Genomic DNA, 71,685 nt, shown 5'->3' on the forward strand with positions numbered 1-71,685 from the left:
TGTGGCACCAAAAAAAATGAAAAAGAAGATGAAATAAATCAACTGAAAACTTCCCCTTCTCTCTGTCACAGCCACTGTTGTTAAGGTTGCGCCTCCCCTCATGCTGCTCATGGTGCTCCTTAGAGTTACTGTGGTGCTCACAGTGATCATCTGCTGCTGGACGCTTCAGTGCTCCCAGTCTTTAATTGTGGGGCTCACTGAGGTGCCCAGTGATAGCTGTGGTGCTCATACACACCTGCCTGTGCCGCAGTGATCATGCTCAGTTGCATCTTTGTGGCATGATTCTGAGTCAGAAGAGAAACTGGATCCATGCTCAGTGCATGTGGGAACACCAGGTATCAAACGCATGACCTCATGCTGCAAGGCAGGCGACTGAGGGTAAGGAGGCAGCCCTCAGGTCCCAGATGTCAGATTCTTACACACATTCTGTGACTAGTGGATCTTTCTGTAGTCCACATGCAGGAAGGGCTGATTCTGACTCTATCTCTGATTCAGGTATTGGCTCTGAGTCCTGGACTCTCCCAGTTAGTAGCAATGTTTCGGGGTGGGGAGGGCCAGGGGAGGGCATTTGGGGGTCCTACTGGAGAGACTATGCTGTGTGGTTATGAGGTGTCTGGTGAATGTATTCCCTAGATCCCTGCTGGGGCTGGAGCCCAGGTCGGCCCTGTGAAGTCTGTGGCCCCACGGGTGGCTTATGTGAGGCTGAGAGGAGAGAGGGTCACTTTCTCCCAATCCGCCTCTGTCACCCACTGACCTGCTGGGAAGGCGAGTACTGATAAAATCTGTGACGAGTCCCTGCCCCACATGGACCAGAGCCCTGCCCGCCCCACCAGGTGGCCGTCAAGTCACACTGAAGTCCATCCACTTGGCCTTCTCGGCTCGGGAGTTAATCCCACCACCCGATATTTGGGGGAGCCACAGACTCAGGATGGAGTGAGAAATTGCTCTTTGCACACAAAAAAAGTCAGTCCAAGGCCTTACCCAGGTCTTTGTCTTTCTCGAAGAAAGGAATATCAGGACTAGACAAGCAGAGAAGAAAAAACAGATTTTATGTGGATGCTTTTAGGATGAGGAAGGAGGGAGAGAGAGTGAGAGAGAGAAACACCCTAGAGGGCAGAGTGGGGAGTGGTCCTCCTGTAAACCCTTTCCTGGCCTTTGTTCCTGCTGGAGCTTCTCTGGGACGGGGTCCAGCCTCCTCTGGGTCTGTTGGCACCAGGAAGGTTTTATCAAGCCCCTGAGCTCACAAGGTGGGCTGCTGAAGGCCTTAGGGTTTGGTGGTTTAACTACTCCCTAATAATTCTATTGCCATGGGGGCCCTTCCTATCTAAATGCCCTGTGTCCACTGTGACGCCCCCAGAAACTCTGAACATGGAGTTGAGCTGAGCTGCCTGGTGAGGGTCAACACGCAGGTTCCTGGGAGAAGGTGGTGGGTGGGACTCGGCAGGAACCAGCAGAGCCCGGCCTGAGCCTTGGGACCCCGTTGTACTTTTCTCTTGCAGACCCCAGTTCCACATGTTAAGGATGAGGACCTGCCCCAGCATTGCTGCATTCTGTAAGTCCTTCTGATGCAGGTGAGGCAGAGGCAGACTCCCCCTTGTGCCTGCGCGCGTGTGTGCGCGCGCACACACACACACACACAGTGACAGACATAAGAGACAGATGTCCTTAAAGGAGAGGACTGAGAATGCCGCCTCAGTGTCAGAGAGGAAGCTGACGGGGAGCCTCTACCCTTAAGGTGACCACTGGCTCACAGACAGTTTCATTGTCTCATATAATGGGGCCTCCAGGAGCAAGAACTTCCAGACCCATCATTCCAGGTCCCCACTGGACTGGGGGTTTGGGTGCCTTTGCCCCTGAGCATTCCCTCTTCCAGTGATCTCCTTTGCAGATGGGACAGGGTGTAGGGGGCTTCCCTGGTTTGAGACAGTCCTAACAGAAGAGTCCAGCCTTCTTGCAGAGGGGGTGCCCGAGCACATGTGTCGTCCAATCTCCCCTCCTGAGATGTGTCCCTTCGTGCTTTCATATCTAGTGCCGGGGTGTGTGTAGGGGCTCTCTCAACCCCTTTGGAGAAGCCCCGTCCTCTCTTGAGCATGTTACTGTCTCTCAATTTCTCTCCCTCCTTCACGTTCCTAAAAGACCTCCAAATAAAATCTGTTTTGGCTTCACTGCAGGTCTACTCCTGAAATTCTTTTCTTCGAGGTGAGATAAGAACCTGGTAACCCCTCCGCCCACCGCGGATACTTAAACCCACTTGACCCACGTGTGCGTCCCTTTTGGCGCAGCTGCCGATCGAGCATGATAAAAGAGCCCAAAAGAGCGCCCTTGGACTCCAGCAGCCCACTGAAATAATTCCAGAATGGGAACAAAGACCTTACGCCGGGCTGCGACAGTGGAAGCCGGGCATTCCCCAATTTTTTTAACCTCTCTCTCAACCCCTTCCTCCTGAGCACAGCACAGGATCCACCGCTTTTTGAGCACAAAATGGAGACGCCGAGCCAGCTGAAATGGGACGCGCGGGAGACCTCAGGGGGGCGGGGAGCGGTGACCTCTGCCCACCTCGGATACTTAAACCCACTTGACCCACGTGTGCGTCCCTTTTGGCGCGGCCACCGATCGAGCATGACAGAAGAGCCCAAAAGAGCGCCCTTGGACTCCAGCAGCCCACTGAAATAAATCCAAAATGGGAACAAAGACCCTACGCCGGGCTGCGACAGCGGAAACCGGGTATTCCTCAATTTTTTTAACTTCTCTCTCTCTCAACCCCTTCCTCCTGAGCACAGCACAGGTTCCACCGCTTTTTGAGCACAAAATGGAGACGCCGAGCCAGCTCTCTCCAGGTTTCTCCATCTTATGAGCACCATAAAAGGGTAAAAGTTTGTAGTGATGTTATTTCTGGCTGTACTTTCCCTGGACTTTATACAGAAACCCAAAACCGCGCGGCCGCGACCTAATGTCATCTAAGCATCAGCAAGATGTAATGGTTCATTTTTAACGGGTCGGACTTTGGGGGGAAATCCTAACAAGAATAGTAAGTCTTTTGCTGAAATATTGAAGGCAATCAAAGTGGTAGCCATCTCTCTAGACTGAACTAAGCCATATCCCCACGCTGGCTGAGAAGAAATATCCTTCTTTCTCGGGAAGAAACGCGGCATGGCGTTAACCATAGTATGATGTCCATTAAGCAAACACAAACCTGGTGGCGTGGGAATGGGATATAAGGGGAAAAATTATGTACATGGAACAGCGGGACGCTGGTGGAATCTCGAGCCGGAGCCGATACCAGCGCACTACTTTTGGTTCCAGAAACTGCTTGCAGACATTCTACTAGACTATCAACTAAGCCAGAGCCCCACGCCGGCTGATGACGGGAAATAACCATCTTTTTCATTTTTTTTCCCTTTGTCAGGCAGCGTGGCGATTACTAAACAGTCATGAACTCGGTGGCGCGGGACGAGGGGGGAAAAAAGAAAAGTTATGTAACAAACAGTGGGACTTAATATCTCTACATTCTCAGCAATGGAGAAATATCAAATGCTTCCTTGGCAGTAGGACTGTCTTTTTCTTTTTTGAGGGAAACCCCAGCAACAATAGTGAGTTATATGTTGAAACATGGAATGTAATCAAGATAAAGCATAAACGAAGTGAAACATCACTTACAAGGGCGGGGACTGGGGGGGCGGGAGGGGGCGGGAGGTATACTGGGGTGGTTGGTGATGGAATATGGGCACTGGTGAAGGGAAGGGTGTTTGAGTATTGTATAACTGACATAATCCTGAGAACTATGTAACCCTCCACATGGTGATTCAATAAAACTTAAAATATTAAAAAAAAAAAAAGAACCTGGTAACCCTAGGTCCCGGGGTGGCAGAGTTGGATGGGGGAGAAAGTGACCATCTCTCTCCCTCCCTGCCTCACATAAGCCACCCATGGGGACTTCATAAGCGGGCACCAGCTCCCAAACCAACAGAGGTGGTGGCATGTAGGTACATGATGAGAGGTTCAACCTTCAGCAGGCTTTGAACAAAACATCTGTGAATTGCCTCTGGGAGGAAGGAGAGAAAGAGGCTGAGTGGGAGTGGCCTAGAGCTGGGAGGGAGGAGAGGCTGGATCTCCACCTCTCCAGCCCCTAGAGCAGCAGGTCACAAGCCACCAGCAACCCGGCTGGCCTGGGCCTCTGCTGCTTCCTCACTCCAGGCCACATGGGCTGAGGCCCAAGAAGCCGTCCAGGGTGAGCTGTCCCAGGGCCCAGGAGCACCAACCTCTGGGCATCTCCCAGGGAACCAGGCTCTTTCAGGGGCAGCAAAGGAAAGTGCCCCTGGAGCCTGCAGAGAGGAGGAGAGCCCAGGGGTCCTGAGTTCTCGTGTGTGACCAGAGGATGGAGACCAAGACAAAGATGCCTCATGCTGGAGGCAGGATGTGAGCCTCTAAGCCAAGTGAGGCTTCACAGGTCACTTACACTGTGGTTAGGGATCACACTCCCTCCAGCCGCTGGGACAGAAGGAAGAGCAGAAACAGCCCCACGGGAACCTGACTCCCTGGACTGCGACATTCCACTCTCCTGGGGAAAGTGAGGTCACAGAGAAAGGAAGCTGGACGGACTTTCACCCACCTTAAGAACGGCCCAAGGTGCTCGTCATCTTCTAACTGGTGCGTGGATGCCCGTTTTTTCCAATAGGGCTACAGGACCAGGCATCAGAAAACAAAGAAACAGGTGACAGAGACCTGGAGTCTGGCAAACATGTCCTGCTCTTCTGCTGGAATGTTCTCCTGGGTGAGCCCCCAAATGACACAGGTGAGGCGGAAGCGGTGGGTCTCTGTGTTCTTTCATGATTTCCAGGTTCTTCAATATTTTCAACAATGAAAATATTGAGTTAAAAGATGCTCAGAGTTGGAAAGTAGAAAAAGTTTATTAGAAAATAAAAGAGAAGAGAGAAGGAGCTCCCGAGTGGGGAGGAACTAAGTTTTGATAATGGAGTTTTGTGAGACCCTTTTAAAGGCTCCTGGCATTCCTTATGGTTTGACAAGTGTTTGCAACAGAATCCAGAAAAATCACAGGAATGTGTAGCCATCGGCTGTGGGGACATGCAGGACAGGCTGCCTGGGGGACGAACACAGAGCATCGCGCAGTCTCAGGCTCAGGGATCCGGGCTTGGGATGCTCAGGGCCGACACACGGGTGGGGAATGTTCTGAGACACTCACGGGACTGTCTCTGACGCCAGCAATAAACCAGGGCTCTCAGCACAGCCATAAACACGATTCCTGAAACATAGAGGCTGATCCAGAGAGCCAAGCATGAAGATGACTGTTCCCTGATTTCTGGAGGAAGAGGAAGAAGCAGCGATTTAGGATTGATGACGTTAGGGTCACTCTGTCCAGCAAACATTGACCCTCATTCCTCTAGGCAGCCACCACCCTCACTTCATAGAGCTCTGTGGTCCATGACTCTCTGGTCCATGGCTATTGTGATTGGTTTCTGGGGAGGTCATGTGAGCTCACACGAGCTGTAGGATATCATTGGTTTGTCCTTTCTCCCTTGCCACAAAGAGTTTAGACATATCTGGTAATAATCTCTAAACATTTTAAGACAACATTGGTATGTCCTGTTCTCCTTGCTACAGGAGCTTAGGTTTATCAGGTCACACCCATCAAAGTGCTCCCGAGTCACTCCCATTCCTTTGTCTATCTGTAACCACTTCTCTATGCTCTCTTCCCCAATCAGTTAATCAGCTTTTCCCCTAATCAGACTCTGTTAATTTGTAAGGTCAGACCTTTCTACGACACTGAACATGTATTGTAAGTTAATATTGCCTTTCTCCTCTCGTCGTGTCTTTTGAATAGTTTACTTTAAAGCAATGTCCTTTTTGTATGGACAAAGAAAGACAGTTGTTAATATGCTTTTGTAACATGGGATTTAATTGGCTTCGAATATTATTCACTCCTGCGCATCTGCTTTCTTGACTTAAGCCTCAGTTGCCCTTAGTTCCTAGCACCCCAAAAGCAGGGTCCCGACGAGGGATGGGACAGACCCAGGGCAAGCGGTGAGTTATGTGTTACCCTGGCATTGGATGGGCTTGGCCAAAGTGCCTAATGCTTAACTATAAGTTAAGAGCTTGGTCATGGACAAAAACTATCATGATCCAAAAGCAATGACGAGACTAGGACCCTGCTAGGGATAGGAAAGACTAATCTGGCCTGAGCACTGTAGTCTGAGATCAAGGTGACCCCAGGGGAGCAATTCTATAAACTTAATGCATTTCTTGCTATGTCCATACACAACGATTAATATTATGAATACTTATATGTTAGTTGGACAAGGAGAGGAGAAACACACCCATGGGATTCCGCTCTTGGGTGGGTCATCCTGCTGGAAGAGAATCTGTCCTGGAAGCAGCATCCCCTGGGGAAAAGAACTTTACCCCTATTGATTGTGACCACATCTATGTGTAAGCCCCAACCCCTCATGCTTGGGGATTTAACTAGACTGAAAGAGTGAACTGGGGGCCAGTTCCAGTGCCAGATCTGGAGAAGCCAGATTGAGATTCAGATCCAGAGGAGAAGGAGAATGAAGTAAATTGGGGGAGGAAGAAGCAGGAGGAGAATCAGAGGAGAATGGAGATGGGAATGGAATAAACTGCAACTGAGACCAACCAGCCTGGCCTCGTTCCTTCCTTTGCCTGCCTCATCATTGCCATCATCCTCCCCGGGGTGGGGGAAGCAGCTGGAGACTACCGAAAGCGGGGGCAGGAGAGATAGAGCGCCGTTGCCCTGTGCCCAGTGTGGTGCCCCCTCCCTTCCTTTTTTGTGTGTTTACACAACGAGCCAAAGAGGGACAGGCCTGGGACTTTGGGCAGAACTATTGAATGTGCTGAGGTCATACCCATCCCATTATTGAACGGTGTGATGGGAACCTGTAAAATCTGCTGATCTCCTGACTCGTGAGGGATGAGTCTGAAGAACAGGGAACATAAAGAAAAGGAGAGGGGAAAATGAAGATCCTGGTTTACACACAAAATTAGGGCACCTAGATGGTATCAAAGCTGAATCTGCCTTTTTAATAATATGTCATTTTTCTGGGCAACTTTGGTGTTTCAGCAAGTGCAATGACCAGATTTCTGCCTCATCTCCCTGGAAAGGACTTTCTGAGTGTCCGGGCAGAGGCCTCAGCAGGCGTCTGGGAGCATCTTGTGGCTGAGGGGTCCTTCCCCAGAGGCCCTCCCATCCCTCCTCAGAGACAGTCTTGCTCAGCACCTCCTGGGGTGTCTCCGTGCTCCCCACTGTCCTCACCTGGGATCAAAACTCTCATGGCTGCCTGGCCCGTCCCCAGGTCATTGGAGACACGGCAGATGAACGTCATGTTGATGGGTTCCTCAGTAGGCTGGATCAGGAGCCGGGAGCCCTGGGGTACAGCAGAGGGGGGCAGGGGGCCGGTAGTCCTGGAGGACACAGGCGGGTGAGAACGTGGCTTCTGCTGGAGCTCAGAGGGGCAGGGACTGAGGAACCCCAGCCCCTCCCCATGTATGGCCCAAGTGGAGAGATACCTGGAGTCCCCCCGACTCTCCCTCTCCCCCATAACTGCTCAGCAGGTCCTGAGACCCGCCTTCAGAATCCATCAGAAACTTCCAGTCCTCAGAACCTGTGTGTCCTCCACTCTCACTCCATCCCCTGCCTCCTGCTCCCCTGTCACTCCCCAGTACACACGCCTCGTGGTCTAAGAGAACTTACTGGAACAGAGCTCAAGCCCAACTCCATTCAGTGCTCCCACCTCAGTTAGGAAAGTCAGTTGCTTAGATGAATCCCCAGAGCTGCCGCCATCACCTCAGACCCGCTACTAGTTTCAGCCTCCTTTGTTGTAATCTCTCCCTCATCAGGGCTGTGACTGGGCAAATGTCACTGGGTGCAGGTGATCTTTGACACCCCATGGCCTGGTGCTGAGTGGGGAGTGTGGGGATCGGGGCAGGAGGGTGAGAACAGGGCACAAAGGAGGTCCTGGGAAGAGCTGGGGTACCTCCTGGGCTGTGCTCTTTAGAAATTGGGTTTGCAAGACAGTTAAAAAAATTTTTTTAAGGCACAGTGATTTACACAGCTATTCATAGTTGAATTTTAGACAAACTATGTTGCAGCCCCCACCCCACCATCAGTGTCAGCTTCCCCCCACCACTGCTCCCAAATTCCCTCCCATACAATCCTCCAACCCCTGCAGCCCGCCCTCTGACAGCAGATTTCTGAGTTTCACTGTTAAAGTTTGGGTCTGTTGATTTCTGTGTATGACATTGTATGTGTGTGGGTGACGGGTGCTGGGGGTGCACCCACCTGGGGGTTGCGCACTCCCATACGAGGAATCTGCCCGCTATTGAGCTGAAATCCCGCGTCACAACAAGACATTTAACAGGGGGCAAAGGGGACTTTTCTCCCTGGATTCTTTTGGCATCTCAGACTAGGATCCCATCTTTCAGCCTCCCATCTCAGACCAAGACCCCATCCCCCAGCCTCCTCCCTCAAATCAGAGATTCCATCCCAGCCTTCCCTCAGACCCAGATCAGTCAAGGACTCACGTGCTCCAGTTATAACTCTTGGGCTCAGGGTTGCTGCGGGCGTCACAGGTCAGGCTGGTCTCCCTATGGCCCTGTGTCCCGGTGTCATTAGAGTGGGAGATGGAGACCTCGGGGGCATCTGGGGAGGGGAAAGGGACAGGCTCAGGGAGAGGAGCCCCGAGGGACCCACACTCAGGTGGGGTTCAGGTTCCGCAGGTACAGCCGAAATGGGAGGCCTGGAGGAAATATGTGGGTCCCTGGGGGAAGGAAAGCCTGAGGGTCCTGGGGTGGAAGGCAGCAGGGCTCTGAGGGGCTCAGGAACCCCCACCCCAGGCTCCTGGGCAGCTGTTGTTGGGGGCCATGGCTAGGCCTTGAGGAAAGGCTGGGACCCTTGTCATATACTAACTATTTCAAGGCTCTGACAGGTCTGATGACCTTTCTGCTTCCTTTGCGTCACCTGAGCCCTGGGGCGCCAAGGCAGAGCACGGAGATTATACTGGGCTGGACTCTCTGAGAAGTATCTACAGCTCTTAAACAAGGCCAGATTACCCCAACTAAACTCTGTCAAAAATGCCTCTCTCTAATCAAGAAGACCAAGTTTTTAAATGCTTATATTACTGTAACCGAGGAGGTGGCCTTAAAGCACGCTGAAGAATCAGAGAAGAGATATAAGGAAGGTCACTCACTTGGGGAATTGGATGGAACTCCCATTGCAATAAAAGACAAGTTCAGGCCCCTCTCCGCCTAGGCACCAGCAGCTTCTTGGAGAAATGCCTCCAGACTGTGAACTAAGCCATGACCCCATGCCACCCCAGGAGGGGAAAGGTTTTACTCTCTCGGCTTTTCCTTTACAGCGGGGCGGCAGGGCGACCGACATCTTATAAGGCCCGCTAAACAGAGGTACGAGCTTGCAATTATGTAATTTTTGGCAGAAATTTCCCTGGACTTAGCTACTAAAATACAGAAATCCAAAGCCATGTGGCTGCAACCTCATATCTCTTCATTCTCAGCAAGAGAAAACAAATTATCAAATGCAGTCTTTTCAGCAGGTTCAATTTTGGGGGGGGAAATTCCAAATAATAATAGTTTTATGTTGAAATATTGAATGTAATCAAAGTAAAGAGAAAGTAAAGTGAAAATTATTAGCTACACAGGCGGGGATGGGGTGGGGTAGGAGGTATACTGAGGTTCTTGGTGGTGGAACATGGGCACTGGTGAAGGGATGGGTGTTTGAGCATTGTATCACTGAGACTTAAGCCTGAAATCTTTGTAACTTTTCACATGGTGATTCAATAAAAAAATTTAAAAAAAGACAAGTTCAACAAAGCTGGTATTGAAACAACATGTGCTTCAAAAATGCTGAAAGGTGATATACCACCCTATAATGCTACAGTTGTTCAGAAGTTGTTGGATCAGGGAGCTGTGTTAATGGGAAAAACAAATTTAGATGAATTTGCTATGTGATCTGGAATCACAGATGGTGTATTTGGACCAGCCAAGAACCCCTGGAGCTATTCAAAACAATATAGAGAAAAGAGGAAGCAGAAGCACCAGGCTGAGGATGAGGATGGAAGTTGGCTTATAACCGGAGGGAGCGCAGGAGGGAGCAAAGCTGCTGTCTCAGCCTTCACGTGCTTTGCTTCGGGCTGTATTTCGCAACATCAGGAATGATGAATTTAAAGATGTTCACGTTTCGCTGGACCACCACCACACTCCAGGCCATTTTCCGTACACTTGGGCCAAACCTCACGCATGAGTGAAGCCCCACAGAACCAGGTAAAGCAGAACTTTGCAACCTTGGACTCCAGGCACAACGAGACCCAAAACAAGATCCTCTGTCTGCCTTCTCCAATCTCCAGCGCTCCGCTACAGGGATCTAACCCAGACGACCCACCCTACCGGAGCCAGATAAATACCTCACTGGCAGACCTCCACTACTTCCTTGGTAGTGTGTACTTCCACTACCCAGCACCGCCACGCTCCAGGCCGCTCTCTGGACACACAATAAGACACTTAATACCCATGATTTCCGCACCATATTCCATGGGGTTCAAATATGGTGTGAACCATGGGAACACCTGCAAGGGTGATTGGAGGCTGCCCTAAAAGCCTCCGTCCCTCTCGGAGAGCCCCGCAAGCTACTGAGAGTACCCTGCCTGCACAGCAGAGTACCCATGGCATATTCGATATGCCAAAAACAGTAACAACAATGGGCCTCATCCTCCTTACATGGAAAGAGCCCCCAAACATCAGTATTAAGAAGGATGAACAAGGAGACGCTAATAAAATCTCAGGGATGAACTAGACTGCAAAAAAGAAGAAAGACTAAAATGACTGTCTGTACTTTGAACGCACGTACGCTGACATTGTAAGCATCCATTGAGGACCTGATGGTGCAAGTGCAGAAGATCAAGTACAACATCATTGGTCTGACCAAAATGAGAAGGCATCGATAACATCACACCATTTTCGACACTGGAGAAGACCGTTCCTTAGAACATGTGACAACAGAGTCATCGATGGTGTCGGTGTCCTTGTCAACACAAACTTGACCATGAGCATTGATTCATTCGAATGTCTAACAATCCGAATCAGACAATTATGCTTAAATAGATGTGGATCACTGCCAGCAGTTTCTATCTTCATTGTCTATGCACCAACATCCAACTATAATGAAGAAGAAATTGAGAAGTTCGACATGGAGCTGGAGAAGTTTTAGAAAGTAGACCACACTGTCTACAAGATCATTGTTGGTGACTTTAATGACAAGATAGGACTGAGAAGGCCGCCCGAAGAACTCCACATTGGGACCCATGGCCTAGAATGGAATGAACAGGGTGAGAGACTGTCTGAGTTCATCATGTTGACCAAGACCATCCATGGTAACTCACAGTTCCAGAAGGCTGAATTTAAACATTGGACGTGGGAGTTCCCCAGTGGACAGTTCCACAATGGAATTGACCACATCATATTCAATTGAAGATTTTGCCTGACTGATGTCGCTGTTGTCCCAAATTCCAAACAGGATTGACCACCGTCTCCTTCGTGCAAAATTCTACTTCACAGAGCGGGGAGAAAGGCCTGCAAAGTTTAAGTTTAAGAAGAGAACTCCCAGAATGACCACCAACTGGAGTTCTTTGGCACTATTGCAGCAACATGGGAATATGCCGTCATTGACAACATCAACGAGGAATACGATCGACTGGTTCAGCACCTCCATGACTGCACGAAGAATGCCAAGAGTGGGCAAGCCACAGACAGATGCCTGTCTTCAGAAACTCTCGAGCTCATCACCAGTGTGGTTTGTCATGAGCCTCAGGCCACCACAAGCTAACGTCCAAACTCACAAAGCTGTGCAGAGAACTTCAAAGAGAGAAGAGCAGCAGTGTTGGCCGATGCGGCAGAAGCCAGGAAAAGTATTCGCAATGCTTGCCTGTCCTTTTCCAACTACAAGACCAAGATGACTGCCCTCGATGTCCTGATGGATCTATCACATCTTCCAGAAGAGCAATGGAGAGGATTATTCATGAATTCTACTCAGATCTCTTGAACAGCCACATCCACCTGCCCACATACCAAATTCTGCAGAATGGATATGTCATTCCCAACATCCTCCCTTGTGAAATCCGACACGCCATTTTGTCAGTAAAGATGCATACAGCACCTGGTCCAGACAGGTCAGACCTGAACACCTGAAGAATCTGCTGCCAGTACTTGTCAATACACTGGCTCGGCTCTTCACACGCTACCTGTCTGAATGCAAGGTTCCATCCCAATGGAAAACCAGAAGGACCGTTCTGTTGTACCAGAAGGGAGACATCCATGACATCGGCAACTATCGCCCAATTTGCCTGTTGTCCGTCGTCTACAAGTTGTTCACTCGAGTCATTCCGAATAGAATAGGTAGAACACTAGATGAAGGACAACCATGCGAGCAAGCTGGGTTCCAAAAAGGATTCAGCATGATCGACCATATCCACACTCATTGAAGTTTCTTCAGAGTTCAATATGCCACTCTGTCTAATGTTCATAGATTTAAAGAAGGCCTTTGATTCTGTTTAGACTGAAGCAGTCATCGAAGCCCTAGACAAACAGGACATTCAAACTCAGTACATCAAGATCCTCCATGAGCTGTATGACAGATTCACCACCAGGATCTCACCATTCTACAAGGACGTGATCATTGATGTAAAGAGAGGGGTTCAGCAGGGTGATACCATTTCACCAAAACTCTTCAGTGCCACCCTCGAGAATGTCATGTGACGACTGGAATGGGAAGGAATGGGAGTGAAGATAGATGGTCAGCAACTACACCACCTCCGCTTTGCTGATAACATCGTTCTATAACACCAAACATTAGTCAAGTGGCACAAATGCTGGCCGACTTGGACTGTGAGTGTGGAATGGTCGGACTGCAGCTGAAACTCACCACAATAATGTTCATGAAAAATGAACTAATCCCTGACTTCCATTTGCTCTCAATAAAATGAACATCTCCGAATGTAGCAGCTATGTGTACCTGGGTCGAGAACTCAACATGATGAACAACTTGGCGCCAGAACTGCAAAGGAGGAAGAGAGCAGCGTGGAATGCCTTCAAGAGCATCAAAGAAGTGGTTAAGAGAACAAAGAACCTCCGGCTCCTGGCACATCTTTTCAACTCCACTGTTCTTACTGCACTAACATATGCCTCATAGACCTGGGCCCTACACAAACAGGATGAGAACGCTATTCAGGTATCCCAAAGAGGAATTAGAAGAGCTATGCTTGGAGTATCACATTTCACTCAAATGAGAGAAGGAATCTGGAGTTCCGACCTCCATCAATGATCAAGAATCAGGGACGCTTGCCAAGGCATCAAAAATCAAATGGGCTGGACACATAATGAAATTCAGAGATGACCACTGGACTAGAGCTGTTATCGACTGGATTCCACGGGACATCAAAAGACTGCATGGCCGCCCACCAACAAGATGGTCAGACTTCTTCATCAAAACCTTGAACGAAAAGTTTGAGGCTCTTCCTGTTCCTGGAGCAAGCAGATACCATTGGGCTACACTAGCATGCGACAGAGATGAATGGAGACATTACTGGCACCCGCTCGAGCAAATGGAAGATCAACGGATGACCACGATACAAGTGATACAAGTGACAGGTCCTGCATGGTGGCCTGTGGATCTCTGGCTTCCTAGGGGGAGCAGCAGCATCACATTCTGGGGGGTTTGGGGACAGAGTGGGGGGTCTGTGGGACAGTCCATGTAGCTCCGTCACCTCTCAGAGCAAGGGCCTAGTGTAGACCGTGTCTGGGGGAAATCAGTGTGGGCACTGCCAAGGGGGTGGGGAGTGTGCAGTGTAGAGTGTTGGGAAGGAGGGTGGAGAGTGTCCAGCAGTGCAGTGTAGACTCGTGATGGCTACGAGTATAGTTGGCTCGAGGGATGTCAGAGTAGAGAAGGTGGATCACAGCCCCAGGGGGCCGAGGTGATACCTGGGGTGGGGGGCTGTGAGAGTGGGGGTGTGTGCCAGACACTCTAGAACACAACACCATGGGGAACACTCAGGATAGAACCCCTCTGGGACCCACATCTGGCTGCACTGGGAGCCTGATCTGGGGGTGCTAGTGGGGGTGATATCATATGGGGAGATGGTGTTGGGGCTGTGTAGACAGCCACGGGGCAGCAGGGAGGCAGCTGTGGGGCAGGAAGGCAGCCCCTGAGGAGCCGGTGTAGATGGTATCAGGACAGAGAGCAATGAGTTCTGCACCAGGAAGGACAGTGTAGACTCTTCTCCTGCAGGGCCAGTGTAGACAGGGCAGGAAGGGAAGGGTGTCCATGGAACAGGGTCGTCTCAGGAGCCAGTGTATACAACACAGGGCACAGTGAGAATCCCCCTAGCTGTGTCTTAGACCACTGGTGTAGACCATGGATACTGCTGAGTAACCCAGGGAGCCAGTGTAGACCAGCGTTTTTCAATCCTTTTGCACCTACAGCCCAGTAAAAGTTGGCCAGCTGATAAGGCAGAAATAGATTGATTGTATTATTCCTATTGGGTCAGAGAGAAAGTGCTCCCTGAGCCCGCCAGGAGTGATCCCTGAGAGCAGAGCCGGGAGTAAGCCCCGATTACAGGTAGGTGAGGCTTAAAAGGCAAAAGTATTTTGTGCTTTCCTTTTAAAACTAGTTCATAAGACGAGATCTACATTTCTTTAAAGATAACTGGAGAGGGCGCTGGAGGGACAGTACAGTGGGTAGGGTGCTTGCCAAGCATGTGGTTCACCCGATTTTGGTCTTGGCAACACCACCAGGAGTGATTCCTGAGTTCAGAGCCGGGGGTAATCCTTGAGCACCACTGAGTGTGACCCAAAAGCAAAAACAAACAATAAACTAAAGTGGTACAGTGTCAGTACAGCGGGTAACAAGTACATTGCACTTGCCTTGCTCAGGGCCAACCCAGGTTCAATCCCCATCACCTCACATGGTCTCCAAGCACCACCAAGAGTGATCCTGAGCAGAGCCAGGAGTAATCCCTGAGCACCGCCAGGAGTCTCTCTCCTGCCCCAAATAAAAATACTAGAAATGGAGGAATAAATAAAAATCTACTGACAAATTCTAGTGAGTTTTATCACAGCATAGAATTTCTGAGGATCAGCACCTGACTGCAGGTTGGGGGTTGGAGATGCTGGAGCAGATGCTGGGAGAGGAGCAGGAGGTGGGGGTGGCAGAGAAGGGGCAGCATGTGCCGGGTGCAAGTCCAGGGCAGAGAGTTAACCATAAAGCAGGTGCGGGGAAGTGTGTGGACACTGTACTGAAGGTGGTGTAGACAGCAGGGGAGTCCGATGGATGGAGTCCCAGCGAGGGAGGAGGCAACAGTGGTTGGTGGCCCGGGTGTAGATAATGAGGGTTGAGTGTTGGTGGCCCGGGTGTAGACAGTGAGGGCTTGAGTGCTGGTGGCCTGGGTGTAGACAATGAGGATGTGAGTGTTGGTGGCCCAGGTGTAGACAGTGAGGGTTTGAGTGCTGGTATTGGCGACAGGATCTGAGCCTGCACAACTCACCTCTAAGTGCTTTGTCTGGATAAACTCTGGGGAACCGTAGGGGGGGTCTGGCTCAGACCCAGGCCCCCAATCCTGCTTCCTGTCACTGTCCACACCTTCCTCAGCCTCCAAGATTGCCCCCAAGTGACCAGGGCTCCACCTCTCAGGATCTTCAGCGTCCCCAACTCCCCCTTCTCATTGCCCACCCAGCTCCTACCATACCACTCCCCACAGCCCCCGCCCACCTTCTTGCTGTACCGCTGTTTCCCCCAGAGAACCTGGGTGTGGAGGGAGCCAGAGACGGACAGCGGATACGGCTCTTCCCTTGCCCACAGTGGACCCGGGTGCCCCAAGGGTCCCCCAAGCTATGCCAGGAGTGATTCTGCGTGCAGAGCCGGGAGGAACCCCTCAGCCCCTCTGGGTGACCCAACACCCCCACCCTGAGAAAGTATCTAAGCTTGGAGGAACCAACCCCCCTAACCTCCCTCCCCAGCCCAGCCCGACCGCACTCACAGAACACCCGGAGCCAGGTAGCCGCGCTCCTGGTCCTTCTCTGGGCCACGGCCACCTTGCACGTGTAGTTGGCCTCGTCCTCCGGCTGCAGCCCGCGAACCAGCAGCGAAGCGTCCTGTAGCTTTGGGCCCCGCCAGGCGGACGCGAACTCCACGTGGCCGGGTTCTGAGATGCTGGGCCCGGACAGCAGGTGGAGGGCCGCCAGGACGCTGGATTCCCCCGACGGAGCCCGCCGCGTCCACGTTACCTGCGTCACTTTCGGGGTGCCGGACCCCCGAAATTGCAGCTCACAGGGCAGCTTCACTATGTCGCCCCGGCGGCCGTGCACTTCTGTGGGTGCCCACACGGTCATCTCAGGCATCTCGGTCATCTCATTGGCTGGGAGAGAGTGAAACATGGGTCTCAGACCAACAGGACCCTGGTCAGGATGGGAAGGAGTCCCTGAGGCTGCTCACCGGGGTGTGCACCTTAGTCCAGGGGTCTAGGGCAGGTGGGGGGGAGTGGTTGGGACAAGGGGCTGCGTCTGTCCACTGCGGGGGCGTGTACCTCTCTAATACCAGATGTTTCACAATACCACATTTCCTCTCTGACACTATCATCACTATCTTCTTTTTCTAATAACTATTACATCATTATTTTCCCATTTTTGCTGCAGCTCCCGGCCTTACTACACTGGTGACTGTCCTTTTCCTGCATCTTCCAGGCCCCGCGTCCACCCCCAGAGAAAGCTTTCAGTCCGATGTCCCCAAGGCCCTCCTGGCCACACCCTCCCTGCAGACACACGCTTCACACCCAGCTCGCCAGTCTGGATGGCTTTGACCATTTATTATATTTCATTATATGCGATTTATAAAAGGGATTTAAAAAAAATTACCACGGGAATGGTAATAAAGTCAAATTTCTAAAATCCCTCAAAACTGTAAATCAGTAAATTGGATTAAAAAAACAATCTTCCCTCAGATATTGTATATCTTTCTCATTTTACAGGTGTATATTTCTTTTTCCTTTTTGCTTATTTTGGCCTCCCAGCAGTTGCTAAGGGTTTACTACTGACTTTGTAGTAGTAGCCAGGAATCACTCCTGGCCCAGCTGGAGAAACCGTATAGGCTTCTGGGGGTGGAATCAGGTCCTCCATGAAGGCAAGCGCCCAACCCTCTGTACTACCAGTCCATCCCCTACAGGTATAAATTTAAAAAATTAAGAATATGGGGCTCATGCCTGCCCAGAAGGTGAAAGGTTTTTCTCTCTCGCCTTTTCCTTGCAGTGGGGGAAGGGCGTGGCGACCGCCATATTATGAGGACCACAGATGAGAGTTACAAGCTTGCAATGATCCAATTTCTGGAAGAAATTTCCTTGGACTTAGTTGCTAAAATACAGAAATCAAAACCTCATATCTCTTCACAGCAGGTCTGACTCCAGTGGGGAACTCCGAACAATAATAGAGAGTTTTTTGTTGATATATTGAATGTAACCAAAGTAAAGTGAAATTTATCAGTTACACAGGCGGGTGGGGGGATGGGAGGTATACTGGGGTTAAAAAAAACAAAAAATGGTGGTGGAATATGTGCACTGGTGAGGGGATGGTTGTTTCAGCATTGTATAACTGAGGCTTAAGCCTGAAAGCATTGTTATTTTCCACATGGTGATTCAATAAAAAAAAAAAAAGAAAGTAAGAAAAAAAAAGAGTACGGGGATGAAGATACAGAAGAAAAGTGCCTGCCATAAAGGCAGACAGGGTGGGGGAGGTGGTGATGGGAAGGAACTTGGAGACACTGGTGCAGAGAAGTGTATACTGGTGGAGGGATGGGTGTTGGAACACTGTATGACTGAAATCCAATCATAAAATCTTTGTAAGAGTCTATTTAGTGTTTCCATTAAAAAATGGGTTTTGGTAGAGAAGAAGCCAGGTGTTCTGGTGAGCAATGTGGCTGCAGAATGCTCCAGACCCGAGACGGGGCCAGCAACACCGGGGATCCAGACGGAGGAGGTGCAGCCACCACACCTTCTCCAGATGGAGCCCTGGCGACACTGAGCAGAAACTAACACAGCTCCGGGATGCGGGACAGGGACACATCCGAACCGCACGGCCACTAACGACCTTTTCTAAAAACTGAAAACACACAATCTTTTAATGGAAAACTAATTATCAAATGCTTCCTTAGTAGGGCTGTCTTTCTTGGGGGGAAACTCCAACAACAATAGTGAGTTTTGTGTTGAAGTATGGAACGTAATTAAGGTAAAGAGAAAATGAAGTGGGGAGCAGGGGCGGGGGGTATACTGGGGATTTTGGTGGTGGAATATGGGCACTGGTGAAGGGATGGTGTTTGAATATTGTATAACTGAGACATAAACCTGAGAAGTTTGTAACTTTCCACATGGTGATAAAATAAAAATTTTAAAAAATAAAATAAAAAAATAAAACACTCGGCTAAAAAAAATGGTTTTTTTTTTTTAAGGAGCATGGGGTTGGATGGATGGTGCAGCAGGTAAGGTGCTGGCCTTTCCTGCAGCCAACTGCAGTTTGGTCCTGGACGTCTCATATGGTCCTCGTAGCTCCTCCAGGAGTGATCGCTGAGCTCAAAGCTGTGAGAGAGCCCCAAGATTTGCTGGGTGTGCCCAAAAGAGAAAAAGAAAAACCAAAACCCCAAAACAAAACAATAAAAAATTATAGTATGAATAATTCTATGCTAATATATTTTAAATATACAATTTCGTAAAAATAAGGTATGGATAAATGAGAAAAAATTAAGGAAATATATAAATAGGCCTATAATATTTCTAAAAGTTTACTTTATCCTAATAAAAGGAATACTTATTACAATGTTAGAAAATATATATAATGCTTAAGTGTCTGCATTAATAAGTAAAAATAAGTAAATGATTGTAATAAAAATCTGTGTGATATAAAAAAACTAACTGAATATGCTGGTACATTCTATATAAGTGAGACATTAATTCAGTAATAAAAAATTGTAAAATCCTTAGCCAGCTAGAAATAAACAGACCTTTCTGAATCCGGCAGAGGTGACCAGAATGCCACAGTGGCAAAGTGCTGAGAACGGTATCTTGACTTTTAAAGAAGCTCCTTTTAAAAATTTATTTATTTATTTAGGTTTAGGGACCACACTTGGCTCCCGGCTCAAAGTTCAGGGATTACAACCCTGGCAGGGTTGTAATAAAATCAAACTCCTGAAATCCCTCAAAATTGTAAATCAGCAAAGTGGATACATTTTCCCCAAAAATACTATATATCTTTATCTTTTTACAGCTATGTATTTATTTTTCCATTTTGCTTATTTTCCATGTGGAGAGCCAGGACTTGAAGCTGGGTCAGCCACGTGTGCAAATGCTCTATCCGCTGTACGACTGCTCTGACCCTCGACAGACTATTCTTGCTGAGGTTTTCATCTCATTGAGCTTTGTGTGTTTTTTTTCTCTATATCCCACCATTATCTTCTGATTGGAGAGTCATGTGATAGATCTACTCTGATTTTTATGGGAGTTCTTTGTATGTAGATTCATTTTTAATTCTTGCAACTTTCAGTATTTTGTCTGAAATACTGTCTTTGGCTGTGTCATTCTGATTATACTGTATCTTAAGAGTTCTGTATTTGGCTCTACTTTTGCTGGGACTCTTTTGTTCCCTTGGGTCTCAGTTCTTACACTCTTCAACTCTGGAAAATTCTTACCTACAATTTCCTTAATGAATGGTTCTTCTCAAACTTGCCTTCTTGGTCTTCAGAGACTCCATTGATGCTTATATTGTTCCTCTCGAACTCATCCCATAGTTCTCTGATGTGCAGCTCATTTCATTTCAGATTTTTCAAATCTTCTAAACCTTTAGTTTGTTTGCTTGGGGACCACACCTAATAGTGTCTGAGGCTTACTCCTGGCTCTGCACTCGGGAACCACTCCTGGAGGGGCTCATGGGACAGTATAGGATGCTGGAGATCTAACCCAGGCCAACTGCGTGTAATGTGAGCACCCTTCAGCTGTACTATCTCTTCAGTTCCTAGTCTTCTAGATCTTTCAAGAGGTTGCCTGCATCTCATCTGAGAGCTCTTCGGTCTTTTCATCAGCTACGGTTATTCTGCTGCTTAGACCTTCTATTTCCTGCCATATTTTCCATTCTGTCACACCTGAATGCAGTTTTCTCATCCCTGCTTGCATGCCTGTCTGTGCTTTGCTGACTGCCTGTACCATTGTTTTTTTTTTTTTGAGTCATCAAGCATCCTCTCCCTGCTGTCACTCACGTCATCTTCTGAGAGTTTACAAAACTGGGGGTTTCAGGTTGAGCCATCATGTTATGATAACTGTTCCTGACAGGCTTTGATGGTCTTTGCCATTGTGTTTGTTGTGCTCAGGTGAATCTTCATAGTTAAGCCTGTGCTGGGGAGAATCTTGTACTCACCTCCTGTGCTCAGGGTGAATATTCATAGTTAGATACCCTGAGGGTCTCTGAGATTAGGCCGAGTGCTGCAGAGAGACAGAGAGATGGGGACCACAGCCTGATGGTGAAAATGACCTGTTTGTTTTTTTCTTTTTTTTTTTTTCTCTGCCTACTGTTGTTGAAAGCCAATTTTTAGCCAATGGTACTTTCTCATAAGTAGTATTTCCTCATAAATAGGCATCAGTTTGCTGGTCAGTCATCGGAGCTCGGTGTACTTTCTCACGCATTTAGGATTCTTGGTGCAGATTCTTGAGTCAACTTCCACACTAAAATTTCTATTTTTAGAGTGGATGTCACACCATGCATGCCTCCACCCCAGAGGGAAGTGACCTGCTCAGTGTATCTTTGCAGAGGCTTCCTGAATACCAAGGGGCTCCTGCAAGTCCTCATCCTGCTGTTCTGTAGCATTTCTGTTATTCAAGACAGAAGTGTGTTTTGTTACTGAGTTTATAGATTTCACACTGGCCTTTACCCCCTTTAGTTTTATCTTTCCTTCTTTCATAGAGCCAGGCAGTCATTTTTATTTCTGCTGGCATAACTTTTTAAAAATTAATTTATTCTTTTATTGAATCACCATGTGGAAAGTTACAAAGCTTTCAGGTTGCAGAGCTGCTAGCGTACTTAAAGAGGCTGGGAAGGACGGGAGGCAGCTCTCGGCCACCAAACACACATGTCGCGCAGCACCCAAACATGCTTTGTGAACTCACACCCTACAGCCTTTCCATATTTTACTATAGAGCAGTGTTCTTTGCTTAGACATAGAAAGACCATTAATGCTGTGCTCCCAATATTTGGCAGTCAATTGTATCAACTCCTGTGCATCAGTCATAATTGTTTGACTCAGGCTTCAGTTGCCATAGTTCCTAACACCCACCAAAGGGAGATCCCACTGTGGGACTGGGATGGACCTGGGGCGAGTGGCAAAAATAACTTACCATCAAAATGGGAAAATCTAGAAAGCATAAAATCACAGGCTTAATGCAAGCCATTATGACTTCAGACAGACACAGGACCACCATGGGGAAGACCAAGCTGGACAAGCCTGAGGAGACTGGGATTTACTTGCCCTCAGAGCCCAGAGAACTAATTTTTGGAATCTATATCTATTAATGTGTTTATCCAAATAATGGTAAGTATTGAGTAGCAAGGAAAGGAGAAAAGCAGTATAGACGTCCCTGGGAGACAGAGCATCTCTTTAAATCAATCCCTCCCAAGAGAATTGCCTCCACCAAAATGCTTTAACCCCATAAATGATCAGTCCCATCTATGTGCAGTCCTATACCTCGACCCTCCTCAGATGTTCTACAAGTACATTAACAGCCCTGCATTAAATGGGCCATTTTTACCACCTACCCATGAGTCGCCATCTCTTTGCTCCTCTGCTGGGGAGGAAGCTCTCAGCTGCTAAACGCATCGCACACTTGAAGTCACAACCGAGAAAGACAATGTGGATCCTTCCCTGAGGGGCCAGAGTCGGCAGGACAGGATGTGAAGGCTGCCCATGGAGGCAGAGGCTCAGCAACCAGTGTCAATGACACAGGTCACAGCGAGAACCTCCCAGCTGCAGCCTAGACCACTGGTGTAGACCATGGATAGTGCTGCGTGGCCCAGGAAGCCAGTGTAGACCACTGGTTTTTAAGTCTTTTGCACCTAAAGACCAGTAAAAAATAAAAATATTTCACCAACCACTATAAAAGAAATAATTAACATTATTTATAAAGGACTTTGTGTATTCATTCTTAGCTCTGTTATCATAATAAAATTCCATATTTAATTTACTTACAAATAACCAGAAATCAAGCAGAAAACAAAAATACTACTGACAAATCCTACTATATTTTCCCCTGGTCCAGCAGGAAATTTCTGCGGCTCGGCAACAGTGTGGGGACAGGGGTTGGGAAGCGCTGGTGGAGATGCTGCAAAGGACGTGGGAACGGGCTGGGAGCTGTGCATGGGTGGGGGGCAGCAGCAGGATTGCAGAGTGGGCAGTTCCGGTCAGAGAGCAGCTGAGGCAGTGTGTGTGGAATCTGCTGAAGGGAGCAGGTGTGGACAGTGTGGGAGTCAGTGTAGACGGCAGTTGTAGAGCCAAAAGAGCAGGAATATGTGACCCAAGATTTCGAGGAGACAGCGAAAGATGGTGCTGTTGGTGGCCCATGTGTAGACAATGAGGGTTTGGTGTGGTGGTTTTATTGGTGCCCAGGTGTAGATAATGAGGATTTGTTGTGGTAGCATTTGTGGGGCAGGGATAGACAATGAGAGTATGGTGTGGGGTTGGGGTTGGTGGCCGACGTGTAGACAATGAGGATTGTTTGGGCAGTGGTGATGATGGCCTGGGTGTAGACAATGAGGGTGGTGAGAGGGTAGTGTTGAAGCCTAGGTATAGACAATGAGGGTTGGTGTGGTGCTGGTGTTTGTGGCCCAGGCATAGACAATGTGGGTTGGTGTGGTGATGTCGGTACTGGGGTCACGGCAGTGCTGTAGTCAATATTGGAGGCAGGAACTGAGCATGCGCATCTCAGCTCTCAGTCTTTGTCCTGGATAAACTGAGATCCCCACCCTGGTTCCAAATAACTGCCTGGCCCAGGCAAAAAACAAACAACTCTCCTCCCCACCACACACAAAAATCCAACCAAAACAGTCTCCAGGATGTTATACAATATCCAGATCATCCCGTCTCTCCTGACCACAACACCTCCCCCTCGAACCGGCCCCATATGCACCCTCAGCCCCACCACTGCTGCTTTAACTCCTTTGGTCTCATCCCTCCCTTTCCTGCTCTGAGTCCTTCCTGGACCCCTGATACCCACTAGCACCGTGCACAGTCACGCCCATACCGGAAGTCCCGCCCCTCACTCGCACAGAAGACGTAGAGCTGAATGGAAAGTGTGTGGGGGTTAGGGCCAGATGGCTGGGGCTGGGTGGGGTGAGTGACAGGGTTTGTGTACTGTGAGTGCATGTGCTGCTCTGTGCTGTGACTGGATTCAATGTTACCAAGTTTCCTACATTTGAAATTGTAAGAAAATGTTGTGATGAAAAAAAAATCCTAGGTCTGGTGCCGAAGCTATTGTACAGTGGGGAGGGTGTTTGCTTGCACACGGCTGACCTGGTTTTGATCCCTGGTATCATATATGGTCCCCAGAGCACCAACAGGATTAAGTTCTGAGTTCAGAGCCAGGATTGACTCCGAACATTGATCGGTGTGACCCAAAACAAAACAAAACAAAACAAAACAAAAAAAACGATAAGAAAAGAAAAAGAGGACCCTCTGCTCTTAAAGACTATGATTCGAGAGATCTTCTAACCCATTTTGGCACCTAGAGCGGCTTCTTACAGAAATGCATCTAGACTGTGAGCTGTGCTACAACCCCATGCCGCCCGGGGAGGGATTTTCCCTCTCCACCCTGTGTTTCTGTGCAGAAAATGGCGGCAGTGGCAACATCCACATGGCAAGAGCCACCTCCTAAGACTTCCAACCCAGAGATATGAGTTTTGCAGTGACGTTGTTCATAGGTGATCATGGGAGGGGAAGCGTTACCAGCACACCCTCTGCCCAGATAAGATCCGGAGCTGCCGCACGCAAAACGGACCTTCTGCTCCTAAAGACTATGAACCAAGAGGTCTTCTAACCCATTTGGCACCCAGAGCAGCTTTTTACAGAAATCCATCTAGACTGTGAACTGAGCTAAAATATCAGAAATCCAAAACCGCACGGCTGCTGTCGAGGCCGTATGAGCTCATAGAGTCTTTATTCTGAGCAATGAAAAGAAATTATTAAATGATGCCTTTTCAGCAGGCCTGATTGTTGGGGGGGAAATTCCAGACAATAATAGTGAGTTCTCTATTGAAATATTGAATGTATTCAAAGTATAGAGAGAATAAAGTGAAGATCATTTGCTACTTAGGTGAGGGATGGGTGGGGGGGGGTATATTGGGGTTCTTGGTGGTGGAACATGTGCACTGGCGAAGGGATGGGGGTTTAATCATTATATGACTGAGACTTAAACCTGAAAGCTTTATATTTTTTTCATGGTGATTCAATAAAATAAAAATTTAAAAAGGTATAAAAAGAAAAAGAGAATTCTAAAAAAAGAGAGAGAGAATTCTATGTAGGAGGCAAAGCAGAGCAATAGCACAGCAGATACGGGCACTGGCCGTGTACATGGCAAACTGAGTTTGATTCCTGGCACCCCTAGTACACCCAAGAGTCATCTCTGAACACAGAGAAGGATTAATCCTTGAAAATTACTGGGTGTGCCCCTCCCCCACAAAAAAACCCCAAATCCAGAGGCAGCCAGCAGCAATAGTACAATGGGTAGAGTGTTTGCATATAGCTGACCCGAGTTCAATCCCTGGCATCCCATATGGTCCCCTGAACACCGCCAGAAATAACTCCTAAATGCAGAGCCAGGAGTAACCCCTGAGCACTGACGGGTGTGGCCCAAAAAGAACAAAATTCCACTTGCAGCTGGAGAAACAGTACAGCAGGGAAGGCATTTGCACTCCAAGCAGCTGACTTGAATCAAACCCCAGCTTAGATACGGTCCTCAGAGCACTGCCAGGAGTGATTCCTGAGTGCAGAGTGAAGGAATAAACCCCGAGTACAGAGCCAGGAGTAAACCCTGAGCACCACAAGGTATCATGACAAGGTGACACCAAGTTTGCATTCAAAAGGAGGGGGCTCAAAAAGAAGAGCTGAAAAACAGGATGGGACACTCTGTGGATGCAGGAACCCAGGGACAGGAAGCCCCTAAGAGTAAACCTGAGAATAACCTGATTTATAGACAAAGTGGCTGCGATACATTGTTCTCTTCAGCTGCCAATTTTTAGAAAGCATGTTTTAACCATTTAAGGCAAACCATGTATATCCAGCCTCTATACTAAAATCATGCTCGCTTGCTTAGAAAAATTCCCAGTTGATGTTGCCAAACAGGATGTGATAAGAATGTATGAAAACTGCCTGGAAGCAGGTCAGGGCTGTTGGTAGCGCTGAGCCCCGTGCTCTCAGGCTGGGCAGCCCCTGCAAGCTAATAAAGGCTCTTCAATTCAGTAAACCAGTGCTCTGGAGACTTCTTAGGTAACCTCTCACTCCAGAGTAGGGCCCAAAACAAAAACAAAAGAAAATAAAAGAGGAGACAGAGAGCTCTGCTGGGAGGCCTCAGCCTGGTTCCTGGGCCTCTCTGGTCCTTTTCTTAGTGAAAAGGAATGAGAACAGGGAGCACTCCCGAGTGCTCCCACAGTCAGGGCTGTTCAAGGGCTTCCCCCATCTCAGCCCTTAGTCTCCCAGCAGCTCCCTGAGGCAAGGCCCATCCAGCCCACACCTGTTCTTGCCAGAGGCCAGGACAGGCCTCACCTCACTGCACCTCACTTTTGCTGTTTCTCTGACTTCTGGGCCTGGGGAGTGTGTCTCTCACCCCATCCCCCGTGGATTCTTGGGACACGCACACCCACAGGGCAGTGAATGCTTACTCCCCCCCACCCCCGTGCTGTTGGGGCCTGGGTGTCAGAGGAACCAACACAGGCTGGGAGCAGCTGGGGGGGAGGGGCAGAGGAAGCTGGTTTCACTTTCTGTTCCTCTTCTAGGAAAAGGATGTTTCTATAAACCTGAAAAACCCAGCACAAAGAATGCAAAACTCTCTGCTCAGTGGGTCCAGAAACACCGCCTGTGGTAACTTTCCTTAGAAAGACTCTGAACTCCCTACAAACTCTGCAGAAGATGCTCTGAGTGCCTTAAACTCACAGCCCCGTCCCGGGCTTTAGAGCACCTAGCACCCAGAACCTGCTCATGATGCAGGCAGGGAGGGAGGGAGATAGGGAAGGCCCCTCCCAAGGCAATGGTATTGAGTCTCCTGGGAAGTAATAATATAAAAATCCTTCAATTGCAAAAGCCAACTTTGCAGGAAAACAGGAACTGAGGCCTCACTTAGCCCCAGTAACAGACCTAGAGAAGGCCGGACCACTACTGAGGGGACAGACTTCAGCAGAGGCAGGAACTGGTATCAAAGACTTGAAGGAGGTTCACAGGAAACTTTGAAGCTGTCCCTTTGTCACAATCCCTGATCAAACCCCCACCTCTGGCAGAAAACTCCAGACCAAGGCAAGCCCTGAGAATATGCATATAAAAGCCGGCCTTCAAGGCCACTCAAGGCTTGTCCACCTTCGGGGAGGCCTGCACTCTCTCCAGCTCCTGCCTAGGAGACCAAGCTGACCTCAGATGTGGCTTGATGGCCACCTGGTGGAGGTGGCCAGGCTCAGGCTTGTACTGAGCAGGGCTGATCAAAGACTTTCTCAGTCCCAGTTAACACTGAGTCCCGGGGTGGCAGAGGTGGATTGGAAGAAAGTGACCATCTCTCTCCTCCCCGCCTCACACAACTTCTGGCTGATGGTCTGACATTTAACATGGCTGATCCTTAACACAAAGGAAAAACTTGATTTCCCGAGCCCAGACCTCCTGTGCCCGTCCAGTCTGAGGCTGCTGTCCAGGTCGCTGGCAGCCCAGGTGCGGGCCGCTGAGGAACAGCTCCACAGTGCTGTCCAGGCTGCTGGCGCTGAGCCAGGCCCAGGGTCCTCTGCTCATCCTGGCAGATCTTGGCCCCGCAGTGCCGGTGTCCTCCTCTCTGTCGCTCTTGCCCTGGCGGGGCTCGAGCTCCCGGGGTGCCGGCTGCAGCAGGAGAAAGGGAGGGATCCCCCTGTCGGACATCAGACAGTGGACAGCCCCGTCATTGGGCGGGGCCGGCTTATGACCGCGACTGGGACAGGCGTGGACCTGTCGCTGCGCTTGCACAGGCACAGCGCGTCCTGGGTCCCGCAGCTGGAGGGCGGCATTCAGGTGCACGTGGATCTTGTGCGCAGTTCCCGGTGGTCTTCAGGGTGTCCCTTCGCCTGGTGCTCTGTGCCCCCTCCCGGCAGCAGCAGCAGGACTGGGGCGAGTGCGGCTGCAGGAGCCAAACTATGGGCGCACAGGCCCACGTGGGCCCCAAGACAGCGGGGTGGCCTGGGGGTGCCCAGGTGCGGTGGATCCCCGTTGTAGCTTCCAGATTGGCTCTGCAGGTCCCGGCTGTGACCAGATCTTAAACGACCGAGTTTCCTGGGGTTTCTCCGAGCTGGGGTGGATAATCTTCTCCACCCCCACCCCCACCCGAACTCCGGGATTCCCAGCAGCTGTATCCACAGTCCACTACTGCCAGCATGTAAGCTCATTGCCAATCAAATACTCTGCGCTTTCTGGAGTGATGTCACAGACGCTACAATACTAACATCCCAGTAGGGCCTCACCAGGTTGGAAGTAATGTAACATAGAGGCCAACTAGCTCCAGTAATAAGAACATGAACTCGGAAGCTCAACTAGCAACACCAGCTCAGTAAACCCTCAGATAAGCTCCTAATGGCCCCAGGCTGAGATACAATTGTCACAAGTTTTCTTTCACTGAAGTGTTTTTTTATCATTCCACTAGCCATTTAGTGGTAACAAGTAATATAAAATATGGTGGGTCTTCGCTCTCCGCCCAGATGAGATCCAGACCAGCCCCTCCAAAACAGCCCCTCTGCTCCTTAAAGACTATGATCCGGGAGGTCTACTAACCCATTTTGGCACCCAGCGGCTTCTTATAGAAATGCATCTAGACTGTCAACTGAGCTAAAATATCAAAAATCCAAAACCGCGGGGCTGCTTTCATGGCCGCACAGGCTCATATAATCTTCATTCTCAGCAATGGAAAACAAATTATCAAATGATGCCTTTTCAGCAGGTTTGATTGTTGGGGGGAAATTCCAAATAATAATAGTGAGTTTTCTGTTTAAATATTGAATGTATTCGAAGTATAGAGAGAATAAAGTGAAGATCATTAGCCACTCAGGTGTGTGTGGGGGGGTGGGAGTGGGAAGGGGGTATTTTGGGGTTCTTGGTGGTGGAACATGTGCACTGGTGAAGGGATGGGGGCTTGATCATTATATGACTGAGACTTAAACCTTTGTAACTTTTAAAGCTTTGTAACTTTTTTCATGGTGATTCAATAAAATTCAATAAAATAAAAATTTAAAAAGATATATATATTGGGCCTGCTTTGGGGCAATCATCAGGATGATTGAGAAAATGGACAGTGGTGGAGGGAAGGTGACAGTGGTGGTGGGATTGGGGTTGGAATATTGAATGTCTGAAACAAATCATCCTGAATAACGTTGTAAATTTGTAAATCACAGTCTTGAAATAAAGTGAGGGAAAAGTTAAATGACTGCATTTCCTGCTTCTTAAATTGTGAGCAAATATTGTGCTTAAAATAATCCATTTGGGAGGGTCAGGGTGATAGCATAGCAGGGAGGGCACTTTCCTTGCACACAGTCAAACCAGGTTCTATCCCCTGCATCCCACATGGTCCCTGAACACCCGCAGGAATGATCCCTGAGTGCAGAGCCAGGAGTTTGCCCTGAGCATATCTGGGCATGATGCAAAAAGCAAAAGTTCCATTTGGGGCCCAGAGACAGTCCAGCAGGTAAGGCTTTTGTGTTCCATGCAGGTGACACTTTCAAACCCCAGCCCCTTATATGGTCCTCAGAGCACCTCCAGGAGGAAACCCTGAGCACAGAGCCAGGAGTAAGCCCTGAGCATCACAAAGTATGACCCAGAAATAAAAAAGAAAAAAAAATACAACGAGGAGAGAGAGCTCTGCTGGAAGTCCTCAGGCTGGTTCCGAGCCTCTCTGGTTTTTTGTCCTAATTAGTAAAAAGAGACTGAGAACAGTCACCCCTCCCGAGTTGTTCCCACAGGAGGGTCCTGTGGGGTTCCCCATCTCAGCACTTAGTCCCCCAACAGCCCCCTGAGCCAAACAGTCTGTCAGCCCAGTTTCATTGAGGGGGAAACTGAGGCACAGAGTTCCTTGTTCCAGTCATACAGAGGGTAAGTGCAGAAGTGGTATCTGAGCTGGGCCATCTGCAGAATCCTGACAGCCATCTACCAGGCTCCTAGAAAAATCTTCATTATGTAGCAAAACTCACATCACAGACCTTTACAAAATGGAGAAACCAGAAAGATATATGATGCCCAGCACAGCATAGGGTCCCCGAGAACTGCCAGGAGTGACCCCTGAGAGCCAGGAGTAAGTACTGAGCATAGCCTGGTGTGCCTCCAGAACTACACACACACACTGACACAGACACACACAGACACACACACAGATACACATTCACACAGACACATACACAAAGGAGAAGCCCTTAATAGAACTTCTTTCAGTTTTGGGCAATACACAGTGATGCTCGGGGCTCAGCTCTGAGCTCAGGGACCACTCCTGGCAGCACTCAGGGAACGGGTGCCAAGGATTGAAGCTGGGCAAGCCATGGGCAAACCATGCACCTACCCTCTGTACTATTGCTCTGACCACTTTGGATGTGCCCGCCTACCACACACCTGCTCTTTTATTCCTTTTCTTCTTCTTTTTATGCTTACTGGACCATACTGGAAATACTCAAGGGTTACTACTCCCGACTCTGCACTCAGGAATCCTGGTGGTGCTCGGGGCACCATTTGGGATGCCGGGGATCAAACCCTGTAGGATGCGTGCAAAGCAAGCGCCCTCCCCACTGTACTGTCTCTCCAACCCACACCTGCTCTTTCTAGATGTCCAGGAAATGCCTCACTTTCACTGCACCTCACTTCTGCTGTATCTGTTCTTTGACTTCTGGGACTGGTGGGTTTCCATCACAGCATCTCACACCATCACTCGTGGATTCTTGGGCATGCGTGTATCAACATGGAAGTGAGCACTCACTTCCCCCTGTGCTATTGGGGGCCTGGAACACAGAGGGGCCACACCCAGGCACGGGGACGGGAGGTGGGGGACAGAGTTAATTGGTTCCACTGCTGGGAAGGGATGTTTCTCAAATCCCAAACTTAGGATGATCCAGCAATGACCTTTCTAGCATCAAGTCAAAGAATACAAAATCCTCTGCCTGATGGGTCCAGAAACAACCCCTGTGGGAACTTCCCTTGGAAAGACTCTGAGCCCCTTTCAAACTCTGCAAAAGATGTTTGAACTTTAGAGCACCTGACGCCCAGCACCTGATCAGCACCCTGGAACCCAGCCTGGACCCTGAGTCCCAGTAACGGCCCCTGAGGACACTGCCTGATGGCCTCTCAATCACGGACAGTCCTTCCCCTCCGCTCTCCAGCATTTCTGGGGACACTGAGGTGCCTTTCCAGGGGTCAATGCCTGACCCTGTTTTGAGCCGAGGCTGACTTGAGAACAGTCGCCCTGGTCCCTGGAGCATTGGGGTGAGGGGGCAACGAGGGGTCACTGTGGGGCGAGTTCTGGCAAGTGGGCACCTTCAGTGCCAGGTGTTTGGGTGCTGTGGAATGGGGTGCTGTGCCCCTTATGTTGAGTGACTGAACCCACAAGACTGGAATTGCTGATTCCCTGATGGCTGCAGGGGCCCCAGGGGCCACTGATCCTGCCTGTGGGGTGCAGGGGTGGGGCGAGCACAATGCAGGGCTGGGAACCTGTGGGAGCCTGGGGTCCAAAAGCAGGAGAAGGGGTCACTTACCGGCTTTGGTGGGCACCCGGGGTGGTAAGAGCAAAGGCAGCATCAGAGTCAGGCCCAGCAGGGAGGGGGGCCAGGGCATGCCAGGGGTCTTAGCAGGCTGAGCAGGATGACAGGGGGTCTCTCCGCCCTTGGAGCATTTCTTCCTGCCAGTTGATTCCCTTTGGGAAGGATTCCAGGGTCAGCTGCTGCTGAAGGAACCAGCACTGTTAAAAGAAATTTCTGGGTTAAGCGTGTTAACGGCCAAATCCAGAGACTCACGAATGAATCTCAGAACACGGCAGCTTGCTACAAAGATGCACCCAGTGCTGAGCTGATTTCACTGGGGCACTTCAGATGGAGCAGACATCCTATATTATTCATATATTATTCCTATGTTATTCATAATTTTATAATATTATAATATTATCCTAATTATTCTATAATATTATCCTATGTAATATTATCCTATATTATTCTGTAATACTATCCTATATTATTCTGTAGTATTACCCTATATTATCCTATATTATTCATAATTTTGTAACATTATTATAATATTCATAATATTATTCTTATATTATTCATAACAAGCAATGCAAAATAAATTATTTAGCACCAGCCTGTGGGGCAGGCTTTAATGGAGGTGTGAAAATTTGAAATAATGGTGGAGGGAAGGGTTGATGTGGTGGGATTGTTTTTGAGAGATTGAATGCAATCAATTACTGTGACCAACTTTTTTAAAAAAATGTTTAATTGAATCACCATGTAGAAAGTTACAAAGCTTTTGGGCTTAAGTCTCAGTTATACAATGCTCAAACACCCATCCCTTCACCGGTGCACCTATTCCACCACCAGAACCCCAGTATACCTCCCCCCCACCCTGCTCCCCATCCCCCGCCTGTGTAGCTGATAAATTTCTGCTTTAAGTTCCAGTATTTGCTCCACTAAACCTCAACGGAAACGTCAACCCCTCATCTCATGAGACTTGCCCACTAGCCTGGGAGGAAGTTTAGACGAGTCCAAAAGACCTGCCCCTTTCTAAAGCTAAACTGAGGTGAGACAGAACCAAGACATCTGAGAATGGCCACAGATCCCCAGGTTTTCAGGGTTGGTTTTTTGCCACATGCAGCGATGCTCAGGTATCACTACTGGCTCAGTACAGGTTCACTCCTGGCAGGGACCCACCTGGGTGAGGGGTCTTACCTGTGTGTCCCGTGGAGACAAGCACCCTCAACGCTGTGCTGTCGCTCTGGCCCACAGCCTCAGTTTCTCCCTCTGAAAAGTCCCCACCCAGGAGGGTCTGCAGGGCTGCACCTGGCCCAGCTCAGCCTGGACTTGGGTTTGTTCAAAGCTTTCCCCACTTTGCCCCTGATCTCTAGAAGTGCTCTCAGGGTGGGAGGAGCTGAAAGAACTGGCCTGGGCTTGGGGTGCAGAGGGTGTGACAGTTCATCCCTGAGGATAAACACCAGCTGGTTTCTATTGGGTCAGACAAGGCAGAGCATTGATTCCAGAACCTTCTGAAATCAGAACCCGAGGCCTCAGGCAGACCCCGGTAGCCAGGGGCAACTGCACAGGACACCCATGTCAGCCCTCAGAGTTGTAGGTGAGGTTACCCTGAAAGCTCCAGCACATTTGTTTGAAAGACCTAAAAGCCTTCATCAGCCCGCAGGGGCTGCCCAGCCTGAGAGCTCGGGGCTCAGCCACCAACAGCCCCGACCTGAGTCCAGGCAAGTTTTAATCATTCCTTTATCACATTCACCTCAGTAACAACAATCAGCTTTTTTTTCCCCCTTTAACAAGAGAGTATGATTTTAGAATATTGAAGGTTGACCTTAGCTTTAAAATGCGGAAAGCTTTTTTACTTACTTAGTAGCGGACAAGAGCAGTGTGGAGCAGTGTGGAACTTATCTCAAAGTCAGGTTGTTTCCGCAGTTATACTCAGTGGTTTCGTTTTTTGTCCCTTTGTTCACAGACTGTGTCATCCTGTTTCTCACTTTTTTCTCACTTTTTTTTTCTTTTTGTGTCATACAAACCAATGCATAGGAATTACTCCTGGTGGTGTAAATAGGGGACAAAATAGGATTCTGAGAATTGAACCCAGGTCGGCTGCATACAAGGCAAATGCCCTACCACAGCCTGATGCTGAAAATGACCTGTTTAATGCAGAGCTGCTAGCATACTTACAGAATATCTCAGGGGGGTTGAGGTATAGGACTAGGTGTGATTGATCATTTACATAAATAAAACATTTGGAGGAGGAAATTGTTTGAGGAGATTAACTTAAGGAGACACTCTATCTTCCAGGGCCATCTACCTTGCTTATATCTTTCCCTCTAGTTGTATATGTTATCAGTACTTGCAGTTGTTTGGATAAACACAGTAAGAGACAAAGATCTCTACACTTGGTTCTCTGGGCTCTGAGAACAAGCAAGGCTTTTATCTTAAATCCCAGACTAAGTCTTCTCAGGCCAGTTCAATTTATCCATCCCCCATGGTGGTTTTGTCTCTTAAATCATAACAGCTTACATCAATATTATACTTTTATGCTTTTTGGCCTGTCCCATTTCCATGCCAGGGTAGCTTTGCCACTCACCACAGGTCCATTCCAGTCCCACGGCAGGATATTCCTTTTGGGGGTGTTAGGAACTACAGCAACTGAAGCCTGGGTCAAGTAATTATGACCAATGCCCGGTAGTAGATGCATTTCAGAGTCAATGAACTCTCAAATATTAGGAGCATTGCATTAATGGTCTTTCTGTGTTTAATCAAAGAATAAAATATAAAAATGCTATAGGAAAATAGGAAAGTAGGTACAATACACAACACTTCAAATCACCACAAAGTCCATAATTACTTTTGGCATATAAGTAATCAAGACTGACTTGGGGAACTGAGACAATGAGAGGTAAAACACAAAAGGAAGGTTAAAGGTAAACTTTAATTAGATTAGGGATGCTAGTAAGACATGGTAGCTTCCCTGAGAAGAGGAAAAGGAGCAATTCATGGATGAAGCTTTAAACACTTAGGGTTAATATCCAACTGTCACCTGACTTTTTCTCCTAACGTTGGGTCACCTCATCACACAGCCTCCTTGGTCTTCCTCATCTTACAAAATTACACACCTTAAGATATTTCTCTGCCCTGTTCTGGACATGTGATGTATGTTCTTTGTGTGCTCCTAGATTGCCTTGTCACTTCTCCCCCCGTGAATGTGTGAGTTTCCTGGAACATGTATGAGCTATGATGTAACTACCTCAGTGGGGCATGAAACCAGACCCAGGAGCTGGCCACAGGGACAGTCCAGTGATTAAGGTACTGACCTTGCTTACAACCAACCTAAGTTCGATCCCCAGCACTGAATTAGCTCCCCTGCAACACGCCAAGAGTGAATTCAAAGCACAGAGCCAGGAGTAAGCCCTGAGCACCCCCTGAATTTGGCAAAACACAAATCACACCCCAATGGGGAAAAATTCACACTGGTGTCTTTGCCAGAGCCCCCTTAGAGCAGGATGGATCCCTCAGGATGGAGAAAGTTGAGGAGCAAAAAGGCCATGATGAGAAAAAGAGCAGAGCTGGCAGAGCCATAGCCCAAAGGAGAGGGTGCTTCCTTGCACACAGCTGACCCAGGTCTGAAACCCAGTGTCCCACAATGGTCCCCTGAGCACTCCCAGGAGTAATTTCTAAGTGCAGAGCCAGGAGTAACCCCTCAGAAATACAGGTGTGACCCCAAAATAAAAACAAAACAAAAAAAGAACATGAGCAGCAAACTTACTTACAAACTTACAGCAAAGGCCCTCCCAAGCTGCAGCCACCCCTGCTCCGGCCCGTGCTGGCCTCTGGTTCATCTCCCCAAACACTCTGGGCTGTTGCTGCTGGACAGTTGTCAGTTCAGGGGTGAGACTGAGGGACATTCTTCAGGGATCCAGGCTTGGGGTGCAGCAGCACTAACCCTGGTACTCAGGAGTACCGAGGGAACTCCAGGGAGGGTCCCAGAGCTTCCCCCTGAACTCATAGGATGCCAGCAAGTCTGTTTTGGATTCCTTTGGATTATTTGTGTGGCACACCCAGCAGTGGTCTGGGCTGACTCCTGGTTCTGCACTCAGGGATCACTCCTGGCTGTTTTAAGGGGAGCCTGTGATATGCCAGAGGTTGAACCAGGGCTGACAACATGCCAGACAGGCTTCCTGCCGGCTGTGCCATCTTTCCAGTCTCAACACCATCAAGTGTCAATGGCTAATGGTCAGGGAGCAGCAGAGCAGAAGTCAGCGGACAATTCTACAGAGAGCCCAAAGGTAAAGAAGGGAAGGCGGGAGCGACAGTGCAAAGGGCTGAGAACAAGCTTTGGGCGCAGGGGGCCTGAATTCAATCTCGGGGTCCCTTGAGCACCCCTAGCACTGACCCCCATGCACTGAGCCCAAGCACTGAGCACTCAGCACTGCCCCGTGTGCCCATAAACCAACCAACCAAACACTAAAGAGAAGAAATGAGGGACTCGGTCTGCACCATGGGGAGCGCCTGGACTTGTGTTCTGGGCTCCCCCTAGGTCTTTCTTGGGGATCAGGCTGTGGGGGTCAGGGTAGAAGTCAGAGGCCCAGTGAGAGGCGACTGTGAGGTCCAGGCAGGAGGTGGGGGCTCCTTCTTGGTGGCGGGCAGGGTGTGGGGATTGAAGGGATTGGTTTGATTCTCTGTTCTGGGGTTTTGTTCTGTTTGGCTTTTGCCTCCCTCACTGGTCCTCAAGGCAGCTCCCAGCTCTGTGCTCGTGTGTCGCTCCCAGTGAGTCTCAGGGACCATGAGGTGCCGGGGATTGGACAAGAGTCAGCCTCAGTCAAGACAAGTGCCTTAACCTGACCCCAACTCTCTCTCCTCCTTCTCCAATGAACCTGGGGGGCAGAGCCCTAGCCTGTGCTGTTGGATGTGTCGTGCGTGGGTAAGAGAAAAACCCACTTTTCCTGCAAGGATGCTCAGGGTCTGGGGTGAAGGAGAAGCTGATTCTGGGAAAGCTGTGAGCAACGGCTTTGGGGACCACATGAAAGCACCAAGGGCAGGGTTAGTCCTGAACAGGTGGCAGTGAACACGCACAGACACACACAACAGAGAGACAGACAGACGCACAGAGATAGACAACTGCATGCACACAGAAACACACACACAGTAGAAATCTTTAGATCTCATCAGGTTTGGGTTTTCCTTCTGGGTGGTAGGAAATTTCTATTAGAAATTCAGGGTCAGGGGCTGGAGAGATAGCACAGTGGGTAGGGCATTTGTCTTGCACGCAGCCGACCCGGGTTCGATTCCCAGTATCGAAGAAGAAGAAGAAGAAGAAGAAGAAGAAGAAGAAGAAGAAGAAGAAGAAGAAGAAGAAGAAGAAGAAGAAGAAGAAGAAGAAGAAGAAGAAGAAGAAGAAGAAGAAGAAGAAAGAAAAAAAAAAGAAGAAAACATTCTCCCCTGGCAGACTCTGTCGGTGTGGTTGTCACTGGGGGATTCACTGGAAGGTGGTTGTTTTGGGCCCAAAGAGCGTCACGTATTTGTGCTTGTTAGTGGGGAGGGAGGCATCTCCCAGGGTGCCAGAGACTGACCCGGTGATAGGGGGTGAGGGGGGCTGGGACTCGGGGATGCACAGGCCCTTGCCTCCTGATTATTATGCTCCCCCAAAAGGATTCTATGGGAGCTCAAAACCATCCAGCAAACATTTATTTAGGTGGCAGGAAGTAGCAAGGGAGTAAACAACATCAAGAAGTGGGGTGGATGGGGCAAGCCTCATTCTTTTCATTTTGCCTTATGTTTGCTTTCAAACTTCCTCCTTGCTTGAAAAAGAGAAAGTAGCAAAGTCTTCATAAGAAGTGGGGGTTGGCCAAGAATAGTAGAGATGTGTATACCAGGAGGATAGTTCCATGGCTTGGAAGCCAGCCTCACATCCTGGGGAAAAGGCAGTTCAGATAGAGAAGGGACCACCAAGTAAAGGGTGGTTGGAGGGCCCGCTCAGGATGGGAGAGGCGAGCTGAAAGTAGACTATAGACCGAACATGATGGCCACTCAATACCTCTATTGCAAACCACAACACCCAAAGGGAAAGAGAGAGAGAGAGAGAGAGAGAGAGCAAAAGGGAATGCACCTGCCACAGAGGCGGGATAGGGTGGGGGAGGTCAGGGTGGGGGTGGTGGGAGGGATGCTGGGATCATTGGTGGTGGAGAATGGGCACTGGTTAAGGGATGGGTACTTGATCACTGTATGACTGAATTGTAAGCACAAAAGTTTGCAAGTCTGTAACTATACCTCATGGTGATTCATTTAAAACAAATTTTTTTTAAAGAGGTGGGGGTTGAAAGAAAAAGTTTGAGAGCAATGTTCTCTTTCTTTTGGCACTTTTATGATTCCAGGTTTCCTCCCTCCTCTTCCCTCTTTCTCAGCAGCCACACGGTTTGGGATTTCTGTACTTTAGTATTTTAGTAACTAAGTCCAGGGAGATTTAAGATAGAAATTGCATCATTTCCCTTCCTGCGGCAGCATGGGGCTATGGCTTAGCTCACAGTCTAGAGACATCTCTGCAAGCAGCTGCTGGTACAAAAAGTAGTCTAGCTGGCCTCCGGATCGTGGTCGATCAGCTGCGGAGCGGCCACAAAAACGTGTGGCCACCTGGGTCGCATCTCGGCGGAGAGCTCAATTTCTAGTTTTTGAGAAATGTCCATATTGTTTTTCAAAAAGGCTGGACCAGTCAGCATTCCCACCAGCAGTGAAGGAGAGCCACTTTCTCCCCACATCCATGCCAACACCAGTTGCTTTTGTTCTTTTGGATGGGTGCCAGTCTCTGTGGTGTGAGATGATATCTCATTGTTGTTTTGATCTGCATCTCTCTGATGATTAGTGATGAAGAGCATTTTATCATGTGTCTTTTGCCATTCAGATTTCTTTTTGAGAAAATTTCTGTTCATTTAATCGACCCATTTTCTGATGGGGCTGGATGTATTCTTGTAGAGTTCAACCTTATCTGATGGGTATTGGTTGAGTATCCTTTCCCATTCTGTAGACTGTCTTTGTATTTTGGTCTGGTTTTTTTTTTTTTTTTGAGGTGCAGGAGCTTCTTAGTTTAAGATAGTTCCATTTATTTATCTCTGTTTCCACTTGCTCGGTCCATGGAATTTCATCCTTGAAGATACCTTTAGCTTCAATGTCATAGAGGGTTTTACTGACCTTTTTTGCAATGTACTTTATGGATTCTGGCCTGATGTTGAGGTCATTAAGCTACTTCGATCTGACTTTTGTGCATGGTGTTAGGTAGAGGTCTGAGCCCATTTTTTTTTTGCATATAGCTAACCAGTTTTGCCAGCAACATTTGCTAAAGAGGCTTTCCTTGTTCCACTTCACATTTCTTGCTCCCTTATCAAAGATTAGATGATCATATATTTTAGGGTGTGTGTAAGGATATTCAACCCTATTCCATTGGTCTGTGGATCTGATTTTGTTCCAATACCATGCTGTTTTAATTATTACTCTTTGTAGTACAGTTTGAAGTTGGGGAAGGTGATGCTCCCCCCATCTTTTCCCCCCAAGAATTGCTTTAGCTATTCGTGGGGGCTTGTTGTTCCATATGAATTTCCTTTTTTTTTTAATAATTATTTTAATCGAGTCACCATGAGAACAGTTACAGGGCTTTCAGGATCAAGTCTCAGTCATACTATGATCAAACACCCATCCATCCCTTCACCAGTGCACATGTTCCACCACCAAGAACCCCAGCATACCCCTCTGCCTGTGTGGCAGATGACTTTTACTTTACTCTCTCCTTACTTTGATTACATTCAATTTTCGACAGAACACTTACTATCATTATTTGGAGTTTTCTCCCCAACAATCAGAACTGTCAGAACGGCATAATTAGATCGTATTTTTTCTATTGTCGATAACAAAGAGCATATGATGTTGCACGGTTGCAAAAGCGGCCTCCCAGTTTTGGGATTCTGGTATTAAGTCCAGAGGTATTTCTGCGAGCAGCTGCTGTATTCCGAGGCTGGTTTGTGTGTCTCTGGGATCATGGCTGTTCAGGAGTGGAGAACCAGATCATGGGCGCTGCTCAGGGTCTCATTGGGCAGGAAGCAGGGCCGGTACTGCCACCCCCCCCCCCATCGCAAAATTCCCCAAGCATCCCATCACCGCAAGCTCCTACCTACCTCTCTGTCCAATTGGTTGGGAACGGTGGCGGTCGCCATGCTGCTGCAAAGGGGAAAAGGTGAAGGGACAAAAACTCTTCCCCTCCTGGGGCTGCACAGGGCCATAGTTTAGTTCAAAGTTCAGGAGCATATCTGCCAGCAGCCGCTGCGTTACGACATTGGTTTCTCTAGTCCTTCTTTTAAGTCTATGAGGTTCCTGAGCATTGTTTACCCATGAAATAGTGTATCGTTCCTTCGAGTCTGAGTGACCGTTTAACTAGATGAAGTATTCTTGCTGAGGCGTTCATTTCATTGAGTTTTTTCACTATATCCCAACATTGTCTTCAGGCTCAGACAGTTTCCTCTAATAAGTCTGCTATAAATCTATGGGGTGCTCCTTTGTATGTGATTTCCTTCTTTGACCTTGCTGCTTGCAATATTGTGTGTCTCTATCTGTGGATCGTCATTCTGATTACAATATGCCTTGGAGTCTTTTAATTAAGGTCTCTTTTAGCTGGCACCCTTCGGGCTCCTTGGATCTTGATGCCTGCATTCTTCAGCTCTGGGAACTTCTCAGCAATGATATCTCTAACTATTGGTACTTCATTGGGGTTGTCTCCCTGTCCTTCTGGTACATCGATGATTCTTATGTTGTTCCTCTTGAATTCATCCCCTAGGTCTCTTATCCGCCCAAGTGCTATTTTGAGGTCTTTTTCTGTTATATCTTATTTCCTATATGCTTTCTGCAGCTCATCTTCAAGCTAACTGATTCTGTCTTCAGCTGTCGTCATTCTACTATTGAGGGCACCCACTGAGTTCTTAATTTCATCTACGATTCCATTATTAGTGACACTTCTGTTTGTAGCTTTCTCATTTCTGCTCATTTCTTCCTGTATTTTGTTGGCTGTCCATCCCACTGTTTCTTTCATGTCTTCCTTTAATTTATTGGATGCCTGTTCCACCATTTCTTTGAGCTCATTGAACAGCCTCAACATTTCGTCTCTGAATTCTTTATTGGAGAGATTATACTTGTGGCCGTTCCCTCCTGAGCCTTCAAGGCTCTTTCCTTCATCCGCTCCTCGTGGTAGGGATCTGCGCTCTTTCTTCATGGGCCTCTGCAGCTTCCTCACTCCAGGCCACATGGGCCGAGGCCCAAGAAGTTGTCCAGGCTGAGCCGCCCCATGACCCATGACCCAGGAGCACCGGCCTCTGGGAATCTCCCAGGGAAACAGGTTCTTTCAGGGGCAGCAAAGGCAACTGCCCTGGGAGCCTGCAGAGAGGAGGAGAGCCCAGGGGTCCTGAGTTCTCATGTGTGACCAGAGGATGGAGGCCAAGACAAAGACATCTTGTCTCCTGCTGGAGGCAGGATGCGAGCCTCTAAGCCGAGTGAGGCTTCACAGGCCACTTACACTGTGGTTAGGGCTCTCGATCCCTCCACCGCTGGGACAGAAGGAAAAGCAGAAGCAGCCCCATGGGAACCTGACTCCCTAGACTGTGACATTCTACTCTCCAGGGGAAGTGGGGCACAGAGAAGGGAAGCCGGACAGACTTTCACCCACCTTAAGAACGGCCCCAAGGTGCTCGTCACCTTCTAACTGGTGGGTGGATGCCTGTTTTTTCCAATAGGGCTACAGGACTAGGCATCCAGAAACAAAGAAACAGGTGACAGAGACCCGGAGCCTGGCACACGTCCTGCTCTTCTGCTGGAATGTTCTCCTGGTGAGCCCCCAAATGATGCAGGTGAGGCGGAAGCGGTGGGTCTCTGTGTTCTTTCACTATTCCCAGATTCTTCAATATTTTCAACAATGAAAATATTGAGAAATAAGATCCTCAGACTCAGAGTTGAAAAGTAGAAAAGTTTATTGGAAAACAAATGAGAAAAGGAGCTCCCGAGTGGGGAGGAACACTTAGTATGGGACTAAGTTAAGGTAAGGGACTTTTGTCATTCCTTAATGGTTGGCAAGTATTTACAAAAGAAGCCAGAAAATCACAGGAGTGTGTGGCTGGTCTAAATCTCTCCAGGCACAATTGCCCGTTAGCTCAGTTTCCCTGTGAGCCCAGGCTCCCGGGCAGAGTTTGTGTTCCTGGGAAGCCCTGGGGTGCTGAGACAGAACCTTGGGGTAAATGTGAGTCAGGTTCATGGAGGAGAGATGGACCTCCAGAGAGAGGATTCTGTGTGCTGAGGACCCCAAACCCGCACCTGCCCACTGTGTTATGATGCAGAGGGGACTCCCTGAGGGACGTCTGGGGCCAGGAGAGCAGATGCAGAGGGTGTTTTGTTCTGGGAAAGTGTCCAGCCTAGGAACCCTCCATCAGTGTGTCTAGGTTGGTCCCTGTCTCCCCTGGCGCCCTCTGTCGGTGGGTCTTGGGAAGCGCTGGCTTCTCTCTGCACAGCTGCACTGGAGACAACCTGAAAAGGGAAGATTCAAACCTGACCTGCAAGGTCCTTTCAGACAAAACCAGCCACTCTCCCTGCAGCCCCGCGACCCAGAGGTCAGGCCCATGGGTCCTTCTTCCAGGAGGCCGGGCAGTCCCAGATGCAGCGTGAGGGAATGCAACCCCGCGTTTAAGGTTCAGCACGGGGAGTCTGCTCGCCTGATTGAGCTCTGCGGTGCGTGCTGAGGGACCAGGTCTACCCCCGACCCACAGGGTCCTCCGAAGCCCCACGATGAGTAACCCCCAAGCATTGGGCCCACAGTGACCAAACAATTTTTTACGCAGCAGCTCTGAGCACAGACCAAGGAAACTAACTTGGCCTTTGAGTCAATCCCACAGACTCTGGGTGCAGCACAGGGGGTGCTCCTGGGAGACCAACCGAGCAGTGCTCTGAGTACAGTCCTAACTCTGAACCCCACTCCCCTCACTTATCCCAGCAGCCTAGGCCAGGTCCTGACCAGCGGGGAGAGGAGACGCGTCTGGGAGCTGCAGCCAGTCACAGGAAGTGGTGTGAGGCCCGGGGCTCCCCCTTCCCTCCAGGGTTCCCCAATTCTAAATCGGGCTGGGAGAGGCCTCGTCCGGTTACTCCTCAGATCCCTTCAACTCTCTCTTTTGTGTGTGTGTGGTGTTAAGGGTCAAACCTGGAGCCTCAAACATAAAGTTATATGCTCCATCAACAGGTTATTGATTAGAAATCAATACTGACTGAGCCCCATCCAGTAATTTATTCATTAAGAACAATACTAAGTCCCATCCCACCATTGTGACTGTGTGGCTTTGGGAGCTGGGTGGGGTCTGGGTCTGCCCCTGACCCTCAGGAGCTGTGTGACCTTGAGCCCTGGGCTCCCCTCTCTGGGCCTCAGTTTCTCACCACCAGGGCTCCCCAGTCAGTCCTGAGTGTTTCCTCCTGCCAGGGGCATTCCCGGGGGCAGGAGACCTGGCTGGGCACCGACACTCCCCATGCTCCTCTCCCTGCCCTGCTGATGTGACTCCCACAGAGCGACAGTCACAGAAACACAGCCAGGCTGGAGTGAGACAACATGCCCCATGCAGAGCTCAGTGCTGCCCCGAGTGCTCAGGGAGGCCCCACTTTACAGATGAGGAGACTGAGTCACAGGCAGCTGGTCCTCTGCCTGTCCTCAGCAATAAGGCCGGGAGTGACCGTGCACAGGCCGCCAGGCTCTAGGGATGATACACATGGGGTCACTCAATACTTGAGTCCAGAATGGTGCCAAGGTACAGGTGACACAGACTCTGACAGTCCTGCCCTCAGGGCCTCACTGGGAGACACTGTCATGAGCCCTCAGAGCATGGCCCAGAGTGGGCACAGTTGGGGTAGCACAGTCCAGGGAAGAGAGTTTAAATATTCTGGGGCAATAGGAAAGACTTCCTGGAGGAGGAGGTCTCTGCTAGTATATGAGGAGTTCCTTTGTGAGTAACAAGCACTGTGGGTCCAGATATGCCCTGTCCTCCAGCTACTAACACTTCATGTGTCCCACTTCTTTCTCCTCGACCCTGCAAAGAGTGATCAGGGTTCCAGTTCCTGCTGTCTCTCATTTCTGTAGGAGCATCAGGGGATCTCTCCTAGCAAGGGACATGAGAGACAGCTGGGGGTGTCACTCTGCCCTCGGTCCCCCTGTACCCTGGTGGGTGCCCAGTGCTGAGGGGCCTGGAATCGGGGGCCTCACTCCCTTGGGGTGAGAGACCAGCCCTTGCCTCAGTGTCCATGTCTGCAGGGTCGGGGCCGCCCGGCTGTGGGGACACGCAGGACAGGCTGCCTGGGGGGATGAGCACAGAGCCTCACGCGGGGTCAGGCTTAGGGATCGTGGTTTGGGATGCTTAGGGCCAACACAAGGAAGGAGAATGTTCCAGAGACACTCACGGGACCTTCTAACGCCGGAACTAAAGCAGGGTCCCCAGCACAACCACCACCGCAAACGGGAGGCTGAGCTTGAGGCCGGAGTCTGCGAGTGATGCTTTCCCGGAAGATTCTGAAGAAAGAGAAGCAGCAAGAATTTAGGGTAGAAGACTTTGGGGATCCCTGTGGTCCAGGGGCGGGACCCAGGACTGACCAATCAGAGCGCTCCCCTCTGTGTGGCTGCTGGGATTGGCCAGAGCCACTGTCAGGGTTGAGTTCAGGGGCCAGAAGGACAGGACAGCGGGGAGGGCACTGGCCCTGCAGACAGACCACCTGGGTTTGGTTCCTACGACCCCTTATGGACCCTTGAGCACTGTCAGGATTAATCATTCAGCACAGCCAGGAATAAGCCCTAAATATCCCTGGGTGCTGCCCCCAAAGCAAAACAAAACAAGGAAAGGTGTTGGGTTCCCCTCTGCCCCACTAAACGGCGGGATGGGCACCTGGAATGCCCACGTGTTCCAGATTACTGAGTCGGAGTCCGCTGAGAATAGAGCCAGCACCGAGAACAGCGCAGACACAATAAGGAAATTTCTTGGTTTTACACTCACGCTTGGGGCTCCCCAGTTAAACCAAACCTGACAGGGCCGTTTTCTCGCCCAACTGGGGCGTTTCCAGCAACTGCAATGGCAGCTGTGGCGTTCCCAGCCCCTGGAAAGGCCTTTCTGAGTGTCCAGGCAGAGGCCTCGGCAGGAGTCCGGGATCATCTCATGGCTGAGGGTCCTCCCCCAGGGACTCTCCCATCCCTCCTCAGAGACAGTCCTGCCTGGCACCTCCTGGGGTGTCTCCGTGCTCCCCACTGTCCTCACCTGGGAGCTGAACTCTCATGGCTGCCTGGCCCGTCCCCAGGGCATTGGAGACGCGGCAGATGAAGGTCGTGTTGATGGACTCCTCAGTGGGCTGGATCAGGAGCCGGGAGCCCTGGGGTACAGCAGAGGGGGGCAGGGGTCCCGTGGTCCTGGGGGACACAGGTGGGTGAGAATGCGGCCTCTGCTGGAGCCCAGAGTGACAGGGACTGAGGAACCCCAACACCTCCCCCTGTGTGACCCAAGTTGAGTGGTACCTGGAGTCCCCCCAACTCTCCCTCTCACACCCCTATGACTGCTCAGCAGGTTCTGAGACCCGCCTTCTGATTCCATCCAGAACTTTCCAGCCCTCAGGCCTGTGTGGGCACTGCTCTGTCCCCATCCTCAGGCTCTTACTCACCTGTCACCCTGCAACACACACCTGGTGGCCTGAAAGACTCACTAGAACAGAGCTCCAGGCCCTCCTCTGCTCAGAGCCTGAAAACTCCTGCCTCAGTCAGAGCAAAGCCCAGACCTTAGGTTGGGTCCCCAGAGCTGCCCCGATTCCTCAGACCCCGGGGTCAGTTGCCGCCTCCCTTGCTCTGGTATCAGGGTCCTTGGGGTGGACCCCAGCTAATGATGCCCCTACTGGGTGCAGGTGATCTTTGCCCTTGTATGGCCCAGTGCTGAGTGGGGAGAGTGGGGGTCAAGGCGGAGGGTGAGGACGGGGCACAGAGCAGCCCTGGGAAGAGCTGGGATACCTGCAGCTGGGCTGAAACACCAGAAACTGTGTGTGCAAGGCCCCTTAATTTAATTTAAAGATAATCTGGATGTTGTTGCTAGGGCTGAGCCCCAGGTTTCCACTCATGGGTGCCTGTCCACCATGGAGCTGGGATCCTGCCAGAGACAAGACAGTCTAGTAGGGTCAGAAGTGAGTCTCTGGATTCTTCTTCTTCTCGTTCCTTGTAGACCAGTGGTCCATCCCCAGCCTCCTCCCTCAGACCTAAGAGTTCATTCCTAGTACCTCTTCCCTCAGGCCCAGGGGAACATCACAATGCCTCCTCCCTCAGAATCAGGAGTCCATCCCCAGCCTCCTCTCTCAGACACTGGCCCATACTCTCAGCACCTTTCTCAGGTATAGGAGTCAAGATCAGCCCCTCCTTCTCCCCACCTTGGACTCTGAACAGCCAGGCCCTGTCCCCCAATAATTGGGAGTTTATCCCTAGCCTCCCCCCTCTGACCCAGAGTCCATCCCCAGCCTCCCCCCTCAGACCTGGATCAGCCCAGGACTCACGTGCTCCAGTTATAACTCTTGGGCTCCGGGTTGCTGCGGACGTCACAGTTCAGGTTGGTCTCCCTGCGGCCCTGCTGCCCGATGGCATCATAGAGAGAGATGGAGACCTGGGGGGCATCTTGGGGGGATGGACAGGGACAAGCTCAGGGACAGGAGTGCTGAGGGGCCACACTTGAGGAGAAGAGCCATCACCCACAGTTCAAACAGGGACACGAGGGGCAGCTGAGTCTGGGCAATATGACATAACTCTGGGCACATATGGAGTGTCCTGGGAGGGTCAAAGTCTTGCTGTGTCACTATAGTGACCTGGGGACAGATGCCAAATGTGCTCATGTCCCTGAGGGGTCCAGCTCCTGCTCTGCAGTGTCACGTGCTTGGGAATGTCTGCTCTGCTCCCTCTGCCAGGACCTGCAAATGCAGCAGAGTGTGTGTGGGCAATGGGGAGAGACAGGCTGTGAGCAGGTGTATACTAGGCTGGGCCAGTGTAGACCATGAGTCTGGATCCTCACTGTCCACACTGCCTGTCAACTGGCACAGTGTCCACGAAACCCTTGACATGCTATGGTCCAGAGGAACCAAGATGCAGAATTAGTGGCTCAGCGCAGACCAGAGTGGATGGTTCTTAGATCTGTGGCTAATGATCTAAGGTACTGTGGAGGGTGTGAGTACAATGAATGCTCATAACTCTGTTCTCCTGTCAGCAGGAAAGATAACACAGTGGGTAGAACATTAGCCCTGCACGTGGCCAGCCTAGGTTCTATTCCTCGCATCCCATATGGTCCCCAACACCACCAGTAGTATTCCTGATACACTCAGGAGATGCTGAGCATCTCTGGGTGTGGCCTTCCCTCCCGTAAAACACAAAAACTGATCTTCTTCCTCTGAATAGTGTCAGAATAGTGTTAGCTGGGCTGGGGAGGCTCGAACCGTCTATGCTGCTCCTGTGGGCAGTGCTGTGCAGAGTGTTGGGATACAGGCACCCCTGAATAGCAGATCTGGGGTGCATATGATGCATGGAGTGTATGTCAGACATTCACACACACATGGGGGATGCTCAGGACAGGGCCCCGCTGTGACCCACATCTGGCTCTTCAGGGGCCTCATCTGGGGGCATTAGTAGGGGTGAGGTTGTGTGGGGAAGACCAGGCAGAGGGTGTTGGGGGCCGTGTAGACAGCCACAGGGCAGCAGGGAGGCAACTGTGGGGCAGGTAGGCAGCCCCTGAGGAGATGGGCAAAGGGCAGTGTGTTCTGTGTCAGGGTGCACAGTATAGACTCTTCTCCTGCAGAGCCAGTGTAGACAGGGCAAGAAATGAATGAGATCCATGGAGACAGGGTCTCAGCAGCCTATGTAGATGACACTGGGTCCAGTGAGAACTCCCCTAGCTGTGCCCGAGTCCACTAGTGTAGACCAGGGATAGTGTTTTGTGCCCCAGGGAACCAATGTCAACCAGTGGCTTTAAACTCTTTTGCACATACACCAGTGAAAATAGAAATATTTTAGCAACCACTAAAAAAGAAATAAACAAAATTTATAAAGTACTTTCGGTATTCATTCTTAATTCTACTATCATAATAAAAATTTTACAGTTATTTAATTTACAAATAACCAGGAATGGAGCGATGGCACAGCGGGTAGGGCGGCGTTTGCCTTGCACACAGCTGACCCGGGTTCAATTCCTCCATAGTCAGTGTAGACGGCAGTCGGGGAGGCAACAGGGAACAGGATTATCTGAACCGACAAGTTGGAGCAGACCATGGAAGATGGTGTTGGTGCCCAGGTATAGACAGTGAGGGTGGGTGTGGTGATGTCGGTGGTGGGGCCATGGCAGTGCTGTTGTCACTGACTTAGAAGCAGGAACTGAGCATGCGCATCTCAGCTCTCAGCTTTGTCCTGGATAATAAACTCGGGGGAGTCTGGGAGCTAATCCAGGTTCCCAACCCGGCTCCATTTAACTGCCCTAGCCCAGGCGAAAAAAAAAAAAAAGAAAAGGAAAAAGAAAACTCCCAACCAAATTACTCCCCAGATTCCTACGCAAGAACCAGGGCATCCCTTCTCTCCTGAGTTTCACCTCCCCCTCTAACCGGCCCCATATGCAGCCCCATCCTCACCATTGCAGCTTTACCTCCTTTGGTTTCTGCACTGCCCCTTACCTCTCTGAGTCCTTCCTGGACCCCTGGTACCCAGTAGCCCCACCCCTCACCACCAGCCCAGAAACTTCGCCTACAGATACTTCCCTCCAGGAAGCCCCGCCCCTCACACTCACAGAACACGCGGAGGCAGGTGCTCGCACTCCCCAGCTGGGATGTGCTGATGCGGATCTCGCAGGTGTAGTTGGCTTCGTCCCCAAGGCTCAGCTCACGCAGGGTGAGCGAGGCGTCAAGCGTGTCCACACCCAACCGGGCGGCCTTGAACTGCAAACGGTCGGGCTCTGTGATGCTGGGGCCCCGCTCCCAGTGGAATTGGGCCACAATGCTGGGGTCCCCCGGCGGGTCCAGCCGCGTCCACCTGATCTGAGTCACCTGCGGAGTTTCAGACTCCAGACGTTGCAGGTGACACGGCAGGGTCACAGTGCTGCCCAGGGATCCCTGCACCTCAGTGGGCGCCAGCACGACCACCTCCCTGGCCTCTGTGGGGGAAACGGGGAAGAGGAGATGGGCAATCTGAGGGGGCTGCAGATCCCAGGAGCCAGGTCTGGGTGGGAAGGAGCCCCGGGGTGTTCGGCTGGGTGATCACCTTCAAGCCAGGGGGATGAAGAGTGTGGGGGTGAGGGCTAGTTAGGCGGGGTAGGGTGGGATGAGGAACTGACAGGTGTACTGTGGGGTGCAAGTGCTGCTCTGTGCTGTGACCAGAGTTAATATTACCAAGTTTCCTATATTTTTTAATTATGAGAAAATATTGTGCTTAAAAAATATCATGGAGGATTACTCCACAGCCTGGAAGTTGGCCTTGCATGCTGGGGGAAAAAGCAGCTCAGATAGAGAAGGGATCAGCATGTAAAGGGTGCTAGGGGGGCCCGTTCAGAATGGGAGATGCGGGCTGAAAGTAGATTATAGACCGAACATGATGGTCACTTAATACCTTTACTGCAAACCACAACACCAACACCCAAAAGGAGAGAGAGAGCAAAAGGGAATGCCCTGCTACAGAGGTGGGGTGGGGTGGGGGGAGGATGAGGTGTGGGTGGTGGGACCATTGGTGGTGGAAAATGGGCACTGGTGGAGGGATGGGCACTCGACCACTGTATGACTCAATGTAAGCATGAAAGTTTGTAAGTCTGGAACTGTACCTCACGGTGATTCACTAATTAAAAAAAAATTCATGTTGGAGCCATATAGTACAGTGGGGAGGGAGCTTGTCTTTCACATGGATGACCTGGTTTGGGTCCATATGGTCCCCAAGCACCATGAGGATTAATTTCTGAGTTCAGATCAGGAGTGACCCCTAGCATGTGAGTGTGCCCTTAAAATTTAAAAGAAAAAAAGAAAAAAGAAAATTCTATGTTAAGGGTCCAGAGAAATAGTACAGCTGATAGGGCACTTGCCTTGCACATACATGGCCGACTGTGTTTGATCCCCACCATCCAGTATGATCCCCCAAACACACCAAGAGTGATCTCTGAGCACAAATCCAGGATTAAACCTTCATTATTGCTGGGTGTGCCCCCCCCAAAAAATCCAATAGCTGCAGCAATAATACAATTAATTGGTAGTGAATTTACATGCAGCCATCCTGAGTGCAAACCTCGGCATCCCGTATGTCCCCCTGAGCACCGCCAGAAGTGGCTCCTGAGTGAAGAGCCAGGTGAAACCCTGAGAAGTGCCAGTGTGGCCCAAAAGAGGAAAAAATTAAAATCCATTTGAGTCTGGAGAGACAGTACAGCAGGTAAGGTATTTGCATTCCATGCAGCTGACGGAATCTAACCCCAGCTCAGATATGGTTCTCGGAGCACCACCAGGAGTGCTTCCAGAACACAGAGTGAAGGAGTCAACCCAGATACAGAGCAGGAGTAAGCCCTGAGCACCACAAGGTATTGTGACCAGGTGAACTAAAGTTAGCAGAAAAATGCAGGCGGCTCAAAAGAAGAGCTGAGAAACAGGATGGGACACTCCGGAGATGCAGGGACCCAGGGACAGGAAACCTCTAAGACTAACCCTGAGAATGTTCTGATTTATAGATAGAGTAGCTGCCATACATTGCTCTTTTCAGCCACCAACTTACTTTTTTTTTAAACGGTGGATTCAACTGTTTAAGGCAAACCATGAACATCTGGCCTCTGTACTAAAGTCATGCTACTTACTTAGAAAATTTCCCTTCCCAGATTTTTTTTATTATTATTATTGTTTATTTTTTTTATAATTTATTTATTTTTAATTAGAGAATCACCGTGAGGGTACAGTTACAGATTTATACACTTTTGTGCTTATACTTCCCTCATACAAAGTTCGGGAACCCATCCCTTCACCAGTGCCCATTCTCCACCACCCGTAAACCCAGCATCCCTCCCACCCTCCCCGATCCCATCTCCCCGAAGGATGTTGCAATAGGCATAATAAAATATATATTAGTTACCCATCAGATAAGGGGTTGATATCAATGGTATATAAAGCACTGGTTGAACTCTACAAGAAGAAAACATCCAACCCCATCAAAAAATGGGGCGAAGAAATGAACAGAAACTTTACCAAGGAAGAAATACGAATGGCCAAAAGGCACATGAAAAAGTGCTCTGCATCACTAATCATCAGGGAGATGCAGAGCAAAACAACCATGAGATACCACCTCATACCACAGAGACTAGCACACATCCAAAAGAACAAAAGCAACCGCTGTTGGAGAGGATGTGGGGAGAAAGGGACCCTTCTTCACTGCTGGTGGGAATGCCGACTGGTTCAGCCCTTCTGGAAAACAATTTGGACGACTCTCAAAAAATTAGATATTGAATTCCCATTTGACCCAGCAATACCACTGCTGGGAATATATCCCAGAGAGGCAAAAAAGTACAATCGAAACAACATCTGCACATGTATGTTCATCGCAGCACTGTTTACAATAGCCAGAATCTGGAAAAAACCCGAATGCCCCAGAACGGATGACTGGTTGAGGAAACTTTGGTACATCTATACAATGGAATACTATGCAGCTGTTAGAAAAAAGGAGGTCAAGAATTTTGTAGTTAAGTGGATGGGCATGAAAAGTTTCATGCTGAGTGAAATGAGTCAGAAAGAGAGAGACAGACATAGAAAGATTGCACTCATCTATGGTATATAGAATAACAGAGTGGGAGACTAACACCCAAGAACTGTAGAAATAAGTACCAGGAGGTTGACTCCATGGCTTCGAGGCTGGCCTCACGTTCCGGGGAAAGGTCAACTCAGAGAAGCGATCACCAACTACATTGTAGTCGAAGGCCATGTGGGGGAAGGGAGTTGCGGGCTGAATGAGGGCTAGAGACTGAGCACAGCGGCCACTCAACACCTTTATTGCAAACCACAACAGCTAATTAGAGAGAGAGAACAGAAGGGAATGCCCTGCCACAGTGGCAGGGTGGGGTGGGGGGGAGATGGGAGTGGGGAGGGTGGGAGGGACGCCGGGTTTACGGGTGGTGGAGAATGGGCACTGGTGAAGGGATGGGTTCCCGAACTTTGTATGAGGGAAGTATAAGCACAAAAGTGTATAAATCTGTAACTGTACCCTCACGGTGATTCTCTAATTAAAAATAAATTATAAAAAACAACAACAAAAAAAATAAAACAAACAGAAAAAAAAAAGAAAATTTCCCAATTGATATTGCCAAACAGGATGTGATAAAAATGTATGAAAACGCATGGCGGGTAGGGTTTGCACGCGGCCAACCCGGGTTTGATTCCTAGCATCCCACATGGTCCCCTAAGCACCGCCAGGAGTAATTCCTGAGTATAGAGCCAGGAGTGATCCCTGTGCATTGCCAGATGTGACCTAAAAATTTTTTTTTTAATTATAAAGAAAAAAGAATGTATGAAAACTCTGCCTGGAAGCAGGCTGAGGCTGTTGGTAGCGCTGAGCCCCGTGCTCTCAGGCTGGGCAGCCCCTGCAAGCTAATAAAGGCTCTTCTATTCAATAAACCAGTGCTCTGGAGACTTCTTAGGTAACCTCTCACCCCAGAGTAGTACCCAAAACAAAAACAAGAAAGAAAATTGAAAGAGGAGACAGAGAGCTCTGCTGGGAGGCCTCAGGCTGGTTCCTGGGCCTCTCTGGTCCTTTTCCTAGTTAGTGAAAAGGGAGGAGGAGAGTGAGCACTCCCGAGTGCTCCCACAGTCAGGGCGGTTCCAGGGCTTCCCCCATCTCAGCCCTTAGTCTCCCAGCAGCTCCCTGAGCCAAGACCCATCCAGACCACACCTGTTCTTGCCAGAGGCCAGGACATGCCTCACCTCACTGCACCTCACTCTTGCTGTTTCTCTGACTTCTGGGCCTGGGGAGTGTGTCTCTCACCCCATCCCCCATGGATTCTCGGGGACACGCACACCCACAGGGCAGTGAGCGCTCACTCCCCCTGTGCTGTTGGGGCCTGGGTGCAGGAGGAGCCAACACGGGCTGGGAGCAGTGTGGTGGGGGCAGAGGAAGCAGGTTTCACTTTCTGGTCCACTTCTGGGAAACAGTGGGAATATTTCTCAAAACCTAAAAATACAGTGATCCAGCACTAAAAAGAACCCTAAACCCTCTGCCCAATGGGTCCAGAAACACCCCATGTGGTTATTTCCCTTGGAAAAACTCTGAACTTCCTTTAAATTGTGCAAAAGATGCACTGAGTGTCTTTATCTCACAGCCCCGCCCTGGGCTTTAGAGGACCTGGAGCCCAGCACCTGCTCAGACACCCTGAAACCCATCCAGGACCCTGGCGCCAGTAACGGCTCCTGATAACCGTCAGGTAGGGCGGCGTGCCAGGACACAGGGCCCGGTCCAGGCAGGCCACTCGGGGCCAGACAGGGGCAGAATACAGGCAGGGCTCAGTAGATGCCCAGGCAGGGCTGGGATGTCAGGGGGTGACAAGGTGCTGAGCACAGAAGTCTCACCCACGCACATGTGCTTGTGGCTGGAGACTAGCAAGTCACTCACGGGACAGGGCAGCGTGGGACAGGACCAGTGACTCATTCACGGGAGGCTGCAGACAGTGTAGGACAGGACTGGTAAAGTCTTTCACGGGTAAAAACACCTTGGGAGGGACCCGGACCCATCTACCTTAATCTGTACAATAAACTCTGACTCCCGAGTTTTGTATGCAAATCTTTCATAGAATTCTCAAAAGCCCACCAGCATAGGGAAATCCACATTCGCAGTAACAGTGTCACCTGATTATACTGGTACATTTAATATAAGTGAGACATCAATTCATTACTGAAAAAGCATAAAACCTTAACAAGTTAAGAATAACAGACCTTTCTGTATCCAGCAGAGGGTGGCCACAAGCACAGAAGTGAGTGCAACATTTAGTGACAAAATGCTGAGAACTGTATCATGACTTTAAAGAAGCTCCTCTGTGTGTGTGTGGGGGGGGGGGGGGGACTGGAGCAATAGCACAGAGGGTAGGGCGTTTGCCTTGCACGCAGCTGACATGGGTTAGAATCCCAGCATCCCATATGGTCCCCTGAGCACCACCAGGAGTAATTCCTGAGTGCAGAGCCAGGAGTAACTCTGTGTATGGCTGGGTGTGACCCAAAAGGCAAAAAAAAAAAAAATCTCCTTTTAAAAAGTAGTTATTTATTTTGATTTTGGGGTCACACCAGGTTATGCTCAGGGCCTACTCTGTGCTCAAGGATTACTCCTGGCATACTTGGGGGACTATGTGAGTGTCAATGGTCAAACCCGGGTCAGCCACGTGTGCAAAAGTCCTTCCACTGTACTACTGTTTTGGCCCTGGATAAACTATTCTTGCTGAAGTTTTCATCTCAACGAGCTTTTTTTCACTATATCCCACCATTCTGTTCTGATTGGAGAGTCATTTGATAGATCTACTCTGATTCTTATGGGAGTTCTTTATATGTAGATTCATTTTTAGATCTTGTTGCTTTCAGTATTTTTAATTTCTGTCTTTGGGCTTTGTCATTCTGATTTTACCATGTCTTGGAGTTTTGTATTTGACTCACTTTTGCTGGGGCCCTTCTGTTCCCTTGGGTCTCAGTGCTTACACTCTTCAACTCTGGGAAATCCTTATCTACAATTTCCTTAATGGAGGGTTCTTCTCAAGCTTGCCTCCTTGGTCTTCAGAGACTCAGATGATGCTTATATTGTTCCTCTTGAACTAAGTCCACAAGTCTCTAGTGTACAGCTCATTTCTTTTCAGATTTTTTAAGTCTTCTAGACCTTTTCCTTTTGTTTATTTTCTTGGGGACCACACCTAGCAGTGCCTGAGGCTTACTCCTGGCTCTGCACTTAGGAATCACTCCTGCGGGGGGGGGGGGGGGGCTCATGGGACCCTGGGATGCCAGGGATCTAACCCAGGTCAGCTGCATGCAATGCAAGTGCCCTCCCCACTCTACTGTGGCCTGAGCTTCTAGTCTTCCAGATCTTCATCTCATCTGAGAGCTCTTCAGTCTTTTCATCAGCTACTGTTATTCCGCTGCTCAGACCTTCTATTTCCTGCCATACTTTTCATTCTGTCACATCTGAATGCAGTTTTCTCATACCTGCTAGCATACTTTCTTGTGCTCTGCTGACCTTCCCCCTCAGGGACAGCAGCAGGTGGTCACTGAGTGGGTGCAGGCTGGGCGCACCATGACCGGGCACCCTAGAGCCACACATCTGGGTCGCTGGGCCCTGGCCCTGCCATGCATTGGTATTTGATCTGGGGGCCCTGGGGAGAATGTCCAGCAGCCTGGGGGGTCTCTGTGGGTCCCACCCTGCTGCATTTTTCCACACCGATTTTCCCCCCAGGGGACTGAGCTGCCCCTGCATCCGGGGGTGGCTGGGACTAGGGGCCAGGAAGGAGAACAACTCTAGCCTGGGGAGGTCAGGGGAGCTGAGTGCAGGGAGAAGGGGAAGCCAGTGGTGTGGGTCACCCACCAGCATCCACAGGACGCCAGAACAGCCACAGCCAGAACAGCGGGTGTAGCACCAGCTGGGCAGGAGGTGGGCCACGCGAGGGCCCTGGGGTGCAGGGCAGCTGCCCAGGCGCCTTTGTGCTCTGTGCCTTCTTCCCGATAGTGATTCTGAGAATACGCTGCAGTGGGGCCCAGAGACTGGGGCGGGCCCAGGTGGTGACTGAGCTGGAAGCACCCGCCCATGGTGAGGCCCTGTGCCAGCGCTGAGCTGCCGCCCACTGCCGCCCCCTACTGGCCGGGAGAGAAAACGGAGGTACAGAACACACCAGGTCCCTTTCTAGTGCTGGTGGCTGGGCTGAGATGGGCCTGAAGCGGGGTTGGATCCCAGTTCTTGCCCATCTGTGGGAGTCCAGAGGGAGTCCTGGAGTGCCATATTCAGGGCCAGACCTTCAGGGTCACCGCCTCCTGCCAAGGAGCTGCAGGGACCAGCCTGGTCCTTATTCCCGAGAGGATGCAGCGAGTGGTGAGCAGACAATGGGGTGACATGGGTGCAGGTGAGACTTTCCCTCCTACATTCCAATGCTCATCTCCTAAAGCTGGCACAGAGACCCCAGGACAGGACAGGGAAGCCCTCCTTGTCTTCATACATCTGCCAGTTGCAGGCTGGGCACTTGCCCTCACCTTCTGTCCCTTGACCCCCTTTTGGGGGTGGTTCTTGTTTTTTTTTTTTTTGGTTGGTTGGTTTTTTTTGGCTTTTTGGGTCACACCCAGCGATGCTCAGGGGTTACTCCTGGCTCTGCACTCAGGAATTACTCCTGGCAGTGTTTGGGGGACCATTAGGGATGCCGGGGATGGGGATCGAACCCGGGTTGGCCACGTGCAAGGCAAACGCCCTACCCGCTGTGCTATCACTCCAGCCCCCTGGGGGTGGTTCTCATTGTTGATGCCCTCCTTGCATACCCCTCTTGCAAGTCCCAAGTTCTCTCAAGTCTCATAATATAAAACTGACCTCCTGAGCCCACTTTCTACTCTGATGACTAAGGGACACACCACGGGGATAAGGGATTAATATCCAGGATATACAAGATACTTGTAGAATTGTATAAGAAAAAAACCTCCAACCCCATCAAAAAATGGGGAGAAGAAATGAACAAAAATTTCCTAAAAAAAGAAACACAAATGGCCAAAAGGCACATGAAAAAATGCTCCACATCGCTAGTCATCAGGAAGATGCAATCAAAACAACAATGAGATATAATCTCACACCACAGAGACTGGCACACATTCAAAAGAACAAAAGAAACCAGTGCTGGCGTGGATGTGAGGGAAAAGGGACGCTCCTTCACTGTTGGTGGGAATACCAATTGGTCCAGCCTTTCTGGAAAACAATATGGACAGTCCTTCAAAAACTAGAAATTGAGGGGCTGGAATGATAGCACAGCGGGTAGGGCGTTTGCTTTGCACACGGCCAACCCGGGTTCGATTCCCAGCATCCCATATGGTCCCCTGAGCACCGCCAGGGGTAATTCCTGAGTGCAGAGCTAGGAGTGACCCCTGTGTATTGCCGGGTGTGACCCAAAAAGCAAAAAAAAAAAAAAACTAGAAATTGAGCTTCCAATATGACCCCAAAATACCACTTCTGGGAATATATCCTGAGGATGCAAAAGAGCACAGTAGAAATGACATCTGTACCTATATATTTATTGCAGCACTGTTCACGATAGCCAAAATATGGAAACAACCCGAGTGCCCTAAAACAGATGACTGGTTAAAGAAACTTTGGTACTTCTACACAATGGAATACTATGCAGCTGTTAGGAGAGATAAAGTCATGAAATTTGCTTATAAATTGATAAGCATGGAGAGTATCATGCTAAGTGAAATGAGTGAGAAAGAGAGGGACAGACATAGAGGGACTGCACTCATTTGTGGAGTGTAGGGTAGCATCACATGAGGCTGACACCCAAGGACGGTAGATACAAGGGCCAGGGGGATTGCCCCATAGCTGAAAGACTGCTTCATGAGCGAAGGGGAGAAGGCAGATGGAATAGAGAGGGGATCACTAAGAAAATGATGGTTGGAGGAACCAGTTGGGATGGGAGATGAATGCCGAAAGTAGATAATGGACCAAATATGATGACCTCTCAGTGTCTGTGTAGCAAGCTATAATGCCCAAAAGTAGAGAGTATTGGGAATATTGTCTGCCATGGAGGCAGGGGGAGGGTGGGAAAGGGGGGTATACCCAGGATATTGGTGGTGGGGAATGTGCACTGGTGGAGGGATGAGTGTTTGATCATTGTGAGATTATAACCCGAACATGAGAGCTTGTAACTATCTCACAGTGATTCAATAAAATTTAAAAAATTTTAAATATATATATATATGTGGTGTCAAGACTGAAACTTGGGTTGGCCATGGGCAAGGCAAGTCCTAACTTCTGAGCTGTGGCTCCAGCCCCTGATATCTGTTTGTGATCAATAATCTCATCCCCCTCTGTAACATATACATGTATCTGTCTGTAAATACTGGTATTTAGAGAACGTGCACTCATGAATGGTGAGTATGCTTCTGTATAGATGTGAGTATGTGTGTGTGTGTGTGAGACAGTAAGCTTGGGGCCAGAGCAATAGCACAGCAGGGAGGGCATTTGCCTTGCATGAAGCTGGCCTGCATTCAATGCCCAGCACCCCATATGTCCCCCCAAGCCATCCAGGTGTGATCCCTGAGCAGAGATGTAGGAGGAATACCTGAGAACTGCTGTGTGTGGCCACAACACCCCCCAAAAAAATAAACAGTTCTAGCATCTAGTCAAAGAATGCAAAACCCTCTGCTGGATGGGTCCAGGCACACCCCCTGTGGGAACTTCCCTTGGAAAGACTCTGAACCCCCTCAAACTCTGCAAAAGATGCTCTGAGTGTCTTGAACTCACGGCCCCGACCCAGACTTTAGAGCACCTGGTGCCCAGCACTTGCTCAGACACCCTGGAACCCATCCTGGACCCTGAGCCCCAGTAACAGCCCCTGAGAACACGGTCTGACGGCCTCTCACTCACGGACAGTCCATCCCCTCCGCCCTCCAGCATTTCTGGGGACACTGAGGTGCCTTTCCAGGGGTTCAATGCCTGACCCTGTTTTGAGCTGAGGCTGACTCGGGAGAGGCCACCCAATCCCTGGAACATTGGGGTGAGGGGCACAGTGAGGGGTCATTGCTAGGGTGAATGCTGAAGCATGTCTACCCTCAGAGCTGGACATTTGGGGGCAGAGTGCAATGGGGTGCTGGGCCCCTTCTGTCAGCTGACTGAGCCCATGGGCATTACCAATTCCCTAATGACTGCAAGGGCCCTGCAGAGCCATTGATCTTGCCTGTGGGGGTGCAGAGTGGGGAGAGCACTGCGCAGGGCTGGGATTATACGGGAGCCTGGGGTCCGAGCGCAGGAGAAGGGGTCACTTACCGGCTCTGGTGAGTGCCCAGGGCAGTAAGAGCAGAGACAGCAGCAGAGTCAGGCCTGGCAGAGTGGGGGGCCGAGCCATGATGAGGGTCCTAAAGGGCTGCCAGGGGATCAGGGTCTCCATCAATCCTTGGAGGCCAATTTCTGCTGATTGATTCCGTTTGTGCTGGAAACCAGAGCTGCTATTGCTGCAGGAGCCTGTTCCCGTGTCTACTCCACAAGCTGCCAGAAGGCAGAACAAAAGCCCTTTTTATAGCTTTTTATAGCTTTGACCTCAGCTATAAAATCCCCGCATTTCCTTGCTCAGGTGCAAACTCCACCCTGAGGCCTGCCCACAAACCTAAGGACAGGGTTTGGATGCTGAAAACAATCTCAAGCACCGAGGGATCCCTTGAGCACCCCTAGGACTCACCCCCAAGCACTGAGCCCAAGCACTGAGCCCAAGCACAGCCCCATGTGCCCAGAAACCAATCAACCAAACAGTAAAGAGGAGAAATGAGGGACTCAGTCTGCACCGTGGGGAGCATCTGGGCTTGTGTTCTGGGGTCCCCCTGGGTGTTTCTTGGGGATCAGGCTGTGGGGTCGGGGTGGAATCCAGAGGCCCAGTGAGAGGCGACTGTGAGGTCCAGGCAGGAGGTGGGGGCTCCTTCTTGGCGGCGGGCAGAGTGTGGGGATTGAAGGGATTGGTTTGATTCTCTGTTCTGGGCTTTTGTTCTGTTTGGCTTTTGTCTCCCTCCCTGGTCCTCAAGGCAGCTCCCAGCTCTGTGCTCATGCGTCGCTCCCAGTGATTCTCAGGGACCATGAGGTGCCGGGGATTGGACCAGAGTGAGCCTCAGTCAAGACAACAGCCTTAACCCGGCTCCAACTGTCTCCAGCCCCTCCAGTGAGTCTGGTGTCAGAACCCCGGCATTTGCTGATGGATAGTTCACAGTAAGAGAGAAACCCCCTTTCCTGCCAGGACTCTCAGGATATGGGGTGAGGGAGAAGCTGATTGTGGGAAAGCTGTGAGCAATGGTTTTGGGGACCACATGAAAGCACAAAGGGCAGGTTTAGTCCTGAACAGGTGGCAGCGAACATGCACACAGACAAACACAGAGACAGACATGCATCAAACACACACAAATATGTAACACAAAGGCTCACACAGACATCCACAGAACAATAGAAATCTTTAGATCGCATGAGGTTTGGATTTTCCTCCTGGATGATCAGGAAGTTGTATAAGAAGCTCAGGCTCACTTTCTCACTCATATTTGCTTGGAACTTGTGTTACTGTTACTTGGTTCTCGCTGTTATTATTTTCTCTCCTTCCCGCCACCGTGGCTGTAGCTGTGGGGGCGGCTCCCACGCCCAGCTCTGGTGCTCACACATGATTCTCTGTGTGCTCAGTTGGGTCCACCAGGCTCACTGACCCTGGGCCCTGTAGAAAATGAGGGGACTTTTCTCGGGAACAGCGGCCATCCCTGCTCTCACAAGGGTTCCCTCTGCAGAGCCACTTCTGGACCTGAGAGAACAAGATGCACCTGAAAAGCCTAGACTATTCTCCCCTTCAGCCTCTCTTGGCATGGCCGTCATGTGGGGTCCACTGGAAGGTGGTTGTTCCGGCCCCAAGGGGCATCATGTACTTGTGTGTGCGTCGGGAGAGGGCTCCCATCTCCAAGTGCCGGGACTGAACCTGGTGGTAAGAGGTGAGGGGGTCCAGACATGGACCTGTGCTCCCCAATTCTTGTGCTCCCCCAGAGAGATTTCACAGGGAGCTTAAACTCATCCAGGGAGCACTTATTTAGGAGAAAGGAAGTAGCCAGATACTGATGCAGGTGCGGCTGGAGCGTGACGGTAGGTCTCTCTTAGTGTGCAATTCCCAGGTTCCTCAATATTTTCAACAATGAAAATATGGACATGGGCCAGCAAAAAACAAAATGGGGCTGTTCACAGCAGCTGGCAAGGGTAAATTGAGGCTTCCTCTTTCAGCAGTACATCAGGAGGGGCTGGAGTGATAGCACAGCGGGTAGGGCATTTGCTTTGCACGTGGCAGACCTGGGTTCAATTCCCAGCATCCCATATGGTCCCCTGAGCACCCCCACGGGTAATTCCTGAGTGCAGAGCCAGGAGTAACCCCTGTGCATTTCCAGGTATGACCCAAAAAGAAAAAAAAAGCATCAGGAAATGGGCATCGTGGGGCTCACAAATGTTCTCTTTGTTTTGCCTCATTTTTGCTTTCAAACTTTCTAGGAAAAGTGAAGAGTTTCCCGGTAAGAAGTGCAGCTGCTGTTGGTCTGTTCAAAGAACGGAAAGAACATGCTGAATCAAGTCACATAATTCATGAGAAAACATGATTATTGAACTTACATGATTCATGATTAACGGCTGTGTTAATCATGAATCATGATTGCAAACACCATAATCAATCATCATCTCAGCGCCCACTTTGAGAAGCCCTGGTACCGCATCTCCTAAAATTTATGGACCTTCCTTATATTTGTCATTGACCCACCTATCTGTTGTTCTGGCCATCTATCTTAAACAAATAAAGGGGCCTAGAGAGACAAAGTTCAAGAACAAGGCTTTTGTGTTTTGCCTCTTTTATGATTTCATTTCCCTCCCTCCAAGTCCCTCCCTCTCTTCTTTCTAGTCCCTCCTGGGCCAGGGAGTCTTGGGGTTCTTGAGCTTTGGGGCCTCGGGGTCTGGCCATCTTTGTGCAGTTTCCTGAGGTGCCATGACCAACTGTCCTGGCGCCAATGTATTTCAGCGTTTGCTCCTTGGAAGTGCTTTCCATGTGGGATCTACTGGACCCTCTCACAGCTGGGGCCCAGCAGTCTGGGGGCTGACCTACTTGCGCCCTGTCGGGCAGAGGGAGAGACCGTGTGTGGGACCCGCTGCAGTTTCCTTATTCCCACACACATGGACCCCCCTGGCTGGGAGCCTCACTGCCCACAGCCCGGAACCTTCTTTCTCCTTCTCCCCCGCGGGGCCACCCAGAAACCCTTTGCTGTCTCCCTCCCACCCGGCCTGAAGTCCTGCCCCTGGGCTGTTGCTCCAGCCCCGTGGTCTTCACTAGGTGGTGGTTGGGGAGGGGAAGTGGGTCGGGTCTACACCTGCACTGCTCAGGGCCGACTCCTGGATTTTCAGGAAATGAATCACTAGTTCCCATCTGGAAATCTACCTTCTGTTTTTGGTTTGCGGTCACACCCAAATTGCGCTCAGGGCTTACTCCTGGCAGATCTCAGGGAGCCATGTGCAGTTCCCATGATTGAATCCAGGTCAGTTGTGAGCAAGGAAATCCCCTTTCTGCTGTCCTGCCTCTCAGACCCTGCAACCTACCTCCTTAAGAAATAAACAGAGGCGCTGGACAGGTGTGTGTGTGTGCACCAGGTCGTCGGACTGTTCCTGCCGCCTGACCGGCCCAGTGCCCCAGTCACGGCCCAGCATCCTTGCCTGCTGTCCTAGCTCCACTCTTCCTCGGAGAGGTGTGTGTGTGTGTGCACGCCCAGCCCTCGGACGGTTCCAACCACTTGACCCTCCCATTCCCTGACAGCCCCCCAGCACCCCAGTACCTGGCCCCTAGCCCTGTCCCACAAGTGGTTGCTGGGGGCGTGGCCTGTACCTCAAGGGGTGTGGCCTTAGGGGGCGTGGTCTCAGGGCGTGGCCTCCTGCCTGATTTTTTTTTCCATCCCCTGTTCTACAGATTTAGATCATAATCTGTATAACCTATTTCTTTGAAGAACACCCTGGACATCTCAATCACCGTATGCCAATAGTCCATTAGCCTATTCTAATTTCACAAAAACTGTTCGTGAACAATAGAAGCTGCACAAGCCCTTCGGAAAGAGAGCATAGCCTCAAGGCTTCACTAGAGGCCCCACATAAACGAGGAGGAGCGCCTGAGAGTAAGGAACTATCCTAGAAGGGGAAAATGACTACCATCATCAACTAAACTCATCCAGAATCCCCCCCTGCAGCAAGAGGGAATAGGATAGACAACTAGAAGGTTCCAACTCTATAGTTCCATAACAATATGAAGAAATGGCGAAAATGCCCACCACGAGGAGAGGATAAAGAAAAGATTCCAGAAGCCCCAACAGGGGTTACCCACAAATATGACCTCTCAGATAAAGAATTCAGAGAGGAAATCTTGAAGATGGTTGATGAACTCAAAGTAACCCTGTGTGGAGAGCCTCCACGGGATCGTGCTTCGTGAACACCTGCTTCTTGTTGGTTTCACCGTGCTTCGTGAACAACACCTGATGGGGAATCAGGATGTCTTGTCACGCCCACAAGTTGTGGCTAGTTTATCAGCTGCAGACACTTGGGGGCAAACAAGCAGGGAGAAGTATATAAGGGGGGAAGCTGCCTAGCTAGAGGTTCCCCCTCGTTCGTCCCTCTCTCCTCTTTCCCCGTTTCCCCTCTTTCCCAATTCATGGAAAGTCCCTGAATAAATCGTGGCAAGAAGGATCTCCGAGTTGCGAGTTTCTTCGCTGGTCGAAGCGGCGCGCGACAACCCTGGAACAGACATCCAATAAATTAAGGGAGGATATGAATTAAGCTTTGGAACAGTCCACCAAGAAAATGCAGGAAGAAACGAAAGCAGAAATTTCTAAGCTATGAACAGAAGTGACACAAATAAAGGAATCTGTAGATGAATTAAAAATGTCAGTAGGTGTCCTCAACAGTAAAATGGCTACAGCTGAAGACAGAATCAGTGAGCTTGAAGATGAGCTGCAGAAAGCTTACAGGCAACAACAAATAATGGCAAAAGACCTCGAAGTGGCACTAGAGCAAATCAAAGTCCTAGGGGATGACCTCAAGAGGAACAACATAAGAATCATTGGAGTACCAGAAGCACAGGGAAGTAACCCCAATGAAAAAAACACAGTTAAAGACATCATTGCTAAGAAATTCCCAGAGATGGAGAAAGCAGGCATCCAGATCCAAGGAGCTCGAAGGGTACCAACAAAAAGAGACCCTAATAAAAAGACTCTAAGGCATATCATAGTCAGAATGATGAATGCTGTGGACAGAGAGACAATACTGCAAGCAAGGTCAAAGAAGGAAATCACATACAAAGGAGCACCCCTTAGATTTACAGCAGACCTATCAGAGGAAACCCTCCAAGCCCAAAGACAATGGTGGGACATAGTGAAAAAAACTCAATGAAATGAATGCCTCACCAAGAATACTTTATCTGGCTAAACTTTCACTCAAACTTGAAGGAACCATACACTATTTCACGGAGAAACAAGAGCTCAGGAACTTCATAGACTCAAAACCAAACTTAAAAGAAGGTTTAAAGGGGCTACTGTAAAACAAGGAAAGCCCTACAAGAACAACAAACCCCACAGAAAGATGACACAAAACCCCATGAAAATAATCTCTCTCAATGTCAATGGCCTAAATGCACCAATCAAGAGACACAGAGTGGCAAAATGGATTCGGAAACTAAACCCAACATTCTGCTGCATACAAGAAACACATCTGAACAGTCAGAGCAAACACAGACTCAAAGTGAAAGGATGGAAAACAATCCTGCAAGCAAACAACTCCCTCAAAAATTCTGGGGTGGCCATATTAGTATCCAACAGCATAGATTTCAGATTGAAAAAGATTTTAAGGGACAGCAAAGGTCATTTTCTATTTATCACGGGATATTTACAACAGGAAGAAATTACACTCTAAAACATATGCAAACCTAATGAGCAACCAGCTAAATACTTAAAACAACTGCTAACAGACTTTAAGGAGGACATCGCTAGCAGCACAATAGTAATTGGAGACTTCAACACCGTCTTATCACCTACGGATAGATCGACAAGAACACAATTCAGCAAGGAAACACTGACTCTGAAGGAAGAAATGGAAGAGAGAGAGGGCTAGTAGATCTATATAGGGCTTTACACCCCAAAAAGCAAGAATGCACATTCTTTTCCAGTGCACACAGAACATTTTCCAAAATAGACCATGTGCTGTGTCACAAAATATACCTCAGTAGAATCGGGAAGACAGAAATTGCATCAACTATCTTTTCAGACCATGATGCGCTGAAGATAGAAGCTAATCACACACAGATGCAGAGAAACAAATCAAACACCTGGAAGTTAAACAACTCAGTGTTGAACAATGAGTGGGGCAGGAAGGAAATAAAGGAGTAAATCAAAAGATAACTCAAAACAAATGAGAATGAAGACACGAGCTACAAAAAACTAAGGGATGCAGCCAAAGCTGTGTTAAGGGGGAAATTCATAGCGCTGCAGGCATTCCTCAGGAAGGAAGAAAGGACCTACATAGATAGCTTGATTTCACAGCTCAAGGCCTTAGAAAAGGACCAGAAAAAGTAACCCAAACCAGACCAAAGGAAAGAAATAATAAAATTCAGAGCAGAAATTAACGACATGGAAACCCAGAAAACAATCTGAAAGGTCAATGAAACCAAGAGCTGATTCTTTGAGAAAATAAACAAGATTGATAAACCACTAGCAAGACTCACAAAGAGAGAGATAGAACCCTAATAAGCCAAATCAGAAATGAAACAGGGGACATCACAACAGAAACCAATGAAATTCAAAAGACCATCAGAGACTACTTTGAAAGTCTTTATGCCACGAAACAAGGGAACCTAAAAGAAATGGATAAATTCCTTGATTCCTAAAATCTCCCAATACTGAACCAAGAAGACTTGGAATACCTGAATAGACTCATTAATATCAGGTAAATTGAAACTGTAATCAAAAACAAAAGCCCGGGTCCAGATGGATTCATTAGTGAATTCTTCCAAACATTTAAAGAGAACCTGTTGCCAGTTCTCTTCAAGCTTTTCCAGTAAATTGAAGAAACAGGAACTCTCCCAAACAGTTTCTATGAGGCACATATCTCCCTAATGCCAAAAGCAAACAAAGCAACACTAACAAAGAAAATTATAGACCAATATCCCTGATGGGGCTGGAGCAATAGCACAGCGGTAGGGCGTTCGCTTTTCACGCAGCCTACCCAGGTTTGATTCCTCCGCCCCTCTCAGAGAGCCCGGCAAGCTACCGAGAGTATCACACCTGCACGGCAGAGCCTGGCAAGCTACCCGTGGAGTATTCGATATGCCAAAAACAGTAACCACAAGTCTCACAATGGAGATGTTCCTGGTGCCCGCTCGAGCAAATCGATGAACAATGGGATGACAGTGCTACAGTGCTATCCCTGATGAACGTTGATGTGAAGATCCTCAATAAAATATTAGCAAATAGAACCCAACAACCATCAAAAAGATCATACACCATGACCAAGTGGGATTCATCCCAGGGATGCAAGGATGGTTTAACATTCGGAAATCAATCAACATAATCCATCTTATCAACAAAAGTAAAGATAAAAACCATATGATAATATCAATAGATGCAGAGAAAGCATTTGACAAGATCCAACAGCCATTCATGATGAAAACTCTCACCAAAATTGTGGGGTCCCTTCACTGACCAGCAGGGAGGACCCTTTGTGGAGCTGAGAAGGGGACACAGCCAAATGAACAGACGCAGACGCAGAGCCAGAAAGCAGCAAGGAGGAAGAGAAAGAGTTTATTCTACTAGCAGCTACTACTTATACCTTTCTGTTGGGGGGAAATGGTGTCTGGACCCACATACAAATGCAGATTGACATGTCCTTTTGTTACAGGCATAGGCTATTGAGAAACAAATGGCGACCATAGTGGCAACCTTGCTACAAGCCTCTGTTAGAATCAGAGAGCCAGACTGTCTGACTAAAAGATAAGAGCCAGGCTTGTAAAGCGGCTCCCTACATCTCCCCCTGTTTTGTTTTAAATTAAAAGTGGTCAGGGGAAGCATTGTCCGGTATCCCTTGTGACACAAAAGACTCCATTTTTGCAGGGAGAGGAGGGAAGGGATGATCGGGTTTTTGCAGGGGGTGCCCCACAGGCCCTATCAGTCCCTAATCTTGGAGTAACCTCTATGCTATACTGGAATACCTCACAGGGAGCCAGGCCCGGGTATCAGCCCTCCCTTGCAGTGCTTTGCCTGGCAACCTGATCCACAAGAAGAAATCCTTGGGAGCCCGGCATCCTTCAAGGTAGAGAACTGGGGGAAGATGAGGTATGATTCTGAACAGAGGTGTGAGCGTCCTGCAAATCAAAGCCAATGATAATGAACCTGTATAGGCTTGGCTTCTAATTGCTGAATTTGTTGTCTAATAAAAGCCAAGATTCTATTTAAAACGCAAGGGCCAACAGTAACTAACAATAATACAGCTGACAGTGGACCCAGCAAGGGGAGTAAGTAATCTTAAATTCTACACTGAGTTTAGTCATGGAATCCCGGACCACTCCTGTGATCTGCAAAAAATCAGCATTAAAACGGCATTCCTCCCCTAGGGCAGCACATAATCCTCCCCTGTTGCAACAATAATAAGTCCAGTCCTCTCCTGTTCTGCAACACCACTTCAGACAGGAACGTCAGGGATTTCTTGAGATGATGATGGAGGTTTCGATCCTCTCCTGGTCCTCGTCAGTAGCTACTCGAAGGGATGAGAATCTGCTCCACTGGGTTGCAAGTGAATTGATACCAGTCCCGGCTCCTGCCAGTCCAGTTCCAAACAGCTGCCAGTCCAATTCCAAACAGCGTGGCTATGGTGAGAGTGGATATCACCTCCCTCTTCTGAATGGGATGATGGGTTACCTGTGGGGATAAAGAGTCTCCTTCATAGTAGAGGATTCAGGGAAGCACAGTGACCATCACATAAAATTCATTTAGTTCCATGTTGAAAACATTGATTTTCCATTATCTAAGAGCACTGTGACAGGAGTCTGGATACTAGAACAATTCTGCAGATATATTTAAAGAGTTTTTACAATATAGATTGATTAGTTTCTTTTCATTTAACATGACAAAACTACCCTGCAGTATCATTCAAAAAGCATTACATCAGTTCTATAGATTTTCAAAAAGTTTTAAAGATGATCACAACTAAAGTTCTTATGACATATACTCACTGAGAGAAAGTTCACTTTACATTAGAAATTAACCAGGGGACATCTTAGAATTCTGATTTCTAGGAAAACACTTTTTAAGGATTAAAACACTCATAAATTACCATGAAACAGTAAGGATTTTACACTTGTGTACAAAGTTCTCTGAGGTTCAGGATAAGGTTGGTACCGTAAATCCCAGACTAAGTCCTCAGGCCAATTCAGCCTGTGCTTCCCCATGCGGGTTCTGTTTTGCTGAGTCTTCTTCAGATTTTCTTGTGACTTCCAGCTGAGATCTGCTCTGGGCTGAAGTTTGGAGAGTTGGAGTCTCAGGCGGTCTGGAGACTGAGCCAAGAGGATGACTTTTACTCCAGATGAGGCCGTAGCAGGATCCAGAATGGATTAGTAGGTCTGTCATCTGTTAAAATATAAGCAGAGACTTTTCCTCCTACAAGGAGGTTTCCCACTATTTCCTTTATTGTGTGTTTGTCAGATTTTAATGCAAATATAAAAATCAATTGTTTCCCAAGCCCTTTCTCATTTACAAAGTTGCAAGAGACAGATACCTGGAAGAGTTAACAAACTAAATTAGCAAGTCTTATCTGCTGAGCAAAAGTGTAATTAGAATTCAGTGTTGAACTAACTAAGGTAGGTTAGGGAGGGTCTGCATATCCAGTCTGACTGAGGCAGAGCTTGCTGAGCTGGGAATGAAGGGAGATGGGCAGATTCAGGGAAAAATCTTTAAAAACTCTCAAGGTGACAACTGAGATTAACCCCTTATAACCCGAGCTAAGTAGCTTTATCAAAAAATCTCAGATCAAATAAAACACTGGTAGGATAAGTTTTGCAACCAATTTTATAACTCTAGAAATTCATGTTTTAACTAAACCATTACTCTTCGTACCTGTTTTACTACAATTATTTCAGCTCACATTTTAATAATTGAATGCAGATGTATGTGTACATTGACACAATAATATAAGACCTTTAAACCATCAATTTTTATGAAACATGAGTAAACCTTCTTTGGCTTAAGTTCAATAGTTCTTATACCTTAGTTAGTTCAAACCACAAGCTTTCTACACCAGATACTTTTAATAATTTCACAATGTAAACATGCTGTCGGACACAGAAAAAGGCCTTTGGTTCTTACCAAACTTTGGTATTAGCTTAAGAGAATACTTGAACTGCCATTGTTTATAAAAACATGAAGAAACTTAATGTTAATGGCTTCTGTGCCTCTATTGTTTGTAAAATGGCCTGATTTTTTATTTTTATTTATTTATTTTTCATAAAATTGGTTGAGCCTTGTGAGATAAAGCCTTGTACTCTCTGAACTTATTTCACTTTAGTTTCTGGCTCTAGTTCTGTAGGTTTTTCTAGATAGTACAGATACTGGAATTCAAAAGAATTTCAACTGTTAATAACTATTAATGTTCTTCCAATAAGAAATTTAGATTGAAAATTTCAATTTCTTTGTAGGTGCCACATTCTGATTAGAAATCTTTGTTTAACAGATGACTGGTTGAAGAAACTCTGGTACATATATACAATGGAATACTATGCAGCTGTTAGAAAAAATGAGGTCATGACGTTTGCATATAAGTGGATCTACATGGAAAGTATCATGCTAAGTGAAATGAGTCAGAAAGAGAGAGACAGACATAGAAAGATTGCACTCATCTGTGGAATATAGAATAATAGACTATAAGACGAACACCCAAGAATAGTAGAAATAAGTACCAGGAGGTTGTCACCATGGCTTGGAGGCTGTTCTCTCATTCTGGGCAACTCAGAGAAGGGAACAGCAAGTAAAATGTGGTTGTTGGTCATGTGGGGGAAAGATGATGCGGGCCAAATATAGACTAGAGACTGAACGCAATGGCCACTCAACACCTTTATTGCAAATCACAACACCTAATCAGAGAGAGAGAACAAAAGGGAATACCCTGCCATAGTGGCAGTGTGGGGTGGGGGGAGACGGGACTGGGAAGGGGGGGTGGGATGTTGGGTTTACTGGTGGTGGAGAATGGGCACTGGTGAAGGGATGGGTTCTCGAACTTTGTAAGGGAGAAACATGAGCACAAAAATGTATAAATCTGTAACTGTACCCTCACGTTGACTCACTAATTAAAAATAAACTATAAAAAAATAAATAAAACAAACATCTATTTAAAAAAAAAAAAGAAAAAAAATACGTGGAAAAAAAAAAAAGAAATCTTTGTTTAAAACCTGATCTAACAAGTTCCAAAGATACCTAGATCTTTTAAATTGCTGGACTTCACATCACTTTGACCTCCCTTGATTTTGTTTGCCCAGGTCTAAGAATTACTGACTTCAAACTAGCTCTGACACTCGAGTGTTCTACAGACAGACAGACAGACAGACAGACGATAGACATCACACATACATATACACAAATATATACTCAATCGATCAATCTGACCCTTCAGGAATGGCGGGAAAAAACTGATAGACTGAGAAAGGAAGGAGCAGTCCCCAGGGCAGAATGAGCCCCGTTGGCCGATTGGGAACATTGCTCCCCGTTTCTCTGCCTGACCAGCCAGTTTCCTGCTTGTTAAAAATCGGTCAAGGAAGCGCTTTTGTTGATATAAGCCAGCAAAACCTTTTCAAAAATGTTGAAACCTAAGGTGGTCAGATGCTAGCATTTTTCTTTCTTGGTCAAGACTAGTTCTGAGGCAGGGAACTAGTATCTTCTTATCAGACTTGGGGATAGGCTACCTTAGTGATATACTTTTTCATTCCTGATATTATTAAACACTTAACCACATGATCTTGCATTTTCCTGCCTTCTCTGCTGATAATAATAAGCAGAACTAAGAGAAAGATAATGAGACAAATAACACACACTAAAGGCACACTCACAAAGCACACTTCTGCACTCGCTCGGACCGGTCCTTCTTTCACGTGGGTGTGCACCCCACTCACCACATTCACACTGAGATTCCTGAACCTGCCCTATGGACGTCCACATTACCTTTGGTCTTATCCCCCTGACAATGGGGTTGCTGGTAATCTAGAGAGCAAACAAAATGATTTTCAATCGCCTTTTCTATGAGAACTAGGGATTCTCGGGCCGCCGCTGGTGTCAGACTCCGAGGGGGAGAAGGGTCAGCATTACCACGAAAAAGGTCATAAAGGGGCATAAGATCTCCTTTGGTAAGTTTGAGATAGGGACTGAGCCATGTAATATGCCCAAGCAGTTGTTGAAAATCATGTAGTGTCTTTAACGAAGTAAGCTTCAGCTGCGTTTTTTGCAAAAGTACACGGGACCCCCGAAGACGAAATCCAAGAAAGGTATATAAGGGTTAGCGATCTGAATTTTTTCGGGGGCAATTTGAAAGCCAGACTGAGTAAACGCACGGATCACCTGATTGCAACAGAGCATAGTGGCCTGTGGGTCAGATCCAGCAAGCAGTATATCATCCATATAATGGACCATATAGATGTCGGGCCATTGTGCCCTGATGGGAGCAAGAATTTGAGCCACAAATTTTTGACACAGTGTGGGACTATTTGCCATTCCCTGGGGTAAAACTTTCCATTGAAAACATTGCATGGGCTCTTTATAATTAGTAGCTGGCAAACTAAAGGCAAAATGGGGGCGATCATCAGGATGCAAGGGAATTGAGAAAAAGCAGTCTTTTAAGTCAAGTACTATCTTATACATTTCTGAAGGAATGGCTGCTGGGCACGGCAGTCCAGGTGAAGCACCCCAAAAATGACTATGGTTTTATTTACTGCCCGTAGATCCTGTAGCAGTCACCAACTACCGTTTTTTCTTTTTTATAAAAAAAAAAATGGGTGTGTTCCAGGGGGAGGAGGTGGGTTCTATGGGGGTGGGGTGCCGGGCCCCGCTGGGCCCCACCGGCCTCTGCCGCCGCTGCAAGTTTTTCCTGCACTAACAACATGGTGGGCTATAATTTTTTCAATGGGAAGGGCCACTGGTCCACCCACACAGGTTTATTGAACTAGCTGTGCTAGCTGCGCGCCAGCATCCAGTATTAAAAACGGGGAGGTTGATTCAATTACTACTCCAATCTGCCCTTGAAAATCAGCATCTACAATCGCGGGGAGTACTTGCACAACCTGAGTTGGCATATTGCCCCGTCCAATAATTAGGCCAAACGTTCCAGATGGCAAAGGGCCAAAGGCGTTGACAATAGGGTCCTCTCTGGGGACCCTATTCTTTAGCTAATATTGTGCGGGAGGTGGCACAAAGGTCCAATCCGGCTGAGTATGGGATGGCTTTGCAAAGGAATTGGATGCCAATAGGTTGAACGGCCCATGATTTTGAGGTGCCCCAGTAATGGGACGGGGAGTGGATTGGGGGCTCTGGGGCTGGCCCCAAATCAAGTTTCCTGGCCTGGCCTTCCAGCGGCACTCTGATGCCCAGTGGAAGCCCTGTTTGCACACAGGGCAAGGAGTTTTAGGTCTGGGCTACGGTTTTTTATTGGAACAGTTTTTTAAAAGATGTCCAGGCTGTTGACAGCCAAAGCACAGCTTGTTCTGGCTGTTCGCTGGTTGAATGGCAAGCTGTTTGAAATCAGCCCCTATAGCAAGCCCTATTTTTTGGGTGGTGGGATCAATATATGAAGCTAGAGTTTGGTGGGGTGAAGGAGAGACCAAGCTT

General features: G+C 49.0%; 1 protein-coding gene across 1 annotated transcript; it reads right to left on the reverse strand.

Moving 5' to 3' along the window:
* Nucleotides 1-41,222: 41,222 nt before the first annotated feature.
* LOC129406811 (poliovirus receptor-like) lies at nt 41,223-58,249 on the reverse strand. The gene is made up of 6 exons (XM_055145997.1): nt 58,076-58,249; nt 47,874-48,236; nt 45,610-45,727; nt 44,340-44,488; nt 43,495-43,603; nt 41,223-41,586 (listed from the first exon to the last, which is right to left on the reverse strand). The coding sequence occupies exons 1-5, from the start codon at nt 58,194-58,196 to the stop codon at nt 43,515-43,517; spliced, it is 840 nt and encodes a 279-aa protein (XP_055001972.1). The 5' UTR covers nt 58,197-58,249; the 3' UTR covers nt 41,223-41,586; nt 43,495-43,514.
* Nucleotides 58,250-71,685: the final 13,436 nt, after the last annotated feature.

The sequence above is a fragment of the Sorex araneus genome, chromosome 8 (genome assembly GCF_027595985.1).
Source record: "Sorex araneus isolate mSorAra2 chromosome 8, mSorAra2.pri, whole genome shotgun sequence".
NCBI classification, from domain to species: domain Eukaryota; kingdom Metazoa; phylum Chordata; class Mammalia; order Eulipotyphla; family Soricidae; genus Sorex; species Sorex araneus.

Bases quoted from the DNA above. Each gene is read 5' to 3' on its own strand.
- LOC129406811 (XM_055145997.1), bottom strand. From the start codon at position 58,196: ATGGAGACCCTGATCCCCTGGCAGCCCTTTAGGACCCTCATCATGGCT. The intron at 48,237-58,075 runs GTAAGTGACCCC...TTTCCCCCACAG, and splicing joins CTGGGCACTCACCAGAGCCG to AGGCCAGGGAGGTGGTCGTG. The intron at 43,604-44,339 runs GTGAGGACAGTG...CTCTTTCTTCAG, and splicing joins CATGAGAGTTCAGCTCCCAG to AATCTTCCGGGAAAGCATCA.